Here is a 72,089-nt window from a genome sequence, read left to right on the forward strand (position 1 = left end):
GGTGCTTTTGGCAGAACGCGCACGTGGATTTCTACCAAACGACGTGAAAAGCATGCCGATGCTGCTCTTTTTAGCACCCGCACATGGATTTGTGCCAAAACGCGTTTTAAGCATGCAGATGCATCTTTTGGTAGACGCGGACGTTGTTTTCTGCAAAACCGCACGATATGCATGTAAATGGTGCTTTTGGCAGAACGCGCACGTGGATTTCTACCAAACGACGTGAAAAGCATGCCGATGCTGCTCTTTTTAGCACCCGCACATGGATTTGTGCCAAAACACGTTTTAAGCATGCACATGCATCTTTTGGTAGACGCGGACGTTGTTTTCTGCAAAACCACACGATATGCATGCAAATGGTGCTTTTGGCAGAACGCGCAAGTGGATTTCTACCAAACGACGTGAAAAGCATGCCAATGCTGCTCTTTTTAGCACCCGCACAAGGATTTGTGCCAAAACGCGTTTTAAGCATGCACATGCATCTTTTGGTAGTCGCGGACTCTGTTTTCTGCAAAACCACACGATATGCATGCAAATGGTGCTTTTGGCAGAACGCGCACGTGGATTTCTACCAAACGACGTGAAAAGCATGCCAATGCTGCTCTTTTTAGCACCCGCACATGGATTTGTGCCAAAACGCGTTTTAAGCATGCACATGCATCTTTTGGTAGACGCGGACGTTGTTTTCTGCAAAACCACACGATATGCATGCAAATGGTGCTTTTGGCAGAACGCGCTCGTGGATTTCTACCAAACGACGGGAAAAGCATTCCGATGCTGCTCTTTTTAGCACCCGCACATGGATTTGTGCCAAAACGCGTTTTAAGCATGCACATGCATCTTTTGGTAGACGCAGACGTTGTTTTCTGTAAAACCACACGATATGCATGCAAATGGTGCTTTTGGCAGAACGCGCACGTGGATTTCTACCAAACGACGTGAAAAGCATGCCGATGCTGCTCTTTTTAGCACCCGCACATGGATTTGTGCCTAAACGCGTTTTAAGCATGCGCATGCATATTTTGGTAGACGCGGACGTTGTTTTCTACAAAACCACACGATATGCATGAAAATGGTGCTTTTGGCAGAACGCGCACTTGGATTTCTACCAAACGACGTGAAAAGCATGCCGATGCTGCTCTTTTTAGCACCCGCACATGGATTTGTGCCTAAACGCGTTTTAAGCATGCGCATGGATCTTTTGGTAGACGCGGACGTTGTTTTCTGCAAAACCACACGATATGCATGCAAATGGTGCTTTTGGCAGAACGCGCACGTAGATTTCAACCAAACGACACAAAAAGCATGCCAATGATTCTCTTTTTAGCACCCGCACGTGGATTTGTGCCAAAACGCGTTTAAACTTGCGCATGCATCTTTCGGTAGACGCGGACGCTGTTTTCTGCAAAACCACATGATATGCATGCAAATGGTGCTTTTGGCAGAACGCGCACGTGAATTTATACCAAACGACGTGAAAAGCATGCCGATGCTGCTCTTTTTAGCTCCCGCACATGGATTTGTGCCAAAACGCGTTTTAAGCATGCACATGCATCTTTTGGTAGACGCGGACGTTGTTTTCTGCAAAACCACACAATATGCATGCAAATGGTGCTTTTGGCAGAACGCGCACGTGGATTTCTACCAAACGACGTGAAAAGCATGCCAATGCTGCTCTTTTTAGCACCCGCACATGGATTTGTGCCAAAACGCGTTTTAACCATGGACATGCATCTTTTGGTTGACGCGGACGCTGTTTTCTGCAAAACAACACGATATGCATGCAAATGGTGCTTTTGGCAGAACGCGCATGTGGATTTCTACCAAACGACGTGAAAAGCATGCCGATGCTGCTCTTTTTAGCACCCGCACATGAATTTGTGCCAAAACGCGTTTTAAGCATGCACATGCATCTTTTGGTAGACGCGGACGTTGTTTTCTGCAAAACCACACGATATGCATGCAAATGGCGCTTTTGGGAGAACGCGCACGTGGATTTTAACCAAACGACATGAAAAGCATGCCAACGCTGCTCTTTTTAGCACCCGCACGTGGATTTGTGCCAAAACGCGTTTTAAGCATGCACATGCATCTTTTGGTAGACGCGGACGCTGTTTTCTGCAAAACCACACGATATGCATGCAAATGGTGCTTTTGGCAGAACGCGCACGTGGATTTCTACCAAACGACGTGAAAAGCATGCCGATACTGCTCTTTTTAGCACCCGCACGTGCATTTGTGCCAAAACGCGTTTTAAGCATGCACATGCATCTTTTGGTAGACGCGGACGTTGTTTTCTGCAAAACCACACGATATGCATGCAAATGGTGCTTTTGGCAGAACGCGCTCGTGGATTTCTACCAAAAGACGTGAAAAGCATGCCGATGCTGCTCTTTTTAGCACCCGCACATGGATTTGTACCAAAACGCGTTTTAAGCATGCACATGCATCTTTTGGTAGCCGCGGACGTTGTTTTCTATAAAACCACACGATATGCATGCAAATGGTGCTTTTGGCAGAACGCGCACGTGGATTTCTACCAAAAGACGTGAAAAGCATGCCGATGCTGCTCTTTTTAGCACCCACACATGGATTTGTGCTAAAACGCGTTTTAAGCATGCGCATGCATATTTTGGTAGACGCGGACGTTGTTTTCTGCAAAACCACACGATATGCATGCAAATGGTGCTTTTGGCAGAACGCGCACGTGGATTTCTACCAAACGACGTGAAAAGCATGCAGATACTGCTCTTTTTAGCACCCGCACGTGCATTTGTGCCAAAACGCGTTTTAAGCATGCACATGCATCTTTTGGTAGACGCGGACGTTGTTTTCTGCAAAACCACACGATATGCATGCAAATGGTGCTTTTGGCAGAACGCGCTCGTGGATTTCTACCAAAAGACGTGAAAAGCATGCCGATGCTGCTCTTTTTAGCACCCGCACATGGATTTGTACCAAAACGCGTTTTAAGCATGCACATGCATCTTTTGGTAGCCGCGGACGTTGTTTTCTATAAAACCACACGATATGCATGCAAATGGTGCTTTTGGCAGAACGCGCACGTGGATTTCTACCAAAAGACGTGAAAAGCATGCCGATGCTGCTCTTTTTAGCACCCGCACATGGACTTGTGCTAAAACGCGTTTTAAGCATGCGCATGCATATTTTGGTAGACGCGGACGTTGTTTTCTGCAAAACCACACGATATGCATGCAAATGGTGCTTTTGGCAGAACGCGCACGTGGATTTCTACCAAACGACGTGAAAAGCATGCCAATGCTGCTCTTTTTAGCACCCGCACATGGATTTGTGCCAAAACGCGTTTTAAGCATGCACATGCATCTTTTGGTAGACGCGGACGCTGTTTTTTGCAAAACCACACGATATGCATGCAAATGGTGCTTTTGGCTGAACGCGCACGTAGATTTCAACCAAACGACACAAAAAGCATGCCAATGATGCTCTTTTTAGCACCCGCACGTGGATTTGTGCCAAAACGCGTTTAAACTTGCGCATGCATCTTTCGGTAGACGCGGACGCTGTTTTCTGCAAAACCACATGATATGCATGCAAATGGTGCTTTTGGCAGAACGCGCACGTGGATTTATACCAAACGACGTGAAAAGCATGCCGATACTGCTCTTTTTACCTCCCGCACATGGATTTGTGCCAAAACGCGTTTTAAGCATGCACATGCATCTTTTGGTAGACGCGGACGTTGTTTTCTGCAAAACCACACGATATGCATGAAAATGGTGCTTTTGGCAGAACGCGCACGTGGATTTCTACCAAACGACGTGAAAAGCATGCCAATGCTGCTCTTTTTAGCACCCGCACATGGATTTGTGCCAAAACGCGTTTTAACCATGCACATGCATCTTTTGGTTGACGCGGACGCTGTTTTCTGCAAAACAACACGATATGCATGCAAATGGTGCTTTTGGCAGAACGCGCATGTGGATTTCTACCAAACGACGTGAAAAGCATGCCGATACTGCTCTTTTTAGCACCCGCACATGGATTTGTGCCAAAACACGTTTTAAGCATGCACATGCATCTTTTGGTAAACACGGACGTTGTTTTCTGCAAAACCACACGATATGCATGCAAATGGTGCTTTTGGCAGAACGCGCGCGTATATTTCTACCAAATGACGTGAAAAGCATGCCGATGCTGCTCTTTTTAGCACCCGCACATGGATTTGTGCCAAAACGCGTTTTAAGCATGCGCATGCATCTTTTGGTAGACGCGGACGTTGTTTTCTGCAAAATCACACGATATGCATGCAAATGGTGCTTTTGGCAGAACGCGCACGTGGATTTCTACCAAACGACGTGAAAAGCATGCCGATACTGCTCTTTTTAGCACCCGCACATGGATTTGTGCCAAAACACGTTTTAAGCATGCACATGCATCTTTTGGTAAACACGGACGTTGTTTTCTGCAAAACCACACGATATGCATGCAAATGGTGCTTTTGGCAGAACGCGCACGTGGATTTCTACAAAACGACGTGAAAAGCATGCCGATGCTGCTCTTTTATGCACCCGGACATGGATTTGTGCCAAAACGCGTTTTAAGCATGCACATGCATCTTTTGGTAGACGCGGACGTTGTTTTCTGCAAAACCACACGATATGCATGCAAATGGTGCTTTTGGCAGAACGCGCATGTGGATTTCTACAAAACGACGTGAAAAGCATGCCGATGCTGCTCTTTTTAGCACCCGCACATGGATTTGTGCTAAAACGCGTTTTAAGCATGCGCATGCATATTTTGGTAGACGCGGACGTTGTTTTCTGCAAAACCACACGATATGAATGCAAATGGTGCTTTTGGCAGAACGCGCACGTGGATTTCTACCAAACGACGTGAAAAGCATGCCAATGCTGCTCTTTTTAGCACCCGCACATGGATTTGTGCCAAAACGCGTTTTAAGCATGCACATGCATCTTTTGGTAGACGCGGACGCTGTTTTTTGCAAAACCACACGATATGCATGCAAATGGTGCTTTTGGCTGAACGCGCACGTAGATTTCAACCAAACGACACAAAAAGCATGCCAATGATGCTCTTTTTAGCACCCGCACGTGGATTTGTGCCAAAACGCGTTTAAACTTGCGCATGCATCTTTCGGTAGACGCGGACGCTGTTTTCTGCAAAACCACATGATATGCATGCAAATGGTGCTTTTGGCAGAACGCGCACGTGGATTTATACCAAACGACGTGAAAAGCATGCCGATACTGCTCTTTTTACCTCCCGCACATGGATTTGTGCCAAAACGCGTTTTAAGCATGCACATGCATCTTTTGGTAGACGCGGACGTTGTTTTCTGCAAAACCACACGATATGCATGCAAATGGTGCTTTTGGCAGAACGCGCACGTGGATTTCTACCAAACGACGTGAAAAGCATCTTTTTAGCACCCGCACATGGATTTGTGCCAAAACGCGTTTTAACCATGCACATGCATCTTTTGGTTGACGCGGACGCTGTTTTCTGCAAAACAACACGATATGCATGCAAATGGTGCTTTTGGCAGAACGCGCATGTGGATTTCTACCAAACGACGTGAAAAGCATGCCGATACTGCTCTTTTTAGCACCCGCACATGGATTTGTGCCAAAACACGTTTTAAGCATGCACATGCATCTTTTGGTAAACACGGACGTTGTTTTCTGCAAAACCACACGATATGCATGCAAATGGTGCTTTTGGCAGAACGCGCGCGTGGATTTCTACCAAATGACGTGAAAAGCATGCCGATGCTGCTCTTTTTAGCACCCGCACATGGATTTGTGCCAAAACGCGTTTTAAGCATGCGCATGCATCTTTTGGTAGACGCGGACGTTGTTTTCTGCAAAATCACACGATATGCATGCAAATGGTGCTTTTGGCAGAACGCGCACGTGGATTTCTACCAAAGGACGTGAAAAGCATGCCAATGCTGCTCTTTTTAGCACCGGCACGTGGATTTGTGCCAAAACGCGTTTTAAGCATGCGCATGGATCTTTTGGTAGACGCGGATGTTGTTTTCTGCAAAACCACACGATATGCATGCAAATGGTGCTTTTGGCAGAACGCGCATGTGGATTTCTACAAAACGACGTGAAAAGCATGCCGACGCTGCTCTTTTATGCACCCGGACATGGATTTGTGCCAAAACGCGTTTTAAGCATGCACATGCATCTTTTGGTAGACGCGGACGTTGTTTTCTGCAAAACCACACGATATGCATGCAAATGGTGCTTTTGGCAGAACGCGCGCGTGGATTTCTACCAAACGACGTGAAAAGCATGCCGAAGCTGCTCTTTTTAGCACCCGCACATGGATTTGTGCCAAAACGCGTTTTAAGCATGCGCATGCATCTTTTGGTAGACGCGGACGTTGTTTTCTGCAAAACCACACGATATGCATGCAAATGGTGCTTTTGGCAGAACGCGCACGTGGATTTCTACCAAACGACGTGAAAAGCATGCCGATGCTGCTCTTTTTAGCACCCGCACATGGATTTGTGCCAAAACGCGTTTTAAGCATGCACATGCATCTTTTTCTAGACGCAGACGTTGTTTTCTGTAAAACCACACGATATGCATGCAAATGGTGCTTTTGGCAGAACACGCACGTGGATTTCTACCAAACGACGTGAAAAGCATGCCGATGCTGCTCTTTTTAGCACCGGCACGTGGATTTGTGCCAAAACGCGTTTTAAGCATGCGCATGGATCTTTAGGTAGACGCGGACGTTGTTTTCTGCAAAACCACACGATATGCATGCAAATGGTGCTTTTGGTAGAACGCGCACGTGGATTTCTACCAAACGACGTGAAAAGCATGCCGATGCTGCTCTTTTAAGCACCCGCACATGGATTTGTGCCAAAACGCGTTTTAAGCATGCACATGCATCTTTTGGTAGACGCGGACGTTGTTTTCTGCAAAACCACACGATATGCATGCAAATGGTGCTTTAGGCAGAACGCGCGCGTGGATTTCTACCAAACGACGTGAAAAGCATGAAGATACTGCTCTTCTTAGCACCCGTACGTGCATTTGTGCCAAAACGCGTTTTAAGCATGCACATGCATCTTTTGGTAGACGCGGACGTTGTTTTCTGCAAAACCACACGATATGCATGCAAATGGTGCTTTTGGCAGAACGCGCACGTGGATTTCTACCAAATGACGTGAAAAGCATGCCAATGCTGCTCTTTTTAGCACCGGCATGTGGATTTGTGCCAAAACGCGTTTTAAGCATGCGCATGGATCTTTTGGTAGACGCGGACGTTGTTTTCTGCAAAACCACACGATATGCATGCAAATGGTGCTTTTGGCAGAACGCGCACGTGGATTTCTACCAAACGACGTGAAAAGCATGCCGATGCTGCTCTTTTAAGCACCCGCACATGGATTTGTGCCAAAACGCGTTTTAAGCATGCACATGCATCTTTTGGTAGACGCGGACGTTGTTTTCTGCAAAACCGCACGATATGCATGCAAATGGTGCTTTTGGCAGAACGCGCGCGTGGATTTCTACCAAACGACGTGAAAAGCATGCCAATGCTGCTCTTTTTAGCACCCGCACATGGATTTGTGCCAAAAGGCGTTTTAAGCATGCACATGCATCTTTTGGTAGACACGGACGTTGTTTTCTGCAAAACCACACGATATGCATGCAAATGGTGCTTTTGGCAGAACGCGCGCGTGGATTTCTACCAAACGACGTGAAAAGCGGGCCGAAGCTGCTCTTTTTAGCACCCGCACATGGATTTGTGCCAAAACGCGTTTTAAGCATGCACATGCATCTTTTGGTAGACACGGACGTTGTTTTCTGCAAAACCACACGATATGCATGCAAATGGTGCTTTTGGCAGAACGCGCGCGTGGATTTCTACCAACTGACGTGAAAAGCATGCCGATGCTGCTCTTTTTAGCACCCGCACATGGATTTGTGCGAAAAGGCGTTTTAAGCATGTACATGCATCCTTTGGTAGACGCGGACTTTGTTTTCTGCAAAACCACACGATATGCTTGCAAATGGTGCTTTTGGCAGAACGCGCACGTGGATTTGTACCAAACGACGTGAAAAGCATGCCGATACTGCTCTTTTTAGCACCCGTACGGGCATTTGTGCCAAAACGCGTTTTAAGCATGCACATGCATCTTTTGGTAGACGCGGACGTTGTTTTCTGCAAAACCACGCGATATGCATGCAAATGGTGCTTTTGGCAGAACGCGCACGTGGATTTCTACCAAACGACGTGAAAAGCATGCCAATGCTGCTCTTTTTAGCACCGGCACGTGGATTTGTGCCAAAACGTGTTTTAAGCATGCACATACATCTTTTGGTAGACGCGGACGCTGTTTTCTGCAAAACCACACCATATGCATGCAAATGGTGCTTTTGGGAGAACGCGCACGTGAATTTCTACCAAACGACGTGAAAAGCATGCCGATACTGCTCTTTTTAGCACCCGTACGTGCATTTGTGCGAAAACGCGTTTTAAGCATGCACATGCATCTTTTGGTAGACGCGGACGTTGTTTTCTGCAAAACCACACGATATGCATGCAAATGGTGCTTTTGGCAGAACGCGCACGTGGATTTCTACCAAACGACGTGAAAAGCATGCCGAAGCTGGTCTTTTTAGCACCCGCACATGGATTTGTGCCAAAACGCTTTTTAAGCATGCGCATGCATCTTTTGGTAGACGCGGACGTTGTTTTCTGCAAAACCACACGATATGCATGCAAATGGTGCTTTTGGCAGAACGCGCACGTGGATTTCTGCCAAACGACGTGAAAAGCATGCCGATGCTGCTCTTTTTAGCACCCGCACATGGATTTGTGCCAAAACGCGTTTTAAGCATGTACATGCATCTTTTGGTAGACGCAGACGTTGTTTTCTGTAAAACCACACGATATGCATGCAAATGGTGCTTTTGGCAGAACACGCACGTGGATTTCTACCAAACGACGTGAAAAGCGTGTCGATGCTGCTCTTTTTAGCACCCGCACATGGATTTGTGCCAAAAGGCGTTTTAAGCATGCACATGCATCTTTTGCTAGAAGCGGACGTTGTTTTCTGCAAAACCACACGATATGCATGCAAATGGTGCTTTTGGCAGAACGCGCACGTGGATTTCTACCAAACGACGTGAAAAGCATGCCGATGCTGCTCTTTTTAGCACCCGCACATGGATTTGTGCCAAAACGCGTTTTAAGCATGCACATGCATCTTTTGGTAGACGCGGACGTTGTTTTCTGCAAAACCACACGATATGCATACAAATGGGGCTTTTGGCAGAACGCGCACGTGGATGTCTACCAAACGACGTGAAAAGCATGCCAATGCTGCTCTTTTTAGCACCCGCACAGGGATTTGTGCCAAAACGCGTTTTAAGCATGCGCATCCCTATTGCAAAAACCAGCGCCTCCCAGTGCCTTTCCAGTGCGTTTTCTGCACTGGGAACGCTGTAAATGCGCTGGAAGCGACGATATTTCACTGGGTGGCACACGCTGTGACGTTGGGAGTGCTGATTTGCACTGGGTCTGTGCTGGGCCAACGCTGGCATCGCTGTATTTCACTGGTGCCAGTGCGCAGCGCACTGGATACACAAGTTGTAGGCGGCACGCTGGGACGCTGGGCGCTGGAGCCAGTGCGAAATGCGCTGGGGGCACCGAAAAAGGTCTGCAGTCGCTGGTACACTGGCACGCTGTGCGCTGGGGCGCTGGGGCCAGTCCGCTGGAGAGGCATGCACTGGTTGTTGGACGCTGGGAAGGTGGCGCACTGGGCCGCGCACTGGGCCGCGCTTCGCGACTGTGATGTGTTGTGCACGGAGGACGACTTCGTAAGCGTGTATACATGTGCGCGAATAAATGTACGGTGAGAAAAAGATGGATAACCTCACGTTGAAAGTTCCTTCGACGATCGGGGAGATATATGCAGGTGAGCGCGTATACAGCAGTTGCTATCGGAAATCGGAGCTCTGGCTCTACGGGCGAATCTAGTTTGTTGCTACATTACCGCAGAACCATTAATGTCTATATCGAACCGCGTTCCATATAAAAGCAGCTGCATTGTCAGAGCACGGCTGATCGATCCGTTTTGATCGAGCTGCCGTAATCACCACGCCAACTCGACTTGATGCGCGTACGCGCTCACCCTAAACACGCTCGTACGATGCGCAGAAATGACATTTTCGAGGCTATAGCGTAGCCTGTGCACGAAAGCAGATATTGTGAAACTTCGCGGATCTTGTGCCTGCCGCTGACATAGTGTTTTGTTCGCAGAAGAAGTGTATATATATTACAAAGCTTACGCTCAGCCATCGCGGATCGCGCTACCGTAAAGAATTGATATCCGATAATCACTAGAGGTGCGGTATGTTTCCTTTCCACTTATACAAGAGTCCCGAGCGCATATTTAACTACGGGCTGGTAATTCCGAGATCTGCCGGCCGGCGGGTGCAAACCACGCGAACGTTAAAACTTGACATTTACGGCAGACCAAAGTGAAACTGCATGCTGATCGATCGAGCTAGCTTCATGGTAACTTAATCTGTGACAGATTTCTTTCTCGGCGCAGCACGGTCGCCTTCAGAAATTTTTAAGATACTAGGTCATCAGTCCTATATCGGGGAAAACAGCTACATCACGTACTCCAGCTAATGAATCAATATAATTAATTGCTCGTGACTTCATTTGATCGTTCCCATAAACGAGCTGCTGAAAGCAGTTTTGCAATGCTGTGCCGACAGAGGTTGTGAATGAGCCCAATGTGTCGCTGACTTTACAGAAAACTGTATCAGTTTTTTTTTTAATTTTTGGGCTAACGATTTCCACTGCATTATTATTCCATAACATATGTACAGCAATATATTTGCATACCTGCACTGCATATGCCACACTGTTTAAAGGAGCTAGCTGGTATTACAAGCTGTGCTGTCATTACTTTGAAATAAAGTGGTTTTATATTAAGGGGCCTGTCAATGTGGTTCATAACTTGTTTATACTAAATCGAATCTCATGAAAACACAGGAGTCCGCACATATTCTTTAATTCTTTGGATTGTGTTGAGTTCGCTTGATGCATCCTATTACTTTTTACGTCATCACAACAATGCCTATGAAATCAACGGAAAGAAGTCGGGTACATAAACACACCAGTAAATATTGCAGAAATGTCCATAAAGCAAAACTTGCTGCATAGATAAAATAAACATTGAGCATATCTGCATTCAAATTACATTATTTTCAGCTTGCTAACTTGCATGCTGTGATTAAGGCAGTGTATCAATTGGTTAATGTAAATTTAAACTGTGAAAGAACGCATAACTTGTTGAAATAAGTTAGTCACCTTCTACAGCAGCATATACGCTGACATTACCAATTACAAGTCAATTAAGTTCATGAAGTTCATGTATGTCAAGAAAAGGAGGCTGGGCCGTTTAGGAAGATTGAGCAGAGGATTGCCGGACCTCACAAATCCTGTATTACATCTGCAGCGTAGCTGCATGAGCTAATCTTCCAGTCAATATAGGCCTTGAGGTAGGTCAACACAGCTGATGTGAACAGGACTAACAGCTCGACCATGTTCTGCAGCAGTGGCATATATCTAAGATATGGTATATGGGCTAGGTGGTGAATGTAATGAATGCCTGGTGTATATCGGTGCCTCACGCCATCCATATTTGAGTCCACTGATAGTTATTTCATTACTTTCATTATAGAGTAATTCATATATGAGTCTAAAATTGTCGTTTTCCTCACTTATTGCTCAGGCTGTCTCTGCAGGCTTTAGACAAATGATTGTGTGACATATTGTTTGGCTCCACAAGATAGTTAATTCATTGTATCTCATAGATACACCAGTTTCTTTCGCTGATTTTTCTACACGTTGTGTTGCAGTCACGTATTAAACACTGCATCACTGAAAGCTCATTTGGTTGTTTAAAGGTACTCTTCTTTTTCACCATAGTACTGAAATATATAATAATTTAGATGGTTTATTTTAATTGCTTGGAAACTCACCCGAGGTGGTTTTTGCTCAAAAAATTGTGAACTTCATTGATTTTTATTTGCTCAGCCATTTGTTGATTACCTACATTTTTCTTTTCGTAAGTGGTTTCTTGTAACTGAGTGGTTTTTCATTTCACTTCTTATATGTACCCACTCCCACTATGTCTCATTTCTGAGACGCCAGTATATGTAAATAATATGCATGTACAAAATAGTATGCATACTTCAGGTTACTTAGGGAAGCACAGCACTATAGGCGATATAACAAAAGCCACTGTCACCTTCACCCATACTCCAAATCATTGCTTCAGTTTCACCAACCACAATCATAAATGTCGGCCTGAGTACCCCAAAAGTACACAGTGGGCTAGGAAGGATGCCACAGTTGGAATCTCGGCCTGGAGCTCTTTGGTGTTCATCTAAATCAGGGTCGGAGTATTTTTGCAGTTTGCGCCAGTGCACAACACCCAATAATCAAAGCTGTGAGCTCATGCTTTTATATAAACCTAATGCCTCGAGTCCCAAGTCAGCACAGCGGGTAGACACAGCACCATGTATAGTGCACAAGCTTTCAAGAGATATAGAGACAGCGGGCTTCCAGTATACATGAACTTTCGATTACTGTCAAAGAATCAGTTGTTCTAATTTGCTACTGACAAAATATCAGCTGTAGACTACTACGGTTATGCTTGTGGTTGATCTGGACCTGTAATATAAAAGTTCTAGCCATTCATCTGCGGAAGATTGTTAATCAGCTATAGTGCAGACAGTTTGCTACATTTTTCTCTGTATTCATGTCTATTTTGCAAGTTTCCTGTTACGTTACGAGTAATGCAAGACTTGTTGCAGCAGCTTGGTATTTAGGACCACTAGCATGAAGTGATCAGTGTGATGGAAACCTGTCAGCCAGGGTAGGCTGGAGTTTTGTAACAGACACAGTGCATAGAAAATACTACAGAAAGGGTAGAACACAGTTTATTATGCATATATGCTGCAGTGATTTGCCATATAGGATACAGGGTCAGTTGGTAACATTTGTATTCATGAGAAATAAATAATTGAGTGGAAAAAACTAACTGAAATATGTCAGAGGTAAGTGGAGTGACACATCATCTTCCTCGGGTAAAAATAAAAGCTACTGTATTACATTATACAGTGACTAGATATATACATGTAAAAGAACCTTCCAGAATATTTCTTGCACAGTGGTACAATATAACAGCCTTATACATTGCTAATGGTGAGGCATCATTATAATACAAAACAAGTACAACCACAAGTGAGCCTGTGCTTAGCCCCTTACATACTTTCTATGCCATCGTAATCCCTTCGGCAGCACCGTGCCATTCTACCTCCCGGATTGGCTTCCTCATATTTCACCCATGGAGCCCATAGGGGCATTGCCAGCCCAGAATACCTAAGCCACACACAAGCAGTGGCCGGCTTGCAGAAAAGATGAAAAGTTATGTGTGCGTGTCTGCAACTATTCTAAAACATGACAAAATGTACTTGCCTGGACGAAGCAGTGGCCAAGTATAAAGCACCAGCTGCTGCATGCAGAGCCGAAAGACACTTTCATCTGTGACACTGACTATGGACATACGCTTCCCGGGAAAAGTACAGATGAGGCTGTCCTCACATATTTGTTGTTGTGCTTAGTACTAAAACTTTAAGAACGTTTTAGAAATCCAGTAGCTTGCTTTTCACAGACAACTGCACTGGTCGAGAGCTTCATGCACCACGTGCTATTGATTCGGTTAGCTTGTTTTGTGCATCGTCACTGACGGCCAATAGATTATGATGTGGCTGTATTTCAACTGCTATGTAATGTATGCATTGTCCACTGTATACTGCATCCTGAAGGCTCACAGAGCATGTAATTCTTGGAAGCTCGATCAGCAACATTTTGACTATAAATGCGAGATCGCGACTTTAAGAGCATTACTTTGGCGTAGATGGTGCTGAAGTGCTGCAACAGTGTGAAGTATTCAAGTATTAAATGGTTGATTATCATGAGAAGTTGTTAGAAGCATTGCCAAGTTTTTTCGCTCTCTGTTCACTAAATTTGCCTTGAATGTTATGACCAAGGCTGACAATTGATGCCAAATTTTTGCAGTGAAGCCACTGCTACGGATGGTCCACAATATTTAGCTGCTAATGATGGCAATAAATGTATTTGTGCTGTACTTTTCAAGTTCCATATTACTTTGTCACAAGGCTAGCATGCAATACCTCTTCAATATAGAACGAAAGTGCACGCAAGCACCTTAGAATAAACGAACAGTTTCTTATGCTTGTTTATTTTTTGTATGCATATTATTTACTGCTGACACAATTTTTGGCAGACTGTTTGTGCCAGTGAAAATGTTACTGGCACTTAGATTTATAAAGCAATAGAATCTGTGCAGATAAAAGGGCCAGCTACAGGACATGCCACTGTATAATGTCGTCTCTTCTATTCTGGGCAGGCACCCTGTATTCTTGGCATGGATGGGCTGGCATGAAAGTATATAGGAAACTAAGGCCTGTACTACAAGCAAAACCTGAACATCCAGACAATGTACAGGCTACATAGAAATTAACTTATAATATGTTTATAAAAACAACCTTTTCCCCTTTAAAACGATTTTTTCACTGTAACGTATATTGGCTGCAGACCAGCAACAAAGCACTACTGGTCCATGCTCACACACAAACTTAATGTAAAATTTTTCCATTAAATTCAAGAATAATGCTGCAAACTACTCTGCACATGACTGAAAAAAAATTGTCCGAGCTCTACGAGTCTCATCAGTCATGCACAGCTTTGCCCCAGACAACAAATAGTTATGACATCCTGGTTGACAGCGCACATAAGTGTACCATTTTGTGTAGCCTGTGAGCCATCGGAGGCTTTCAGTGACCCATTGTATGACGTGTCAAGTGAAAGGTTGGAGAAAGTGCACCTAGAAGAAGCCAACTTTGCATCACTGTGTTGTCCCCCTCGTTTACATTAGTAGTGGTGGTAGTAGGCAGTGCATTCACTGCTAGCAGCGTGTTCACTTTACGTAACAAATGAAGTTTAAAGCAGAGTCCACTGAGTGCTTGTGTGCATGACACTACATCTCGTAAGTGGTTTGCAGCACTGTAGCAGATAAGAAGTGTATACAGGCAATATCTTTGCGTGGGCTTAACTGTCTGATAACCGGCGTGATTAGATTTATTTGTGCTTGACACGATACATTGCAGCGATATACAAGATATTAGACTCTTTGCACATGCACGTCGAATTACTGTGCCAGCTATTGCTGGTAACATTAATAGCCACCCTAACCTCGATTACACAGCAACATGGCAGCACCCCATGTTAACCAGACTGCCCACTTTGATCCTAATTCGAGCTCGTTACTGGCTCCCCACCCTGACTGCAACAAATAAATGATAAAATCTACCATCACTTGGTCTCATTTCACGCTGAGGACAAAGCATTAGGTATATTTGGTCATTACTATTGAGATCAGCTGTTTGTTTTGATGCTGCTAGGACTACAGAGGCAGTGCAAAGCAGTAAACGTGGTTCGATTTCAATTTAGCAGGTGCTGCCACAGGATTAGAGTTGGTGATGCATTGACGATGCAGAATGCTACGAAGGCCTAATTGTTAACTGCATCAATAATTTACTACTCCGCTCTAGTATGGTACGTACATGTTGACGGTGGCTAGTAAACGCCAACTAGATGCCGAGCAGATGGTACGACATGTGTGAACATTTATCAGGGCATTCGATCTTACTAGAACTGGCTAAGGAGGCTGTATTAAAGTGCTCAGAAAGCGTATTGATGAAGCGAAGCCCTGCTGTGGCATTCATGGGAAAGTAGCCTACAGTTACAACACAAAAACATTTGTTGCATCACTCCACTAACATTGGAGGATGTATTGAAAGGATGGCAAGCAGATGCTAAGGAGATGACGTGGCATGGATGAACACATCTTGAAGGGCGTTCAGCCTTCTTATTCGCTGAGGAGCCCTGCAGCTTCCCCAGTGCTTCAAGGAATTACTGAGATGGAGTATAGTTGAGCATTCTTTTCAAGTAGAACGCCACCAACCCGTGGTGGCGACTGAAAGCAAAGTATGTGTGAAGCGGGTCACCCGGACTGGCGGACTAGGACTGAACATGGCACAAAATAAATGCAACTGTCGTACCTCTGTTCAAAGTGAGCCTTGCAAATTATTTCACCATTGGCAACATGACACTGAGTGTGCATAATTTTTTTGTAACCCATGTGCATGTGGATCTCACTGCCTCATTAAGTTTTCACACAGAGAGAAATTGTCTTCCATGTGACACGCTTACTCATTAGTTCCTAACTATGCGCTAGTGTTCATACAATCCTTTGTGCCGAAACTCAAGACACTTCAGCCGCTGACACTCAAACGCCACGAAAGTACTCTACAAGAAACAGGCTGACCAGCGCCAAGCTATCAGCAGGATCATCACCTAAGTCGCTAAGCTGCTTCAAAAAACTGCCAGTCCTTTTCAGCTTGAACATTTACATGCTTCAAGAAATCAGAAAAGCCCGAGACAGTTAATCACAGTAAAAAATAAAATATACATTCAAGAGCTGAAAGCTGTGCAAGCTTCTTGCGTGACTTATAATGAAAGGATCTGCAACACAAAATCAAGAATTACATGAACTTCAAAATTAACCATTTAGCATTAAAAAATAAACAGGAACATCATCAGTGACCGGAGATATTACCGACCATGACAGACAGCTTCTTACTACTCCATTGATCATAACGACCACCTGTAGCTATCAAACTACCAAAAGCTACAAAATGCTGAATTCGATGGAGACCCCTCGTGGCAATGTTATGGAACTGGTTTGAACTGAATGTTCACACCAGTGTCCTATTTTGAGCATCCGAATTCTAACACCTGATGAGCTGCTTCATAAATAGAGCTGCGCTGCCATCAAAGGGCTGTGTTTTAGCGACAAGCTAAAGCATCGCGGTGCAGACTGTCACTGAGAAATTCAGTAAAGATGTAATAATTGAAAGGCACGCATTGTGCTTGCTTGGCATGCACCCAATGCACAGCTTCTGTAGCATCAAGAGAGAAAGGACGCTTTACAATAAGTAAAGCGGGAGCCTGAAGTCTAGAACCATTGGGAGTGTTGCCAAGCACTTACGACACGCTACTACTGCTTCACAAGAAGATATCAAGCAAGCTCTGCCTTCAGTACTTCAGAAAGATAACCAAATCGGGATATGCAGATTACCTTCTCGAGTTCTTGAAATTTTGCAGGCAATGCTAGAAACCAGGGAAAGTCCAACTAGCACACCACTAAACACCAAGCACAGATGTCCAACAGAAGCATCGCGATTTTGGAGAATTTTATGCAAAAAGTGCTAAAGTACTGCATCAGTGCTAAAGAGTAGTGAACCATGAAACCCCATGCACCTGTCGCACGGCAGCGAGGGCTCTTGCTCTTAACTATGAGACTCCTGTTACCGTTAAATAAGAAAAAGAAAGTACTACAGAGTAACGAGCACTGCCACAAGTGCTCAAGAATAAAGCAGTGGGACTGCAGGAAAAGTGGCTCGAGGGCTCCAAGTACTCAACCTAACGTATCACAGGCATCTGTGACTAGAACAAGCAACTGGTGCGACTTCCTTCAGATAATGATGTTGCACCTCCCAAGTCAACCATGCAATAACTGTTGCAAGTTGCAGAAACATGGGGGAGCAAACCACATGTTGCTTCAAACAGCATAAGCTTGGGCAGAAGGGCAAAGTAAATGGCCCTTCTGTTCTGTTCGGCAATTGCAGCAGAAGGACCTTCATGCTGAACTGTTCTGCCAACTTTACTAAAAGGGAAAGCAAGATTTCACTATTTACAATTTTGGCAGCTACAAGCTAATCGCCAAGAGAGTGTCAGTAAGTAAAATTGTGGCTGCATAACATGTACGATGCCAGAGTGCATTTCAAAGCACTCTAAATTTGCGTGCTCTGCAAGGACTTCCTACTGCTACCACATGACTCTACAGCCAGCCTCATGGAAAAGCAGGGGCTCCGAATTGCTGACTATGCATGAGCTGAACTTAGCTTTGGCATTGGGAGTCGGGCCACTGCTCAAGCTGATCATTACTGTGATGTGAAGAGCAGCAATGACAGGCACATAAATTACCGGCTCGTGGCGGTCGAAGACATTCTCAGCTGTACATTACAGGTAACAGCACTTGCATTGTTTGCTGTGACTTATTTCACCACTACAGGAGCGATACAGGTGTCCATAAGCTTTGAACACGACAAGCTCTACCAAAAGCCGAAGTCGTCATGAGAGCTCAGTCATTTGGTGATAAAGAACAGAGAAGAAATAGCCCATCTGAGCATTCGATAACTTTGGAGTGTTAAAGTGACACTGAAGATAAACATGAACAATTTCGAATAATACTATATGTTTTTAGCCCTCTTTCTTCTTAAATTTTGTGGTGACTAGAACAAAAAATGAAGCTCAGAGTTCCATTGTTTTCAAGTTCATGGCATTCTTTAACATTTAGGCCAAGTAGGCTCAGTGAAAGTTCCTGAAACTTGCCATATTCATTCTGGCTCCTTTAGAACACAATGTACTTCATTTTTACCCATAAATAATTAACTAGGCCCTAGCAGACGCCATACAAATCTATGACATCACACTGAGCTGGTGTGAGAACTTTAAGGCGGCAGTGCTACTCATTTTTCCTTTTTGTGCCTTTTTCCACTTGCCAAGCCTCTTGCAGTAAGGGTGGCATTTTTGGTATCGTATAAGGGTAATTTACTAATGAAAGTGAAATCATTTTTTCTTTTTCATGTCCCATTATATTCCATTAATAAATAAAGTGGCACACACGTCTCCAGAATGCAGTTCAATAATCCAGAAAACAGTAATATGTCTGGTGCATCACTCTGTTCTTCAGTCTCTTTCAATCATGTTAGGCATAGGGCACAAAAATGCTTTGCGTGTGTTGCTGAATTCTAGGTACACACAGCTTTTTAAAATGTTTGATGGCCTGAAAACTTTTGGTGGAGCCTTTGCTGACAGGGTAATGCTGACAGGGCCACGGAGTGGACACGGCAGCCCGGCCGTGACTATGTCGACTGACATACCATTGTTCGTGCAGGTCTTTTCGGCCTGCGTGCTCTTCACTGCAGCTGGCCATCTACATCGCGCGGACCATGGCTCCTGCCCGCTGGAGTTTGCGTCCGTTCAAGCACCGTGCTTCCCTGCTTTGGAAAGTGAAGATGGCGGATCCCGTCCGGATCCTGATATCTGGATGATACCGCTGCTGTCGCACGTGTACATCAACTACCGCGCAGCATTTGGGCGCACGATGACGCCAATGGACTCTGACGTCGGCACACGCCCACCGCTTATAAAAGGATCTTCACCGGCTCTTTCCTTCAGTGGACACGGCAGCCCGGCCGTGACTATGTCGACTGACATACCATTGTTCGTGCAGGTCTTTTCGGCCTGCGTGCTCTTCACTGCAGCTGGCCATCTACATCGCGCGGACCATGGCTCCTGCCCGCTGGAGTTTGCGTCCGTTCAAGCACCGTGCTTCCCTGCTTTGGAAAGTGAAGATGGCGGATCCCGTCCGGATCCTGATATCTGGATGATACCGCTGCTGTCGCACGTGTACATCAACTACCGCGCAGCATTTGGGCGCACGATGACGCCAATGGACTCTGACGTCGGCACACGCCCACCGCTTATAAAAGGATCTTCACCGGCTCTTTCCTTCAGTGGACACGGCAGCCCGGCCGTGACTATGTCGACTGACATACCATTGTTCGTGCAGGTTAGTAAAAAAAATATTGGTTTCCGTAGCAATTCGCTCTGTTTGGTCGTGCTGCCGTGTCCACACATCCTTTGGAATTGCTTATGTGATTGTTTGTCAGTGGTGAGGATGTTGCTGTTAATATCCGGAGACGTCGAAGAAAACCCTGGTCCTCTGACCGACGAGATGCTTAAGGAATTACTTGAAACGCAGAAGGCAATCCTGCTTAAGCTTAATGACATACAAGAAAAGCAAGCTTCCTCTGATGCTAGTTTGCAACTTGTTGAAAACAGGCTATCAACGATAGAAAATAAATTGCTGTCTCTGGATGAAACACGTGACAGGCTCACTAAAATCGAGAATTTAGTTATCAGGAATGATGCTAATTTGGCTGAGCTCGGCCGTAAAGTTGATGATTTAGAAAACCGATCTCGACGAAATAACATAATTGTACGCGGAGTTGTGGAAGAAGGGCAAGAAAGTGAGGAAATGCTAATGAAAAAAGTAAACGACGACATATTCGAAGGTATACTCAAGCTGAAGTTAGGCTCCATCGAGAGGATTCACAGGCTCGGAAAGAGGATTCCAGGTGTGAACCGCCCGATCATACTAAAGCTCGTAGATTTCAGGGATAAGAAAATAATACTACAAAATTGTTCCAAACTCAAAGGCACCCAGATTAGTATTAGCGAAGATTACTCTAAACGGATTGTTGAAATACGAAAGAAGCTGTGGAATTCTTGCTCTGAGGAAAGGAAAGGTGGAGCAAAAGTGGCATTGATCTTCGATAAATTGAAAGTTAATAATGTGATGTTCAGTTGGGATGAAGATAAACATGAAAGGGTCAAAGTTGTGCAACCACCTCGCGCAAAAAACACCTGACATCCCCGTACAAAAGAGGCAAAGTTTAGTATTATTAATGTCAATGCCAGAAGTATCCTAAATAAGTTGGAATCTCTAGAGAGCATTGTCTTGGTGCATGAACCAGATGTTATGGGTATAACAGAGACATGGCTGCGTAAGGATGTAAATGATTCGGAGGTCACACCCGCTGGGTATTCAATTGTGAGAAAAGATCGGGAAGGTCGAGGTGGTGGCGTAGCATTCTTGATAAAGAACGGTGTACCATATGATATTCTTGAGACCGAGAAAGCGATGGAAACGGTCTGGATCAAAACAAAGTTGGGTGAACATCAAGTCCTTATTGGTTGTATTTACAGGGCACCTAACTCACCCGTAGATGTTATTTTGCATTTAAGAAAATTTATGGAGTCGAACATGCATCAAGGCAATAACATTATACTTTTAGGTGATTTTAACTTGGCCGGCATTGATTGGCCGACACTTTCACCGGGACAGACTGAGGTTTCAAGTTGTGACCAGCTTTTGGAGCTAGCTTTCTGTTTAGGCCTAACCCAGGTAGTGACAGATTATACAAGAATCTGTGAGACGAAGTCATCAATACTTGATTTAATTTTTCTGTCAAATTCTTTAATACCACATCTAGAAATATGTAAAACGGAGGTTGGTCTTTCGGACCATAAAATGGTGCAAGCATTTCTAAACTTAGGACCTGTACCATACCCATGTGCTCTTCATGAAACATTTTTGAAGTTTTCCTCTGCCAACGATGTTGGTGTGTTAGACTTTTTAGAGCGTTCTTTCGATCATTTTGTTCATCTTGTTGAGTCAAATACTAGTACAGATAATTTATGGGACTACTACTTTGCAACGGTCATGGATTGTATTAAAAACTACATACCAAAGTGCTATAAAAGAATTAAAAGGAAAAATCCTTGGATTACAAGGGAAGTTATACATCTAAAGAGAAGATTAAGGCGAAAACGTGGGGACTGTTCGAGGAATCCAACCCCCGATAAGAAAATCTCAATTCAACACATGAGCCATGACCTGAAATGCCTTATAAAACAATCTAAAGACAAGTTTTATAATGTGACACTTACGAAGTTCCTTAAAGAGGCACCGCAGAAGTTCTGGCGGTACGTCAACCCATCTACAAAACCGTTATCCTCAGAATCCTGCAGTACTGCTGCAATGCAAGCTGATAATTTTAATACTTACTTTGCATCCGTTTTTACTAAAGATAATGGTCATACACCTCATATAGCCTACACAGCTGCTAGACCACCCATTGCAGACATTGAAATCAATGAACAAGGCGTTTTAAATCTTCTCCTGAATATTGATGTTAAGAAGAGCCCTGGTCCTGACGGCATTCCAAATGAATTTTTACGTAGATATGCAGAATGGAACTCTAAATACCTAACTAAAATTTTTCAGTCCTCTGTTGATAGTGGTTGCTTCCCGGTAGCATGGAAACGCGCAAAAATCATACCTATACACAAAAGTGGCAGTACAGCAGAAGTGGCAAATTACAGACCAATTTCTATTACAAGCGCGTGTTCTAAGCTCCTTGAGTACATTGTTAATAAACAATTAGTTTCTTACTTGGACCAATACAACTTGTTTTTTCCTGGACAGCACGGTTTCCGAAAACGGCTTTCAACAACTACCCAACTCATTGAAATTGTACATGACCTCTCTGAAACGTTAAACTCCCGTGGTCAAACAGACATAATCTTCCTCGACTTTGCGAAAGCATTCGACAAAGTGTCCCATCCGAAGTTAATCATAAAAATTGATTCTGTATTTCAGAGCCCCGCAATCACTCAGTGGTTTTCATCTTACCTTTCTTCTAGAGAACAATACGTTGAATTCGGGGGGTGCACATCACGCCCTTCCTGTGTTGTGTCCGGAGTTCCGCAAGGAAGTGTCCTAGGTCCTCTTTTATTTCTGATCTTTATAAATGACTTGCCCAGTAATATTAGTGTCCCTGTCAGACTGTTTGCTGACGATTGTGTGATGTATAATAAAATTCGGGATAGTAATGATCAGGCCAATTTACAGTCTAGTTTGCAAATAATTAAAAAATGGTGTGACGACTGGCAGATGGAACTAAACGCAGCTAAGTCTGTTGTTATGTCCATAACGAGAAAGAAAAAAATTTTGCGTTACCCTTACAATATAAATAGTATAACTATTAGCAGAGTCGATAAACATAAGTATCTAGGAGTAACGTTCACTTCTGACCTCAGATGGAATCAACACATTGACGCTGTATGTGGTAAGGCCAGCAAAGCGCTCTGGAGCCTAAGACGGAATATAAGTGCGTCGACACCTGAGGTCAAAATTTTAGCCTATAAATCGTTAATACGTCCTACCTTGGAGTATGCTAAAGCTGTATGGGATCCCTACACTAAATCCAACCAACAAAAGATTGACAGAATCCAGAGGTTAGCATCAAGGTTCATATTTAACAAGTATCGCTACTGCCAATCCCCCACTGAACTTTGTAAGCTTGCCGACTTACCTCCGCTAGACTTACGTACCAAGTATGAGCGACTGAAACTAATCTACCTTATCATTAATGGTCACTTGCTTGTCGACAAACACAACTTGTTCAAAATCTCGACAAATGAAACATCCAGACATCGTCATAGCCAGTACATCACACCCCCTCAGGTCAGAAATGACTGTTTTAAGTACAGTTTTGTCCCGAGAGGCATTACGGAATGGAATGCGCTTCCCGACTCTGTCATGTCGGCCTCATGCATTGAGGAGTTTTTGCAATGTGTACATGTTATTCTTTTCGCCGCTAACTAATATGTAACTTTGTCAAAGGTGTATCTGTTCATTTCGTTTATTATTTTGGGGGGGGGGGAAATTTGTAAGGTGCATAAAATCCAAACCGATTCGCGTCCCTGCTGAAATGTCTGCTGCTGTTCATTTACTTGCTTTTGTTGTCATACTGTATCCTTGTATGTGTTTGTATTTTCCACTCCTGTAAAGGCCCTTCATGGGCTGACAGTATTATTAAATAAATAAATAAATAAATAAATAAATAAAACATGGCCGGATGTGCTGCGGAAAGCGTTGGTCATCCAGGAAAAGGACTTCTCGGCACAGCAGCAAGCAAGTGTGACCTGCCCTCAACAACACACGAACCATTTTCTCTATGCGGAAGAAGCCTTCTGATGTTTGCACAAATGTGCTGTCGCTTTTAGTTGGCCTTTTGTACAGTGTGCTGTGGTACATCTGTTTCTTAAATACAAGCCTCTCGTAGCACTCAATACTACTGCCACCATAGCCAGTATCATTGAGTGCTTGCATTTCGGAAGCACTGAATGTAGCATGCTTGTTCAGGCCAAGAAACGTTGCACCACCTTCTTCAACTGCATTCTGGATATGTGGGTGTCCAAGGAAACTATCACAAACTGCCCTGTCCTCTTCCGAGATATTTGCAGTGGCGATGAAGTGCTCTAGATATTGCCCCATAACCACACGCTCAACAATCTGATGGGGCAGGCCATGAGCAGCGGTCACCGACTTTACAAGATGCCCATTCCCACTCTCAAATGAAAAGGCAGAATGGGCCCACAGTGGCCCCAAATGTCGAACACTCTCTGCAAGGTGGTAGAGCTGGTGCACATTAAACGTCGCTGCTGTCACACCATACAGTGCCTCACAGCGTGCTGCAAACATTGACAGAAGGCGCTCTGAAAAGAATAAAATGGAGCAATCAGAACAGTGAATTTTTGTAATGTATAAAAAGCTTGAGGGTCTAATCACATTTGGTGCAGTTGAGCTTATATTTTGAGTGGAATTACAAGCATCTCCAAAAGGCAGCACCTTAGCGAGCATTTAAAATAAAACTTAGTTAAGGGACCAGGGAAGTCATTTACTATGGTGTCATTTTTGATGTGAAAGCATCAAATGGGCCAATGTGCGAAAAAAGCAGCGCCTGTAGCAGCGAAACATCACTTAAGTTGCCACTGGCTGCAACGCGACATCACGAGCAGGTGAAACGGTTACCTGCTGCTGTGTTAGCGCGCCAGGTGTAGTGCGAGGATTATGGCTTTGTAAGCCGGCACACAGTTTGTATCTCTCTCTCTCTCTCAACCCCACTGGGCTTAGCTGCTGCGCGCACCTGCCAGCTTTGGTGGCCTTTGCTAGTGCCTCAGTCTCTTGTCGCTTCCACCACGTACATAGCAAATAATAAATAAATAAATGCACTTCATTTCTCAGCAATATTGTCCAAATGATTCCGCTCTACAGCCAACATGCTAACGTAGAAACTGTAGAAAAAAAAAGTAACCCGCACCAACTTAATTGAAAACTCAATAATAAATACCTCGCAGAAAAAATTAAAAGATTACTTGCAGCACGAAGCTCGAATGACTGCAGTTGGTACAAGTTGTGACATTAATTATTTTGCATTCGCAACTTGTAACAAGCGCTTAGGTGTCCTTGGATTTTTGTTGCAACTCGTCTCCACTTCCCCATAAGCAACAAGGTCCTGTGCCACTGCAAGGAAAGTGTACCACTAATGGCTCAGCAGAGACCTCAGCACAAGAGTATTGGGCAGTGTCATCAGCCTTTCTTTTTTTTTTCAAGTGAAGAAATGTGTAAATGCAAAAATTACTACGTGTTACAACACATGCACTTGTGTTTCTATATTTGTGCTGACACATCACTGTTGTGCAGAGACCTACTTTGAGGCATCCTAAGGACCACATGGCCTGCCAAAATGAAGCATTCATTAATATACGCTACTTATCACAAATGGTTTAGTAGTGTGTAATCATCATGCTCTTTCTCTGTCACAACTTTCACTTTCCTTACTCTCTTCTAGCATATTGCTTTAACATTTTAACATTGCATCAGAAGCGGCTACATGGTTGATATACAAAATGTGATGATGTTAAATGGACACTAAAGATGAACACTAAATCTGTGTAGACCGACAAGGCACGCTTTCAAACTATTTTCGTTAATTGCACACTAAAAGTTGATTAAACAAGAAAAATAAGGCCAAACCTTTTTTTTTTAATTTCACATTGAACCCCAAGCACCAGAACATCAGTGTGATGTAACAGATCTCAAAGTGTTTTCTATTGTCCATTGCATCACACTAAAAGTTCTCGAAACTTGCAAATTTCAGTCTTTGCCTCTGTTGCAATACGATGTAGCCCAATAAACTAGGCCTGAACAGACACTGAAAATCATTGACATCACGGCAAGCTGAAGTGAGAACTTAAGGTGGCGTTGCCATGTCTTTCCTTTTGCATCATGCTAGATTACCAAGTTTCCTCCTATGGTAAGAATGGCTTTTCATGTTATACAAATAAGGGTTATTTGCTAACACAGCTTAACTTACTTTCCTCTTTAGTGTCCGATACCCCCGTGGTTGCTTAGTGGCTATGGTGTCGGGTTGCTAAGAATCAAATCAAGGGATCGAATCCCAGCCACGGCTGCCGCATTTCAATACAAGAACACCCATGCACTTACATTTAGGTGCACATTAAAGAACACCAGGTGGTCAAATTTATTCGAGTCCCTCATTATGGCATGCCTTGTAATCAGATCATGATTTTGGCACGTTAAATCCCATAATTTATATATTTTATCTTTAGTGTCTGTTTATCACTAATACCAAAATGCTAAATTATGCCTTTTACATTTTCTAGAAGTTGTGTGGAGAGGTGCTCCAGAGAAACTGCATAATGATGTATAATTGCAGAAAAAGTAAGAGTGCTTGTTAGTTTTAGGTATGAGCATGGCCTCAACCCAACCTAATAGTCCCCTAGAGCTACGTTTCAATGAAATGTAGAGCAAAAACTGACACCACAGACCTTTAAGTGCACTGACACCAGTTAAATTAAATGTGAGTGCACATAAGAGTGTTGCAATCTTTCTAATATATGTGCTTGGCTCACAAAATGGTGAAAATCTTTGTATGCAACAAGAATTTTCTATAGCTGGCAAAATAGATGTCGGGAAGTCTTGTGGCTTCCAGAATAGAAGCCTCTGTCCTCTAGGAGCATGTCCATATAAAACTGTGATTACAAGTTGTGCACCCTTGAGAATGTTTTTGATCTTTCCCTCATGCTATTACCCCTTTACAGTTATGCAGGCAACACTTTCTTTTTACGACCTCCAGGGGGAAGGCACATTTTCCTTCCAGCTCAGCTAGAAGAAACACGTGCAAGGAAAAACATATATGCACACTCCACACGCTAAGAAAATTCGGAAGCGAAGCTTTCAAGAGCCAGCAAGGGAAAATGCCATATTATGACGATGAGACACACTGCAGATTTCATTTATGAATGCATCCCTCAGCCACCATGGCCGACCTTGCAGAGCAAGCAGAAGTTTTATACGGCATTAAAACATGTTAAATTGCAAGATGCAACATGCTTGACCTTGTAGAAATGCACCACTATGTGATAAGCGCAGCTAATTTTGGTAAAGAATGTGTCCCATAAGTTCTATCTGGTTTACACAAGGGAAATTCTTAAGGGTGTTTTATTATGTCTTTTCAGGTATGCATCCGAGGCTTAAAGGTTAGAGCATCAGGCTTCTGTGTTGGGGGAACTAGGTTTAAACTATCCATCGGATGTGTAATTTTATATATTATTCACTCTTAGGCATGTGTCAAGGCCATGTACACAGCCAGATAGAAACACACAAACCGCTAAGTGGGTAGAATAGCCAAAGAAAGCTGGTAGAGCATGGCAGGTATTCAATCTTGTGGACCTCTCAATACACCCCTACTGCATTGCACGGCATCACAATAAATAAGGTCGTAGAGCATGAACATTTATTTTTACTTTTTGGTGCACTATTTTCATTTTCGAACCATTTTAAATCCTGCTTATCAGCAGCAGCGGCGGCCTGTTTTTATGTTTACTGCAGGATGGAGGCCTCCCCCAAGTAATCTCCAATTACCAAGTTGTGCATGTGAATTTTGTGATGTCATCATACCACACGTAATACTCCGCCGTCCTCAATTGCGCTTCCATTTCCTTGGCATCCATTCTGTGACTCTACTAGACCACCAGTTATCTGCCCTACAATAATGGTTTGTCCAGCTTCATTTTTTCCTCTTAATATAAACTAAAATATTGGCTACCCCTGCTTGCTCTCTAATCTACACACTGTCTTCCTGTCTCTTAATGTTATGCCTAACATTTTTTGTTTCATCACTCATTATTATAACCTGCTTATTGAAAATTTTGCCAAGACAAAACTCAATCTTAATGCACCCAAGTTGAATGCACATAAGCCGTTTTACACCAAGAAACTTTCACATTTGGTGGGCCAAATAATGCAATTTACTAAAGATGCATAAGTAATTGCAAAGTAAAGACATACAGACACATATGATTACATAAGCTCTAATCTGTGCATGGACAAAGCTTGGTGTTGAAGTGCACATAGTTGCATCTATACACACCCCTTTCAGTCCATGTTTCTCATACTGTGTCACTAATCCTTTATCAGTAACTGTTGAAGTAGGCTAGCTTTCCACAATAATAAAATTTAGGAGAGGGGGCTTACATGATTTTACAAATTGCAGTGTGGAGGTGTAGAACATACATTTTAGAGTGCAATAAATAATACCCAAAACAAAGGTGAGCGAAGCCAGTTGCTTTCAAGAATGAACTTCAGATTTTTGTCTATAATGTTATCTTGGGTAACAGATTCACACGTATATGTACTTGTTGCCAAAATTCCCCATTTTAAGTACATTTCAACAGCATTTGCTGTACGAGTGAAAAGAACAGATGTTTACGGAGGTGAGCCTTGTTTTCTGTTTAACCTGAGTACTTCCGCAATTTCTAGTTATTAGTTATTGAATATGACTGATAAATCAACAAACAACCAATACTTACTGCGCCACTCCCAACACATAATTTCTGAACAAAGATTACAAGCAATTAGAGTGAGCTATGACGTGGATACTTAACCTACATTTGTGCAGTACTTTACCTGCATGGTCTATCTGCTGAGTAGATATCTCTTCTCTAAGCAGAATATGTACAGCCTCTGACAGCTTTACGAGGTGACGCCAGTACTCATGGGGGATCAGGCCATCAAGGCATGGCAGGGCGTAGAAAAGAAGCCAGTGCTTCCATTCTGAAGCCTTCCAATGAGCCCTGTCATCGATGCGACGGGGTAGACGTGTGATGCAGTGAGGAGGTTGAATGCTTAACAAGCGGTTATTAACTTCTCTCACAGATGATGGGCTGCCTGCAGACATAAAAACGGCACAATGATTAATTATACAGAGCATTTTAAGTGACCAAGATGTCTCTCCAATACAGTAAAATTAAACCCGAAGAATGAAATCTATGGCACGTCAGTCAGAGTAACATATGCTTAAAGCATGCAAGTTACTGAAATGGCAAAAAAGAAGTACTTCCAGTCATATCTAGACTCAATTACATTGGTTTTGGTCTGATTTGTGAAGGTGTGTGCACTGGTGAGCAGAGCTCTTCATTGTTGTATTTGGTGCGTCAACTATACGAAACTTTGCTGCGTATCAGGCAGCACTTCCTTATCAATACATTTAATGTAATCTGTACGCACTTAACGTGGCATGAAGCACTAAGAGCATAGCAATGCTTCCTCCTCACAGCCACCTCATCACATTTTTTTTACATATTTTAAATAAGCATGCAGATTGCATACAGTGTACTGTGATGATGCCAAAAATTAATAAACAACCTCGTGCTACTCTCCGTGGGCTTTTCCAGTCACCTCACACATGCTGCTCACCTAATACTATTCTTCTAATATGTGCCATAATACAGCAATAGTTAAAAGGGTCGCTGAAATTATTTTTGTCATAACCAAGTGATTTATACGGTGGTCACACCTTTTAAAGCCACCTCACAAATTTTGTAACGACACACAGCACCAAGAGAGGTACAAGCAATTATAGATTCAACATGTACGCTGTAGTGCAAACACATGGCGAGAGAAAAGACTGGAATATGGTACAGTGTGTGCCCCCTTTCCACTAGACTGGACACGATGCAATACCAACTAACCCATCAGTCTATACCTTTAAAGATTACTCTCCACGAAAGCTACAGCCTTCATCCTCTAAACCTATTCCACACTTGTGCTTACATTCAGCGTAAAATTGTGTGGTTAACATCATAAAGCTGCACACGTGCTGCGAGGGTTAGTGTTGTGGAGAGCTCAGAATTTAGACTACCTGAGGTTCTGTAGCATGTACTTTGGCTTTTCCAAAGCACAGCACCATTGAAACATGGTTACCATGGCTACGATTGAACCTATGACTGCCTGTTGAGCAGCTGAGTGTCATAGCCACTGTGTTATTAGGGCATTTCTGTCTTGTAACCTACTAGGCACTGTATAACATAGCTTTGCAAGCGTTCTCTACTTCTAGTCCATTTTAACATGTGTGTTGAATTATCTATTGCTTATGGCACACAATTAACACTTTTTGTAATTGCTGACATGTCGGAAGTCTCTCGTAAAGATCAGCTATGGCGCTTGTGTGCCTTTATGGGGGATAGCCCCCAGCCTGTATCTCCTGCACAAATAGTTCGCAACTGATCCACCTTTGTGTTTGAGGCACAGGCAAGCCACAGTGCAGCAGGAACATGTAACGGTTATACCTTTCTTGCTGCACAAGACGCTGCTGTACCCAATTAGTTTCTACAAAACCTAGTCTCGTAATTGTTCCTTACAACTAACACAGGATAGTCCATCAGCCACCGGTAACTACTTTCAGCGTCTGTTGCTTTATTTATCACTCCCTCCCCTCTGTCCATATCCTTCAACAGGTCTTGACCTTCCCTCCAAAGCACACACTTGCAGAAATGTGCAAATAACAGCTGATGCTTCGTCCTAGTTCTTAGCCATGTGCATGCTGATGATTTGAGCAAATGTCTGTGTTATAGCCTTCCATGTTTTGTTTTTTCTTTGTTTTTTTTTGCTTGCAAAAGTGATAACTAAGCATTACAATATGCTAGTGTTGCATATATGCACTGCTACATTGCAGTTGTTGCAGATGCTGCTACGCAAGAAGCAATTAATATACACACTTAAGTGGCATCATCAAGCCATTCAAGCAAGATGAACAGAGATAGATGAAAAGTATACATAGCAAAGTCACTGAAATCAGCACATCTACAATCTTCATAATCTGTGTACACTAGAACATGACCCTCCCTCCCCCCCCCCATTAACAGTCCCTAGAAACTTCCCTACTGGATAAGAACAATTTGTATGCTGCAGTTACGTAATTCAGTATTAAAAACCATAATATGTAAAAGCACAAGCTATATTACTGCAGAAGTAACTGCTCATCGTCATTAATCATTCTATGCTACATTATCACTTAAGAATGCCACAGAACACATTTGTTTACAAATGGCACTCTTTTCGCAAATTACAATCTTTTATTCACTTTTCTATCATCATACTCATTTGTTTTCTGCCTGTCTTGATAACGTTGCTTCTCTGTTCACCATTCATACATCTGATTTATATAGTTGGTTGATTAAACCTGCTGCATTCTGCTTTGGTTTGTTTAATCATTCAACATGTCCTCTATCAAACTCCTTGCCTCACAGAAGCACCTTCTGTAAGTGTTTGCTACAGTTGAAGCCTTGCTTGAATATTGCAAGTATAAGAAGCATGAAACAAAGTTTGAAATATACATACCGACGTAATACCGTTCAGAACAGTTAGTTGTACTGAACAAGGCCTCGCTTATCTGCCTTGTGACTTCTAGCAGAACACAGTGCATGTATTCGACGCTGACTCCCTTGACAAGGTTGAAACCTGAAAAATTACATTCAAAACACACACACTTACTGATTGAAGTCATCCGACGATAATGCTCCTACCAGAAAGAAATCAGGCAAGTGCCCTGCACCATAGGTCGCAGCCTGATATCAGGTGTTAGGCTGTATACAGAGTACTACCTCCCTGCTGCCTGCACTATGATAAATATGGAGCAGAGAAGAGCTACCTGCTTAAAGAGCTCCTAAACAACCATGAGCTCGAAAATTGAGTTACATAGTGGCTGATGAGCACTAGTCCATTATGAACATCATCAGCCTATTTTTTTGTCCACTGCAAGACGAAGGATCTCCTATTACCCCTGTCTCGCACTAGCTGATTCAAACTTGCACCTGCAAACTTTTTAATTTCATCATATCACCTCATTTTCTGCCATCGTTGACAGCGCTTCCCTTCCCATAGCACCCATTCTGTAACTCTAGTGTTCACTGGTGATCTACACTACGCATTACTTGGTCTCCCCAACTCCATCTTTTTCTCTTAATGTTAGCTATGATATTGGAAACCCCCTTTGCTCTCTGATTCCCACCGCTCTCTCCCTGTCTCTTAACATTTCGCCCAACATTTATTGTTCCATTGCTCTTTGTGCAGACGGTAACTTGCTCTCGAGCTTCTTGGTTGACCTACAAGTTTCTGCCCCATATGTTAGCACCGGTAGAATGCTATGATTGTACCCTTTTCTTTTCAACAACAGTGTTAAGCTCCTAGTCAGGATTTGGTAATGCCTGTCGTAAGCACTCTGACCCATTTTTATTCTTTTGTAAGCTTCGTTCTCATGGTAAGAGTCTCCTGGGAGTAATTGACCTAGGTAAGCGTACTCCCGTACAAACTCTAGAGGCTGACGAGCGATCATGAATTCTTGTTTTCTTGCCAGGCTATTAAACACTGCATTTTTCTTCTGCATACAAAACTTTAACCACACTCTTGCACTTGCTCAGTTAAGGTCCTCAATCATTTGTTGCAATTGATCTCCACTGTTGCTGGAATATGAACACGTGGCGGCAAGAATACTTTTAAAGTGGCGCAGTAATAGCAAAGCTACAGGCGTTTGAACAATGAAAATGCAACTACTACTGTTTCTTGCTCTCTTTTGCTACTCTCCCCATTTGCACTATCTGCCCCTTGTCACATACTCACCAACACTACGCAGTCTAGTGAAAGCTACATCTCGAATCTGCAGGCCAGAAAAAAAGGGTCCTCCATTGTCCACCCCTAATCATCATCAGCGTGAAACTTACTGAATAGAAGCTTCATAAAAGGTTCGGTTGAGCACAGTGGGCAAGCATCCCTCCATTCTCAGAATACACAGTCAGCTCTTGCCAAGTTGGCACTGTCGTTCCTCGACTACTGACCAATCAAGAGTTTTTAGCCCTGCCGACACCACCTGGAGCACCCTGTTGATGCGTGGTGGTGATGCACAAAGGCAGCAGCGGATAGGGCAGGAGAGCAGTACAGGATTGTTTTTTGAATTCGTGGCGTTTCCTGCAGCACATAGGGCTGCAGCATTCACTGGTGGTTATGGTCACAGCATTCTCCAAGCGACGAGCATATTTGTTTAAAAGTGTAAAAAAATGTTAGACGTTTATGGGCTCTTTAAGGCTTCATAAGCTGGTTTCCCTTCCTTCTTAAGACTGTTACAGCTGGTTGTTTAACACACCACCACATAAAAGCATAAAAGAATGCCGCTGCATGCTTACCTTTAAGGCTCAATAAAGCTGATGGGCCCTTGAAACCATTCACTGTGTTTTCTGTGATGTATGCAATATGCATGTCTCTGATTACTTGACTATGTGTCCTTTCCTCAGCCGGTTGGTCAATGTAGCGCATGCCACCTGAAAATAATGAAATGGAAAGCTTGCTTGTACACTTTTACAAAGGCACTGCACTACATAAACTATATATGGTGACAACCAAAATATTAACAAGTTTTGCCCACAAAACCACACTGTGCCTGCAGGCTATGCATCCACAATCCAAAATGTAGTTGCAGAGAGACACCACACTTTCCAATTATGTAAATGTACCTGACATTGCTACGTTATCTGGTGCAAACTACAAATTTAAAGGAACTTGTACGTACATGCACACAGTTTATGACAAAAACTGTTATGCTGTAGAGTTCAGAAGTTAGAGAGGGCAGGGCATTACTACGAATTTAAGTGACTGTGACTTAACAGTAGGGAATGATGGCATTTGTTATTTTTTAAACCATACAATTGTATTTGTTTATAGTAAAATGTTAAAAAGAATCACTTCATTGCTTTTCAACTTCTTGATTTTTATGAGCCTGCTGCTGTGGGTTTTCTTCACCACCCTGTGTTTTCTTGTTTTCTACAATCGTAACATTGGCGACTGCGCCAGCTATGGCGGCAGCCTCAACCAAGTGACACCTGATTGCGAGTCTTTGCAAAGCATGCTGGTGTGCTTGCCACCAATACAGTCCAGTACTTCAAGATGCACCAGAGTGCAACTGTTTTCAGCAACAACATAATGCAATTTGCCTTTAGCGGCTACATGAAGCCGCAGCATCGTAAGGCTTATGTAAGCTGCTTATGTAATGCAGGTGTGTGAACACAAACATTATCACAAAGACTCTTGGCAGCTGTCCATATTTATTTGTTCCAAACTTGTTCATATAGGGTTGCCAACTGTCGATGAGTGGACAAAGTTGGAATGGAAGGGGAGCGCCATTCTATTATTAAGCAGAAAAAATCAAAGTTGGGACATTTGGTTATCGAAACTGGATCAAGTCACAACTTGGGACATTTACTCAGAAATAGAGACTGTCTCGCTGAATTCAGGACGGTTGGCTACAGAATACTTGCTTCTACCATAACAAGAAACCATCACCTCTAACAAGCTCATAACAGTATGTACTTAATGTAAAAAGAAAAAAGAAAGTAGTACTGTTGTCTTTTTTCTTTTCGTGTTAAAAATTAGGTTGGTATGATCTTGTTACCTGCATGGATAAAAAAACTGCAAAAATGTGGTAACAGGGACGACAGATGCTTGTCCTCATATGCACAAAATTAGCTAATGAACCTATGAGCACATTTACAGTGAGCTTGACAGAAATGAGTTTTGTCGAGGTATGTTTATTTTTGACACTGGCTTTCCAAGTTTTCCTCACAGACGTGGTCAGTTAAAGTAACACATGGCACAGAAAACTGGAAAGTCACAGTATCTCTACTGCTGTACTTTTGCCTTAATGGCAAGTGCCTTGCATGTGTTACTGCATGCACACTCATGTGGCATGTTTTGCCACACGTTTTAAGAAACTTAGCATGTCTATCACTTCATCCACAGTCAAGCTAAGCCAGGTTTTTGCACATAACAGACTTCCCAGTGAATATTTTCGAATTTAATTACTTGCACAAATATTCTCAAGATCCCACATAGAGCATGCTGTGTGTTGAAAGTTGCCCTTGCTTCCCAAGTCTTTGAGTGATATGAGGAGCAATATCTGTCTTGATAGTTGGCATTCTTGTGTGCAGCTACATCTTCTACACCAGTATTCTAGACTGAAAATATTAAAATAAGAAGACTGTTCCGTGCATACAAGAGACACCATTCAATTACAATAATTACACTATATAATACTGCAATTATAAAAACTGTTTGGAGATATCAGCACATTTCTTACCTTCTCTATGCGTTGCCATCGTGAGGCACCGAGGGCAGCCATGCAGACCGTTGAACTGAATCATGTTCAGAACGGCAGCACGTGCAGGTGCATCCACAGCACAGCACAGCACAAATACTCTAGATTGGTGTACAGATGATGCAGTCTTCCATGATATGGGCTTCATACTTTTTACCTGCTCAACAAACTTTGCAAGAAATGTCTGCATATTTGGGTGGGTTCTCCCAAACCATAGTGCTGTCAGAACAGGATTTTGAAGTCGTGTGGCAGGTGGTAGCTCATTCACCACAATTTGCAGAGGCCACACTGATGTCTTGGAGGACTTGAAAACTGGACTTCCATCTGTGTTGATGGTCAGAGTCAAGTCATCATAAGTCAAGTTCTCAGCTTTGCTAAGCTCATGAAAGCAAGCAGCACTTGTTATGTCAGTGACAGCATCACATCGCTGGCTTCTCTTCAACAACCCTTCTTCCAGGCTTTCCTTTGTCCTGTCAATGAGAAGGCAAAGCTGACTTGCTGTGTCCAAAGTCACAAAAAATGACCCTTTTGCATGCACATTGGTGACATTTTCTTTGGTGCCACAGACAGTACATAGTGTGTTGCCGTTTTCCACTGTCAACACAGCCTGACAAACATCACAAAGGTACCAATAGGTAACTAAGCCACTTTTCTTTGTTGACCACAGCTTTCTAAATGCGTACTTGTTGCGTGGCAACACGTCAGCTCCTGCGATGCTGTTCACCAGCGCAGCCAGATCGCCCAACGCTGTCCACGTCAAGCCATGCGTAACTGCATATGACATGGCCATAGCAGCAGCTCCTGCCTTGGACGTACCAAGGTTTGGCAGCGTTTCCGAGCTGAGTGCAGCAAATGTAGTGGCCAATATTTCCTCTTCGATAAGAGGCGGCGGCGATCCACTCTCAACTGAGTCGTCGCAGTCTTCTGCTTCCTCGCGAAACATGCAGCTTTCTTCAGACGAGACGGGTGAGGGTTCGCGGGACAGATCGTCGCCGGTGCAGGAAGGCGGTGCGTCATCCCCGCACGTAGACGGCTCTGCGCTGCTCGGTGCGCTGGAACAATCCGCGTTCTCCTCGCCTGCTTTCCAACGTCTGTAAAAAGTCGTTTTCGGCACGCCGAGTTCCTTGCTATGGTGCAAGTAGCTCTTTCGCGCCCTTTTCGACGGAACGTCGGCCATCGGCTCAATCTGAGCGATAAAACACACGTAATGTGTGCAAAACTGCTGCTACATAGAATAATTAACTGATCATTAATCGAACAGTGAACAAGCTACTAACCATTAATCGAAGACTGGATCGACCCTCAATTCGGCAGCGCCTAATTAGAGTCGTAGAACAGGAGGTCAAGATCAGTCGCTGGTCGTGGCCGCAGCTATCACTGAATGCACCAACCACAGTATAAGGCCTTCGGATTAACCCCATCGGCTTAATCCTGTATATTGGGGGCGAGCTCCACCACTGGAAAATCTGGCGCCACCGTCGGCATGCATGACGTGACATGAAGGATCACGTGTACACGGCGGCCGCGTCGGCTGCTTCGGAAGCGCCAAAGCGACCTGAAAACGAAAGTTTAAGTCCCACTTGCGCTGCAGTTCTCATTAAGTGGGGAGGCTTTCCCGCCTTGGGTGTCTGCTTGACAACATCTGAAATCACTATAATCGGTAGTGGCTATACCTTTGGAGGCGTGCAGTATGGTAGGGCTACTGCTCGGTGTCGCATTGCCGGACGTACGCAACGGAGCCCGGTGCCAGCCTTATTCACACGTAGCCGGAGGACAAAAAGCTGCCTGAATCTTGGCCCGCGAAACTTAGAACGGGCAGACAGCCATCGGCTACAACTCGGGTATGCAGCAAGCACAGACACAACGAAGATTTCTGCTACGGCGCTGGGTCTGCGATATTCGGTGAGTAGAAGAAAACGCGCACTGAGACCCTCGCCCGCAATCGCTGCCCGGCGTGTGTGTATACACACACACACACACACACACACACACACACACACACACACACACACACACATATATATATATATATATATATATATGTATATATATATATATATATATATATATATATATATATATATATATATATATATATATATATATATATATATATATATATATATATATATATAAATATATATATACTTAGATTTAGGTGCACGTTAAAGATCCCAAGATCCCCATGTGGTCGAAATTTCCGGAGTCGCGCCTCCACTACGGCGTGCCTCGTAAAAGTGGTTTTGGCACATAAAACACACCATTTAATTTTTTTTTGGAATGGTATAGGATCGGTAAGAAGCATATTTAAAAAAGGCGTATACGGTGTTTGTTTTATGAATTAACGCACTGGATTACGAAAGAGAAGCAGCGGGAAATTGCCCGCTGCATGAGAATACCAATAAACATATACAGTGCGATCGCTGCATTGAGACTTCATTCTGTTATGCGCCATTTGTTTACACGACAGTCCGCTATATGAACATATTTCACATAGCTTAATTGCGCTCAGCGACTGCCTACCTTTCATGCAAGAAGCCGGTTCGGGAGACTCCATCGCCGCGACCGCGTGCAGTGGCGTTTACTGTACGTACGTATTCGGTAAAGAGATAGCGTCTGTAAACGATTCTGTGCTTCCAGTTCGCCAATATTATTATATATCGACAGTTATATAACGAAGGAATAATTCTGTTCCGCGGTTCTATTGTGAGCTGCATGGTGCCACGAGGTGACCGCATGCACTTCGTTATAAAGGCGTTCGACTACAGCTAGGCCTGTATATTCGATCGTACGTGTTTCTAATAAATGTGAAAATATCACAATTAAAGTACACCAAACAGGTTGTCTTGAGGGTTATGTATATACATATACGCTTTATTGCCGAGAGCATGCAGCTTGTCCTTAACGACAAGCTGCATGCTCTCTGCAACACGGCTTTGTCCACGTAGTACAATTGTACTACGTGTACAAAGCCGTGTTTGTTGTTGTGGAATATATATTCTACAACAAATGCTGATGCTGATTATGTCAACATAAGGTAAAGCGGACCGGTATACCGCTTTACCTATGTTACATAATCGTGTGGTACGGAGACACTCTATCCCTGGTATGTTGAACTGACGCAGCATCCGGTTCTCTTGCTTTTGTCATATGTATACATATATAGCGACACGTCGGTATAGATGAAATGAATGTTTATTTTGTCGAACGCTGATGACAAGACTACGAATACTCAACGTTCATACATTTCCGCTGGCATATAATTGATACACGTACGTGGTAAATATTTTACGCAATCGCGTCTGATTGAAATTCAAAAACGGTTGAAGGCAAAGTGCAACATAATGTACAAGAGGTGACAACCCTCTTAGATCTGACCATGGTGTAAGAATATTATGAGCTGTGATCTTACCTGGGTTGAATTAGAGTGAATACTGCGTTACGAAAACGGCGGGGACAGTGGTCTTTCGTGCAAGTCGGATTCCTCGTTTCCGTTGCAGCTTTCGTGCATCGAAATATGACGTTTGGGTGCTACTTCGTAAGGATGTAAATTGTGAGCACGCATGCGAGCTAAGATCCTCTGTTCCAGCTCACTCAGGTCTTCGAGAGATGAATACGTTCTAACATCTACGGCTGCACTAGTCTGCCTCCAACTAGTGCCGCCCTATACGCGCTATCGCGCTCGCCTATCGCAGTCTTCAGCATGCTTCCGGTGAACGACTTCATCGTCACTGCAAATCGAAAAATTATGATAACAAATTTTTCCACGGCGTTTTCCACATCATTACTACCTTTATTCTACGCTACTACTTCATGATTAGAGCCGGTAAGCTTTCCATTGCACTAAAAAAGTGGTTACCATGAAAATTAGTTGTGCAGTCGTTTTAACGATTAGGCCGGGCACTGAAAAACATTTTCGTAGATGTAAATTAATGACACCTGCTTAAGCCTTTTGTAAACGAGCATATATAATGATATAAACAAGCCGTTTATTTGTAGCGCAGCATACAGACGCACTTTCGTCCCCGTGTTGTGTACTCATCGGTCGTGGACGAAGCACGAGAATAAAACTGATGAAAAAAAAAACTTAAATTTCGGTGGCTACGCTTGTCACTTTATACGAGAAATAAACATCTGCAACACCCACCTTACCATCGTAAAGAGCAAAATCATTAACATCGGGGAAAAAAAAACTCGTTACTGGCGCCATCTAAACTTATCTACCACCATGGGCGGCCGTGTCCTTTAGACTAGGTCTGTATGTATGGTAGGGCTTTGTAATAGACGCTGTAGTGAGACATTTTGCATAGGTGATCTGTGATTTTACAAGTAGCTGTTTTATTATATCTATATTACATTTATAGTAAACTATAATTATATCCGCGGGAACCATTGTTCGTGCTGATAGTTTGTCGGTCGTGAACGAGCATTCCTCGTGTGTCTCGAAACTCCGCCTGCACGACGATCGGAGACAATGTTTGCATGTGTACAGTACACAGAAGATAAGGAGCGGGCAGCGCTGCCTGTGGCTCTTATAAGAGATTTCGAGCCACAAAGCACAACTGATTTCAAAAAGGACGACGTTGTCATGGCGTATTGGGCGGATGAAGATGGAAGAGGCGAGAACTTTTACCCGGCCAACGTCACTGCACTCGCGGGTAAGCCGACGCGTCGCCGCCGCAGGCCATTTGCACCTAGAGTAGGGGTCTAAACACGTGGCCCACCATGCTGTTCTTATAGTTTGCCTTCTTTCATTTGAGTTCTGTTTTAATCATTGCCAGTCACCCTTGAGGACCTTCTGTGCAAATTGAAGAACTCGCGACACTCATTTCCCAGAGTGATATTGGGAAAGCTGCACAAAGGCAACTTGGTAAGATTTTTTTCAATTATATTTTACAATGTGCTGTGTGAACGCGTACATTAGTTTTGGTTGGTTATGCCAGTGGTAAAACAACACCTAATGGAATATATGTATATATGACTTGAGTGCATCTTGCACATTAAGCTTTTTCGGTTTTTAGCTATATTTGATTCATGTGTGGTTCATTGTACCATCCTCACTATTGCATGGTTTGCCTCTTCGCAGATGTGAATGCTGTGGTAAAAGAAATACCCCTGCACTGCAGTGTGGTACAGTCACAGTGCATAGTTGCAGATAGTGATTGCTCAGGTCATGCTTGCTGGCCAGTCTTTGTCTTTGCACAAACAGTTTAGTAACTAGGCTATGATTTTGGCTGCTACCTGGCTCCTTGGGAATGTGCATGAGACCTCTCTACCACACATGCACATGCATTGTGTGGCAGAAAGGTCTTTGTTTCTTTCTCTTCAAAGTTTGGTTACACATGAATATTGCAATTATCAGGTTGAGGCACCGAAGAATGTGCACACATTGTACTCCTCCTATCTTATTCACGCTGCATATACCTTAAGGGCTTCTATGTCATTTGTGCGGAATTCCTGGTAACTACATCCCACTAGTCTTTCTTCCTGGTTGGCTGGCTGCCTGGTCTTGGTCTGTCAGGTCGCACATGTTGCATAATGGGGTTGATGGGTCACCGTATCTGCTCTTGTGAGGTTGACAGTGACCAAGTGACCACCTGAGCTTCAGTGTTTCACTGAAGATATGCTGTGCACCCACTCTCTTTGCATGATTGGCACAGTTTTAGTCTTGTTTTTTTGACACATACTTTGGGGACCATATGGGAATAAAATAGGCCCTTAGTTTTCTATATCATCAACCTACTGGGTTTCTTACGAGCGTTACTTTGCTCCTCAGTTAAAGCTTACATAGCAAAAGAGGTGCAGCTGCTGTAGTTTATTGCTGAGTTCTCAAAGTTCAGTTCAGCAGTAAAATAAATACTACGCTGCAGCACCATCTTGTGGTACTTTGTGTTGTTCAGGAGAACTTTTCAAGGGATGAAAGATTGGTGTATCGTGCTGTGGCCCGCTAGTATAATTATACACTGAAAACGTTCAAAAGCACTGCTTTGGACCACAAATAATTTGCTAGTGAGGTGTGCACCTGCGCATATTATTGTTCATGATTATTATTATATTATTACTGTTATAATAATAATTATTACTATTAGCACCCACAATTAGCTGCAAAATTCAGAGCAGAAGTGCAGCTTGGCTGACCATTACTGCTTACTTTAAGCATACCATTTGCATCAAGCCATCGCTTTAGCCTTCTTAGTGAAACTTGAGTATTTATTGTGATGTACTCTTGGCGTCAAATAAGACGTGAAGATTGGAGCACATGGCCAAACCATAATGGAAGGTGTAGTGCGCACCATCCAGTCATCACCATTGACAGGAGTGCAGATCCTGTTGACAGCACTGCACAAGGATGCTCTCTCTGTGCTGCAATATTTTCGTTTGTGTTCTGGTTCTCTTTTACTTGAATGCAAGAAAACAAAAATAAAAAGCAATGGAAACTGAAATATTGCAGTATAGGGCGAGCATTATCACAGTGCGACGAAACTGTATGTCCTATCGGTGTCAATTGAAATGTGAACAGCAGCATCATCTTTTCTTGCTTTCAAATGAAAGAGAACCAAAACAGAAACATAAATATTGCATCATAGGTGGAGCATCATTGGATGCTCCACCTATGACTGGATGTGTATGCGTGTCACTGGTGCTGACTGGATGGTACACAATATACCTTCAATTATGCTTTGGTTACGCGCTTCACTGTTTGCGTTTCATTTGATGATAGTATGTTCATAGGGGGTTCTAGCTTCCTTTTCTGCATTCAGTGGCTTGTGCAGTTGTCTACTTGTGCTATTAATTTGTTCTTATTTAGTTTTCCTAAGTGTTGCAATGCTGTTGGTGATAACGCCCTGAATATAAGGCCCCAGATCTTATACATTTGTAAAAATGCTGCATAATTGTGAGGCATATAGCGCGTTAAAAAGACAAGGACAAAAGTGAGACGTGATACACACAGGCGCTTTTTAACGCGCTATATGCCTCACGATGTCTTACCAACAAGCCCAAATCACTGCTTTACTGCATAATTGTATGATACGTAATTGCAAAAACATGGCTTTGGAGGCCATGATGTGGTGCTTTATTGACCTTGTAGAGTGTAGCAGTAGAACTGTTTCAAAATGTGCAGCTGCTACCTTAATGATGGCAAGTGCTTTTGCAATGCATAGAAAGAGGCCTGGATGAAATCAAAAGTTAAGTGACATCTAGCCTGGTCAGGGCAATGTTTAAGTCAAACCCAAACATAACAAAAGGGGAAGAGGAAATAAAAGCTGGCCAGCTATGATTAGTGCCACACTGAAAACCTTATTGCACTACATGTGCCATTTTCTTATTTATTTATCCACCTAAAAGCGCAGTTAATTTCCCTCGTGATTTCTTCAGCTTTACCATCTCTATGGGGCTGCTAAAAAAAAAGTCAGTTCCCCTGTTTCCTCTCATTCAACCACACACACTTTTGTTGCAGTGGTCAGTGTTGGCTGCTGGGAGAGTCTCTGCAGATATGAAGATAAGAAATAGGTCCCGATGCCTGCATAAATGTTCTTGAGGAGATGTGTTGAGTTTTATCTTGCATGCCTTTTTTATGGTTAAGGCTGATGAAGGGCTCTCCAAGAGAGAAGAGAGGAAAAGGAAGCGAGAAGCTGCCAGGAAGGAACTTGGCAACATACTTAAGGCATTCAAGCAGTCGGAGAACTCGGAACTGGTAAGCAATATTTATTTGAGCCCAGCTACCCATTATTGCTGTCAACATTCAAACCTGATGGCGATGCTGAAACACTATTTTGGTTAAAGCTTAAAGTAGCAGTTTACCTTGCTGCTTCATTATCATGTCTGTGATGTGATGAGGGGGCTGTGATTGTGCCTTTTACTTTGTTATTAATAGTCTTTTCTTTCTGCACATTTTCATTCAATATACAGGTCTCTGTAATTTGGCCTTCTGGCAGCACAACATGGCATTATTTTCAACTGGACACGACTAGCATACACGAGACTGCACACATAAAAAAAGAGTAGTATGCAATATTTAATGTTACTTTCACCTGCTCATCACTAAACCATACAAGGGATTGTTAAAACTAGAAATATTCACTAAATGCCACTTGCATTAGCATGTACAAATAAAGAATTGTATGTGGTGTGCAGAGGTAATGGCAACACCTTTGTGGGAAAATAAGAATAAAAATATGCATCACTTGCAATGCACAAATGGTGCCAAAGTACGTCATAAGATAAACTGTTGCCTTGATTTCCTTGGCTAGTACAAAATCCTACTTGGTGCTTTATAGGTGGTCATGCATGGAAAACTTGCATTATCATAATCAAGACAACCTGCCATTGCAAGATGTCATTATTACCATAATTTTACCTGACTGGTATATACTGGTATTTTTAGTGTGTGGCTTCCTTTGTGACCTCAGAAGTGACACACTGCATTGAAAAGTAATTGCAGTAAAACAAGTTGTGAGGCTAGTTGGTGCATAGCTGTAAAAAAATGAAGCACCAACGGTAACTGCACACTAAGAAGGAAAGGTAAGACAGGACAAGGCGCTTCCTGTCTTTTTGTTCCTTATTAGTGTGCCGCTACCGTTGGCGCTTCATTTTTTGAAAAGTAATGCCACAACATGTGGATGGGTGAGATTTTACGCACCTTTATGGCTGGCTCATGTTGGCCTGTCTCATTTAATACCAGTACAGGTGTTGCCTGGTTTGCCAGAAGTGCACTGTCGATTGGCTGATACACATTTATGGATTTTTATTGCAGCACATATTTCCTTTGATTTTGGTAAACACTGATAATCAGAGATAACTTGGTGATATCTGGTTCTGATTTCTGGTAGTAAATTATTGGCTTGCATACGCATGCAACTAAGTGACTTCTTCATAGTTCGTATCGTTATTGTATTGTTCATAGCGCAGTTCAAGTATTATTCATAGTTTGCTCTTGAGAAGTCTCGTCATTCTCCCAAGGTTCATGGTGTCATGTATTATTGCAGTTTCAAGACTTTGAAGATGAGAGCAAAGAATCTGTTGAAAATCACACTAAAAGCAAGAAAGATAAAAGAGCTTCCCATGAAATTGAGTGGAAGAAGATGGAAGCAAGAATTGAGGACCTCGAAAAAGAACTACAAAATATAGAAGCTGAGAAAGAGGAGCTTGCTCGGCTGTTGGAAGAGGAGCGAGAGAGGTCTAGAAGGCTGACGGATGCCCTCCTCAACAAGATTGGTAAGTTGCAAGCTCGTGTTTGTGATGAGTGTTGACGTTTGCTGGTATGGGAAATGACCGAGAACAAATTAGTGGACACACAAACACAGCCTTCAAGAGTCACTTTATTGTAAACAGATGCACATACAGGCATTCAAAGCATGCTCACTTGCAAACAAAAATGCAATGCCAACACAAAATCGCGTTTAGAAAAAACAGTTCTTGACAAAGCAAGCGAAGGCATGTTCACGCATTTATAATTAGGCTTGCTGTTCGGGCTACTTCAATGACCAGCCTAGTGAGTCCATCTCTGTGTCTCGGCACATCAAAGCCTTTGTTAAACAATGGCTCACTGCCACATGTCTTGCAACAGAGCCAACCAACCACCGCATGCTTTCTTATGTTGTTGCTTTGGTTTCTCAGTTTGTCTTTTAGGCAGTGTTCCATATGGCCTACCTAGAACTTTCCGCATGAAAGTGCAGTATGATGCACAACACGATCTCTAGTTTACAAAGTGCATTTTATTATGCCTGCTGCAGCCAGCCAATAAAGCCTTAAAGTTAGTGCTTGTCTGTGCAATTGCTAGTCCTCAATTTCAGTGCGCTTATACAATTTTAACTCATGTTCGTGTAGCATGACTTTTTGAAGTGAGCTCCTTAAGCTCATTATTTTTTAACACAGAAGCTGAGAATGCCTAACAAGTGCCACGCAACAGCGATAACGTGTTTCAGTATTCAATGAAAGCAGTAAAAGCTGGGGATCAAAAGGAGAGTGAATAGACACAAACCAAGTAAGAAACATACGTGCAGCTACATAGGCATGCACTGTAGAGTGTCATATAGGTAATCAATAAATGGGTGCGTATCTATGAGCCAAGTATAATACAGAGGCATCTATGTTTTGTCTTCAAGGTGCACTGACACAATTATTAAAAATTATTCTTAAAGCTGCAACTCTATAATAAGGCCTCAGTTTCTCAAACATGCAATAAATCATGAATTATACCACCATTTAATGCAATTAATTTAGATTGGTACCATATAGAGTACAGCTTATTTGCATACCATTCGTTTGCAAGGGCTCCTCTACACAGAGAAAGGAAATAAACTAGGAGGAAATGTCACATTGCATAGCTGGCCTTTGTAAACCAATTATTCTTGGATCCATACCCTTCACTTTCTTTCTCTTGGCCTACCGCATGACCCTGCGCTCAGCAGACTTGGCATTGTAAGCTTGGCTTATGGTAGGTTTTAATCAACATAAAGGCGCCTACAAAAGTGGTATACTGCAGCGGCGTCGCTCGGTATTTTGGCGAGCTGAAGCACGAAACATTGAAACGAGTCAAGCGACATGCCTGCAGATAATAAAGGGCACCGATTGGCTGTCTTGATCCCAGGTGCTGCCTGTAGATGGCGTTGCGATGCAGTTTGCCGTTGCTGCGGCTCCCGTTGTGTGGAGTTTACCACTTTTGTCGGTGCCTGTACATGTGCTTGGGGGCTTTGGTAACTGCCGTGTGATTACTTCTTTGCAACATGCTTATGCAACTTGGGTAGCTTATGCTGGCTTGTACATTTAATAGCCATTGTGCAACAGTGCAGCTACTATCACACTCATTTTATTTTCAGAAGAGTGCAGTTAGTGCGGCAGTGAAAGACAGTAAAAACTGTCTTGACAAGATCACTTGTTGAGTCAACTTTTTTTGGCTGCAATTTTATCCTATGGTGTTCTCTTCCAATTCTTTCATTCCTCCTAGCTTCACTACATGTGCAAATTGTGGTTATGTGCACGTGTTATCACTGATGAGTTGTTTGGTGCAGTGGTAAAAGCACAATGTTATAGAGTTGTGAAAGCTTTTCAAGGCGAGAAAGCTTTAGACGACGAGGAATAAGTTACTGAAGGGGAGGAGGGCAAAGGGCACTGCACATTCTAAGAGACAGTAGAGGGCCAAGCTTTTATTATTACATGTTGAATGTGAACAAGTGGAAAGAATAGGCCACGTGGTGTGCTTCCAGCTTGCGGCAACACGGTTATTTTGTGGCTTGTGAACACTGTATCATCAGGCTCATTTGTATGTCAGCAGCTTGTGATACCATGTGAGCATTGCCTATGACATGCGTGACATGTAGAGAAACCCTTGTAAAAAAACCTTAGGCCAACTGATCGTAGCATTGGAAGAGGATATAATTAGCAATTCTTTGTGCATTTAGGGAATTCTTTTGCCATACTATGTTTCTCAGTTCAGCAGTTATCTAATGAAGCATGGAAAACAGGATGCAAAAGTATTGTACCAGTACTCTTTTAAGTTGTGGTAGGCTCATAGTGTGCATCTGATTTTCCAAACTGAGTTCATGGCAGATCATTTATACCTGACATGCTGTCAGTTCCTGGCCAAATATTACCTCACTTCTTGCAATATTGTGGTATATGTGCATGTAGCAGCTAAATCAACATTGCAGGTTATGTAAGGCTTATCAAAAATATACTGTGTACACTGAATGCATGACTGCGGGGCTCATTATCTGTGTTCGGAGCATACAGCTTTGGAAGGTGGGAGCTTCTGTTCTTCATTATTGTAAGCACCATGAGTGGCACAGGAGCCACGTATGCATCTTAGCCACAGCTATGTCCACAGGCACGAGCACATATAAGGATTTTGCTGCACCATGTTGTGCATTATTTGCAGCCATTGGCAAAAGAATGTCTGGCTTTTCCTTGTTTTTAATGCTATTTTCTTAGCTGGTGTTTTATGACAGTAATTGCTTTTCATGCAGAAATTGCTCCCACTGCCAAGACAGCCACAATCGCAAAAGAGGTTGTTCATGAAATCTTGGTGCCAGATGTATCCCCAGGTTTGCTCATCAGCTCTCTCTCACTTGGTTTTCCTGTTCCAGACGTGGCATTCTTTAAAGGGCCCCTCACCAGGTTTAGGCATTTTGAACAGACATGTGTGACGCATAGATCACTCTGTGGAAACTGTGTCTGCAAAATATTGAAAGCTACACGGTGTAACAGCATAAACGTCACAGAAAAGCTTGCATGCCCTTTTTTTCACGTGAGCTCTGCTTCCAGCCACAGAGTCAAGGTTACATGCACAAATGCCTCTATGTAAGATGCACTGCCTGCAACGTCACCAATTATGGCTTATGACCTTGGTATTTTGCCTAGCACAATGCTGCCACTGGTAGTATGCCACACAGCGAAAAGTGGAAGGGGAAAAAAACGGAGGCAGTGCTTGTGACGTAAATGGGACAAGGTCCCTTGGCTCCAGTGAGGGAGTTGGCTGGTAACAAAAGTCACCTGTGGGCATCAGACATAGCAGAAGGAGAGAGTGCTTACGTTGGCAGTGAGCCCTTCCCTAGGTGATGCCCTGCTACTTGCAGTGCACAAAGAAAATTATCGATTGGACTTGGTGAGGGGCCCTTTAAGCTGTAATTGTTAAGAATATGTTAAAAAATTTGCTTTTTATTTAACCTAAATAACTTCATAAAATTTACTTTTTTGCATGATAACTTCAGGAAACTTTTGACCTCTTAGTTGATTGCAAGTGATTTACATCTGTGTGGCTTCATGTGACAGATATTCAGCGAGACATACTATTTAACTTCGACGCATGGGAACATGTTAGTCTAACATACGCACAAGATGGAACAAAATGTTGCATGTTGTTGGCAGTGTATTTATCTTATTCATGCAACACACAGGTCCTAGAATTAATTGCTATATTGTCTTCATTGTTGATATGTACAGGTGCACCTAGCTATTACATTGCCTTGGAAAAGGTATGAGGGGTTTGTCTTGACCACTTTGGAACAGCTTCCTTGTAGACATTTTTTTAAAGCATAAAATGCTGTTAGCTCCCGTTGTCCGCGACCTTCAAGAGACCTTGAGCCAAAATCGAGCTGTTATCCGGGCACTCAAGATGAGAATGAGACGAGAATGGGGCAAGAATGAAACGAGAACATATAGTGCGCGATCGAAGATCTTTGTTCAATACGCATTCTGTTTGGTCGCTGCAACGTCACAAAGTGGCAGTACGCAGAATTTGCGAGAACGGGGCGGAGAGAGAAGCCAATCTGCAAGTGGTGAACTCCCCGGAAGTCTACTTCACTCGTTTGTCATCTGCTTGCAGAATACTACAGTTTGTAACTATTAGTTTCTCTGCGTTGTCCCTAGGTGGTGTCACGCACAGCGAGGAAAAAACAAAAGGAAAATAAACTGCTGGAACAGTGGCGCGCTTTTCAAGAGCCAACAACATTGCAATGGCTCACTGGCATTCAATGATGGGGTCGAGTTAAATGCACAACCAACTCACTGTTTCGAGAAACAAAACAATGATAGAATTCGCTTCAGTCGAAACTCAGTTTCGCCCCAGTCTAAACTCACGGTCTCTGGTCCCCAACACTTTGTACAGGACCACATTACATATGCTAATTACTGCCCTTTAAAAATATTGCTTCTGATTTCTTCCTAATGTTTGTTCACAATACCACTCTATCAAGCTGTAACTTCTTGTACACTGAAGTTTAATTTATCATTTCGAATAGCGATGTTCAAAAAGGCAGATACAGTGCACCATACACCTGAATGTCATCTTTTGCGCTGAAACAGGGTTGCTTGTGCTCTTTTCATGGCTAGTGTTCTACGATTTCCGTGGCACAAGTTTTGTGCCGCCTCCTGCAAGAGCTGGCAACGTGCTGAGTGACCAGGCCGACAGTGACCGGCACGCCTCAGATGGCTGTGAGTAATCGTCGTAATTACTCCAACCCATCTGATTTGCCGGTAGCTGGTTCATGCTTACATCTACTCTCGGTTATGGGAGAGCCAGCATCTTTTTACTGGACTTACTAAGTACAATCAGTCAGATAACAACATCGGGTGAATGCTTGCCATTTTAATGATCCATGCTTTTTGCTGCAGTGCAAAGAAAAATCTAGTGTAGGTGCACGCACACTTAATTGGTGCCATCACAACATTTGTCTGCTGGGCTGTTCTCTGAAGTGGATGCTACCCCTGTAGTTATAGTCATTCGTCTCCTTGCTTTTTCTACATTGTCCATTACAAAACACTGGACCAACTTGCAAAGTTTTAGCCTACTGCCACAAATGTTTGGTGACAGCTGCATGCCAGTAAGTGAATTTGCAGCATTTCATATACTTGCACAAAATGTTTAACCTTTCCATGCCTATGCGAAAGCTCCACGTGAGTTTGGAACAAAGCAGTTATCATCGCGCAGCACTCGCTTGTTGTCAATTGTTTGGCTGATTGTACAGAAATGTGTGCATTGCTGCAAATAACTAATGTAATGATGACTTCCAAGGGTGTTAGAGTGATTTGTGAATATTTACTTAATTAAGTCAATTACAGATGATAGTTCCTCTGGCAGCATCCTTTGTAATGCTTCAAGCACCCCTAGTAGAAGTCTTTAAGACTTTTTTTGCAGGATTTGCTTTGTTTTGTTCTTTTTCGTCCAGATAAAAATCATGCAGGAGGTACAGTAGAATGTTTCTCATACTGCTATATTTTTGTTTTAGGTGGTCCACCGCAGTCATACGAAGTGTTGGCGGAGGGTTCAGTGGAAGGCAAGTGAACCCTTGTAATACTCATTACGAGTGTGTCTTTACACACTTCTTATGGTATTTGTGAAGTTTCATTCCATGGCATATGTGTATACATTTTGTTTATGAAATGTTAAATGGTCTGCACTATATTTTTGTTTGTCAGCTGTGAACTGGGGTTATACAACTAGCCCTTTTGCACCTCTGACTAGGAAAGAAGGCCATTTTAAATCAAAACACTATCTTTTGGAGACTGCTGACAAATTTCACACTATGTTGAACCAGCACAACACTGTCCATAATCAGTATTCCTTGCTTTCAGTTCTTGTTCTCCAGAAAGTATGCCATACTTCTCTCTTCATTTCATCTTACACCAAACGTACAGAACCCTAATTATAATCATTGTAAAATGTACAGGGTCGTCCACTCTTGGTATGAACACGGCGCAGCGTGGCTGTGCTGCGCAAAGCGTCAGCGTGCACCACTTGGCCGCGCATCAAAACTAAGTGGAGCATGTGCACAGGGGCTTGGAGGTGGGGCATTGCGTCGTCTGCTGAAGCGAGGGAGCTTACCATGCTTTAGCATACTACACAGGACATGAAGCCCTACCTCCAAGCCCCTGTGCACCTGCGTCGCTTTGCTTCGATGGGCGGCTAAGCCGTTCGTGCTGGCGCTCCGTGGCGCACGGCCATGCTACGCTGTGTGCGTGCGAAGAATGGATGACCCTGTGCATTGCTCAAATCGTCATTGAAATATATTTAAAGCACATAAAATGCTGCGACCATAACTTGCCCATGTTTGTTCCATTTGGCAGTTTCTAGCATGTGTCAATCAGTTATTCAGCTGGACAAGAACCTTCTCTGGCCTAACAATGACGTGACGCTTGCAGTTCCCTCGAAAAGAATTTGCATGATAGTGGAAATTCTTTCTGCAGAGTCATGCTCTATAAACTTGCAGGCTTCCCCAGAACTGATTTACCACATTCATTTACCTAGTGTATTGGGAACAGGAATATCAAAAAGTACTACAAGTTGAAGTCTGTTGCCATATTAAAGTAATTCCTACATATATAATTTATTTTGTGGGTATGTTGCTTAGGCAATGTTCTTTTTATTATCTTTCTGTAAACTGATCTGCTGAAGTACTCCTAAGTTGCATTGGGAAGTTGCACTGCCTTTCAAATTTAATAAGATTGGACATTTTACAGTACTGCAATAGAAATGTGCTATTAACAGTAAATATAATGCTGCACTGCATGCATTGCAGTGAACACATTTCTTCTCATTTTGCTTTACAGTCCACTGGCATAATTGACAATTTGCAATAAGCAAAGACATACATCTTTCAGAATATTTAAATATTCGATATAATGACCACATTTGTGTGCATCCTGCAGTTTGTTATAAGTGTGTCTAAAGTATGTGCATACTTCAAGTGCAAATAAATAGGGACAGAAGAAAGGAAAACCACATAGGACAAGTGCTCATCCCGTCTGTTCTTCCTTTCTTCCCCGCGCCCTGTTTTTTTGCGCTTGAAGTCAAATATGCATTCTCACAAACTTGCCTAAATTTCCGCTTTGATTGGCTAATTTGTGTACTGATTGGCTAATTTGTGTACTGATTGGTTAGATATGTGTGCTGTGCAATAACCAGCACCCAAGAAAGACTAATTTCTTATACTTATGTCTGAAGTTGCCAACCACACATTGCACGCAAGCTTGAGTCTGCGTGCCTTCGCATACTCAAGCTGCGTGCAGCTTGAGTATGCGTAGATAATGCGGAATAGCTCGTATGTGTTGAAGGCTGGTGCGAGCGCGGAGATCTGTTGCAGGGGAATTATAGTGCTCGGACTGCCTTAAATTGCCATATTAGCCAAGCACCTTGCTAAAATCAATTCTCAGGGAGGCTGATTACCGTATTATGTGGAATATAGGTTAGGGCGAAATATTGGTCGACCCCCTTGCATTGAAGCGAAGAAGTCAACATAAAAACTATAAGGCACAAGACTTCGTTTATTTACTGGCGCCGTCAGACCAGTCATCTGCTTATTCATTCGAGCTGTCTGAACTCTCGTCTGAAGACTGCTTCTCACTGGCTGCGACCCACAACATGTCTTCCTTGGTGCCATCCAAGGAGTTGCTAATGCAACACCTCTTCAATGCCCGCACCACCGTATCGTCGGGCAGCGAGCGCCAAGCCTGCAACACTCATGTGGCCACAGTGGCGAGAGCCGGCTGGTTGGGGTCGTCGCGTTGGCGCCGGCCATCTACTGATTATACTGTTCACGAACACGGTCTTTAAAGGGCATGTTAAGCACGACGTCCATTGGCTGAAGTGCTGATGTCATACCTCCCGGAAGGACGGCGAACTCTGTCCTCCCGTCGCGGAGTGCCTGCTTCACACCTGTGATCAAGTGCTTTCGAAAGGCAACCAAGACGAGCATGCTCGGACACCGCAGGAGTGCACCGGGTCGCCGATTCCAGAGGGTCTTGATCCAATTGATCATGAGGGCCTCGTCCATATAGCCCTTTTCGCTCACGCAAATGACAACATCCCGTGGGAAAACCTCTTTCGGGAGCGTCTTCCTCTTGAAGATTATGTATGGGGGCAGCTTTCTGCCGTCTGCATCACACACGAGCATCACCGTGAAGCGCGAATGCTCATTCCTCGTTGAAAGAAGCTTGACTTCCTTCGCGCCGTGTTTGCACATTGTGGTGGACGACGGCATGTCGAACCGCACTGGCGTTTCATCAGCGTTGCCGATCTGTCCCTATGCTGCTGCCAGAGACAGATAACATACTGCTGGAATTCCACCAGCTTGTCCTCATATGCCTCCGCATCTTCTGGCAGATGGATGTGCACCGTCGAAGTGCGAATTCCTTGCGTCGCGTGAAGCGACGAACCCAATAAATGGAGCCTTTGAATTGTTCCTTGGACAGTCCGGATTCTCGAGTGATCTCGATAGCTTTGATGCGGATGAGTTCTGCTGTCACTGTCAAGGATCTGGCACGATGCTCACGGATGAAATCTGCCCCCTTGCCTTCAAGCTCCAGGTGCACCGCGTGACACCCGCGATAGGACATCTTCCACACATTGCAGGCAGACAGCTTGACTTTCTGCGTTCACCAGTACTGGATGCTTTTTTCCAAAATGCCAAAGTGCCGCTGGGCGGACATGCTCCCATGCATTTCAGCATATTCGATCACTTTCTTTTAATATGCTGTGGTGATCTGAAGTCAAGTAATAGTACTTATTTTGTGGGTTGTCGGCAAATTAGCTATGCTAGGAACGATTGCCGCACAAAAAGGGAAGATGGTGTCGATCCAATTGCATAGGCCGCGTCAACGTTGGGCCTCATCGGTCACCATGGAGGCGATAAAAATGTGGATGCTGGAAAGTCTGCGCTTCTACATGTTTCCAGATGACTATTCAGGTTGTGCCAAGGGCCGGTATATATATATATAAGTCAAGGGGTGACCTTTGAGTAATATTTTTTTTGGAAAAAACGTCGACTTATATTTCGCACTATACGGTAATGTTCATGTGAGGAAGTGCTTTTTCTTTCTTCTTCGCATGGACTTTACATCCCTAAATTTAAAACAGTTACTTTGATAAATATTTAAGAATTTTGAAGCACTGTCGATAGCAATATGAAATGATGCCTGCTGAGACATCTATGTGAGAGCAGGCACTGGCTCACGTTTATTGTAGATGCAAACCGCCATTCCTTGTGAGGCGTGGCAGGCACAAGGCACGTAGACTCGAGTTTGTGTGCATCGGCAAATAAGGCTGCCTTTTCTGTACTGCCGCTGTGTTTGTTCCATTATCGCCTTGATGAAGCATTCAAATTTGATAAGTATCTAGAATTCAGTATGATTCTCAATGTAAAAAAAATGTAGCTGTATTAAGTTGTCACTGCATCCAAATTTGCCCTACAAACTGCTGCCCTCAAGGTTCTAAACAAATTTCATGAATTTTTGATAAGTTTTCTGAAATGCATTATTCACAGCAAAGTATGTCTGCCTCATCTAGAAACTCCACAAAAGTAGTGTGTCGCTACACTCATGCACTTTTTATAAACAAAATGTTATGGTTTAAAGAGAACTTTATATATATGCTACACCCCCAGTTATCCTTGACAATTACTTTTATGACTTCATTGCAGTAGTGAAAAGTAGTTGTGTATGTGTTGTTGATAGTATAACGGGGAAATTGTCATCCACCCGACTGTAGTATGAAGCTACAAAGGAAATGCGTACGAGCTTCTCTAAACAGAGCTTTGCAGTTGAAAAATTCGTCCTTGTCCGGGATTTTCTTCAACTGCAAAGCTTTCTTTCTGAGAAACTCGTATGGGTTTCCTTTATAGCTTCATGCTACAGTCAGGTCGATGACATAGCAGATCACGGTCAAGCATGCACAAACAAGGACAAAGTGAGGAGTAGAAAACACAAGCGCTTGTGTTGTCTACCCCTCACTTTGTCCTTGTTTGTGCGTGCCTCACCGTGATCTGCTATGTGCAACCAGCTAGCCCTAAAGTCGTTGCTCTTGACATTGACATTTTTTCATCTTGTAGACTTTCCTCCAACTTGCAGGCTTCCCTAGAACTACTTTGCCGCACTCATTTACATGGTGCTTTGTGAAGTTCATTAAAGATGTGTTCAGACAATTGCATGATGTTTTGCTGGCATAGTTATGCAAAAAGTACAAATTGCTTATGAAACTAGAAATTGTGATGCAATATTGTGATTTTCAGGTGCCAGTTTCAGCCATGCACTGGAAGATGAGCTTCTGGACCTGGGGAGGACAGACCAGGCTGATACTGGTATGTGGAATAACTTGCTTAAACTGTGTTTGAATGATCGTTATGGTAGAAAATTCAACATATCTCATCTAGGAGGAGGAGAAAGTTATTTTGTTTTTTACCAGCTGCTTCAAACTTTGCCAGTTTTCTGCAGATACATCCTTTGAGCCGCAGTTAACATAAAAATGGTTTCACCTGCATTACTAAATTACTCTTCCACAATACCAAAAAGGCCCTCGGTTACTTCCAGAAGACGGCTTAATTTTGATAGGACAGAAAATGTGCAAAAGAGAAGGTGAGCGATGATGCCTTAAAGTTCCTGCACCAGAGTGTCTGCTAAGCCCAATGGTTAATTGTTTGTGGGTAAAAATCGGCTACATTGTGTTTTAAAGGAGCCAAGCATTGAAAATGGCAAGCTTGTGGCACTTAGGCAACGAAGCCCAAATATGAAAAACAAGAATGTATGCTTCGAAATTAATGATGTCACACTGACATTCTGCCAGTCTGGAGGCAGCATGAAATCCGAAAACTAGAACTTTGACCTTAATTTTTCAACTAATATTCCACCTATTGCATAATTAGTGTCCCATTAATGCATGTTTATCTAGGGTAACCTGTTTGCTGCTTTAATTGTGCTTCACATTTGCTTCAATATTGCTGACTTTTTCTTGTGGGACATTCAGTGACAATATTATTTGCCTCTTCAGATGACAGTTCTCTTGCTGCATCAAGCTCTGCACCGCAAGAGCCCAAGCTGTTTGAAGTGGTAGATGGGAATGTAAGTTTGACTTGGACACTTCCTTTATGCTGTGCTTTGGTTTTTTATATTTGTTTCATATTTTTAATAATTGCCTAGTAGTAAGTGCTATGGCATTGTTATTTGTTTTATGTATGAGGAGCAATGCATGTCACTTTTTTCGAGTTAGTAGTTTCTAAGCTTTGCTTAGATGTACATTTGTGCCTGATGCTCACTGTGGTTATATTTCTATTTCTTACTGACATTTTTGTTCATTGTGTTTTGGCTGGCCAGTTGTCTTGTGTAAGCACTCTGCATGTTTCTCAAGGTGCATTGAACAGCAAATTCATGCACACTGAGCAAATTTTCTTGCAAAGTAAACATGAAACTAACGCACTTACATTTGTTACTGGTCTAGTCAGTTCATACTGTATTACGGACCATAAGAACTATGGCCAGTTAGCGCAAATCGACATAAAAATAAGGGGAGGAAGAGGCAAGGTAAGCGCTAACTCTCAAGTGTTTATTGGGGACACAGGTACATTAAATGTATACCAAGAACCTGCGAACATGCATTTACAAGCACGCTTTACAGCACCCACATAATATTTTTTTCAATAAACTGACTCTCCAAGAGAAAGAAAGTAACTGATGTGTTGCTGATACATGAAGCCCCAAGTTTCCTGATGTGAAAACCTTCTGTTAATTCACCTACAGCTGCATCCTTACTTCGACCTATAATCCTGATCTGGTCTAGCCATGGCTCACACTGATGTGCTTGGCAGCGGGCAGGCAAATGCGTCCTGTCTAAATTTACTCTTCAAAGACTGCTCGTGTTCCCATGCAGGCTCGTTTACGTAGCGCCAGTCTGGCAGATGTTGCTCTTACTGCAAGGTAGTGGTATTCTGTACAGCAGGAGCTTGATGTGGGTGAGCTGGTGTAACATTTGAAGAAAAACAGCTCTAGAGAGATGAGGACGAAAAGAAGAACATTTACAATAGACAGGCACTAAACTTCCAACTGAATACATGTTCTTTTCGTCTTTTCGTCGGTCTTTGAAGAGTAAATTTAGGCAGGACGCATTTGCCTGCCCGCTGCCAAGCACATCAGTGTGAGCCATGGCTAGACCAGATCAGGATTATAGGTCGAAGTAAGGATGCAGCTGTAGGTGAATTAACAGAAGCTTTTCACATCAGGAAACTTGGGGCTTCGTGTATCAGCAACACATCAGTTACTTCTTTGTCTTGGACAGTCAGTTTATTGAAAAAATATTATGTGGGTGCTGTAAAGCGTGCTTGTAAATGCATGTTCGTAGGTTCTTGGTATACATTTAATGTACCTGTGTCCCCAATAAACACTTGAAAGTTAGCGCTTACCTTGCCTCTTCCTCCCCTTATATTTATGTCGATTTGCGCTAACTGGCAATAGTTCTTATGGTCCATGATACAAAGTAACTCACAGCTGATATTAATTTTTTTCTAGCACTTAAAATTAATATAGAAACTATGCACAGCACACTTGCCATATTGTTATCAAAACTACCATACAGAAATCATGATTAGTAGTGCAACAACCTGAAAACGTGTTTAGAAAACATTTTTTATTGGGACCCTTCACGGTGGCTCATGGCTAATGGGGGTGTTCTGCTCTTGATCATGAGGCTGCAGGTTCTGTACCTGAGTAGTGGCAGCTGCATTCTGAGGAAGATATCTAAATGCAAATAGAAGCGTTTGCTAACATAGGAGAACCGCAGGTGATAAGAATTCATTTCGCCCTCACTGCAGCATCCCTCATCACTCATAGTGTTGCTTTGGAACAATAAAAGCCCGCAACTTAAATTTTTGCCAATAAGGAAAAATAATTAGGTCTGTCAATGAGAGATTATCACCCTGCTGTGTTTTCCCTTGTTATTGCCAGACTGAAAAATTTTACAATGTGCTTTGTTTTCATACTTTTTCATGCTTGTAGGTACACCTTGGGCCAGGCTTAACTATGCCTGAAAACAAACTGTCATTCATTATGAAGGCTGGCCACGAGATGAAAGTGGCCAGGGAAATGGCGCATTTTTTTTGGACGGTCAGTGAGCTGAAGATTCGCTCATTGACCGGCCATTCTAGCTGGAAAAATTCTGACACAGGAAAGCAGCAGGCGACGCCTGATAAGGTGACTGCCATAATGAGCAAGTAACACTGCACAAATTCATGCCCCCTTTTAGTGTCTGCAGTATCTATGAACGTGTGCTTTACAATAGCTGGAACAGTTATATACGGTTTGCATACTGGTTATATGATGGTTTTATTAGCAAATGCAACCATGCTTTCGCAGCCAAAGAGTGTGCTTGCACAGTGTATTACAAAAGTGTGTTTTTTGCAGAAGCTTGCAGAATTTGCAAACTGCTACGTACATTTTCTGAATTATGTCCAATGGTTGAGCTCACTGCTGGTATTGCATAAGCGACAATACGGGTTCGAACATCTTTGCATGCATAATGTGACGGTTTGGTGAAAGTAGCCTTATATAGGGACATTAATTTGTTGCATAATTCCTTTTACAAAGGCTGTTTGCATGTAGACTTCAATACAGTTACTTGATCGTCATGTGTGTTATAAATGTAATCTGGTGCATACATTTTTCAGATGTAGTGGAAAAGCTGATCGCAGAAACTCCCAGCGACATCCACGGAGGCAAGCGGCGGGCGCAAGCTCGGAAAGCGATCGGTGATTTGTTTGCAGAGAGCGCTCGAATAGGCCAGCGCTCAAAAACTGTGGCTTGAAGCGGCCTATTTTAATCTTTTTATCAAATAAATAACTTCCTCAGAAATTGATGTCATTTCTCATACATCGTCATGATGCGGGTGCAAGCCATGTGCCTTTGCTAAAATGCCATGGCTGAGCACACCAACGTCCCAGTGTGCTGGCGTCCCAGTGTGCGGGCGTCCCAGTGTGCCGGCGTCCCAGTGTGCCGGCGTCCCAGTGTGCTGGCGTCCAAGTGCGCTGGCATCCCAGTGCGCTGGCATCCCAGTGTGCCAGTGTCCCAGTGTGCTGGCGTCCCAGTGTGCCGGCATCCCAGTGCGCTGGCATCCCAGTACCCCAGTGTGCCAGTGTCCCAGCATGCCAGCATTTACTGGGCCCATAATCAGGCGCACTGGGTCCCAGTGCACTGGAATTAGCAATAGGGATGGATCTTTTGGTAGACGCGGACGTTGTTTTCTGCAAAACCACACGATATGCATGCAAATGGTGCTTCTGGCAAACGCGCACGTGGATTTCTACCAAACGACGTAAAAAACATGCCGATGCTGCTCTTTTTAGCACCCGTACATGGATTTGTGCCAAAACGCGTTTTAAGCATGCGCATGCATCTTTTCGTAGACGCGGACGTTGTTTTCTGCAAAACCACACGATATGCATGCAAATGGTGCTTTTGGCAGAACGCGCACGTGGATTTCTACCAAACGACGTGAAAAGCATGCCGATGCTGCTCTTTTAAGCACCCGCACATGGATTTGTGCCAAAACGCGTTTTAAGCATGCACATGCATCTTTTGCTAGAAGCGGACGTTGTTTTCTGCAAAACCACACGATATGCATGCAAATGGTGCTTTTGGCAGAACGCGCACGTGGATTTCTACCAAACGACGTGAAAAGCATGCCAATGCTGCTCTTTTTAGCACCGGCACGTGAATTTGTGCCAAAACGCGTTTTAAGCATGCGCATGGATCTTTTGGTAGACGCGGACGTTGTTTTCTGCAAAACCACACGATATGCATGCAAATGGTGCTTTTGGCAGAACGCGCACGTTGATTTCTACCAAACGACGTGAAAAGCATGCCGATGCTGCTCTTTTAAGCACCCGCACATGGATTTGTGCCAAAACGCATTTTAAGCATGCACATGCATCTTTTGGTAGACGCGGACGTTGTTTTCTGCAAAACCACACGATATGCATGCAAATGGTGCTTTTGGCAGAACGCGCGCGTGGATTTCTACCAAACGACGTGAAAAGCATGCCGAAGCTGCTCTTTTTAGCACCCGCACAGGGATTTGTGCCAAAGCGCGTTTTAAGCATGCGCATGGATCTTTTGGTAGATGCGGACGTTGTTTTCTGCAAAACCACACGATATGCATGCAAATGGTGCTTTTGGCAGAACGCGTACATGGATTTCTACCAAACGACGTAAAAAACATGCCGATGCTGCTCTTTTTAGCACCCGTACATGGATTTGTGCCAAAACGCGTTTTAAGCATGCACATGCATCTTTTGGTAGACGCGGACGTTGTTTTCTGCAAAACCACACGATATGCATGCAAATGGTGCTTTTGGCAGAACGCGCGCGTGGATTTCTACCAAACGACGTGAAAAGGATGCCGAAGCTGCTCTTTTTAGCACCCGCACATGGATTTGTGCCAAAACGCGTTTTAAGCATGCACATGCATCTTTTGGTAGACACGGACGTTGTTTTCTGCAAAACCACACGATATGCATGCAAACGGTGCTTTTGGCAGAACGCGCACGTGGATTTCTACCAAACGACGTGAAAAGCATGCCAATGCTGCTCTTTTTAGCACCGGCACGTGGATTTATGCCAAAACGCGTTTTAAGCATGCGCATGGATCTTTTGGTAGACCCGGACGTTGTTTCTGCAAAACCACACGATATGCATGCAAATGGTGCTTTTGGCAGAACGCGCACGCTGATTTCTACCAAACGACGTGAAAAGCATGCCGATGCTGCTCTTTTAAGCACCCGCACATGGATTTGTGCCAAAACGCGTTTTAAGCATGCACATGCATCTTTTGGTAGACGCGGACGTTGTTTTCTGCAAAACCACACGATATGCATGCAAATGGTGCTTTTGGCAGAACGCGCACGTGGATTTCTACCAAACGACGTGAAAAGCATGCCGATGCTGCTCTTTTGGGCACCCGCACATGGATGTGTGCCAAAACGCGTTTTAAGCATGCACATGCATCTTTTGGTAGACGCGGACGTTGTTTTCTGCAAAACCACACGATATGCATGCAAATGGTGCTTTTGGCAGAACGCGCGCGTGGATTTCTACCAAACGACGTGAAAAGGATGCCGAAGCTGCTCTTTTTAGCACCCGCACATGGATTTGTGCCAAAACGCGTTTTAAGCATGCACATGAATCTTTTGTTAGACACGGACGTTGTTTTCTGCAAAACCACACGATATGCATGCAAATGGAGCTTTTGGCAGAACGCGCGCGTGGATTTCTACCAAACGACGTGAAAAGCATGCCGATGCTGCTCTTTTTAGCACCCGCACATGGATTTGTGCCAAAACGCGTTTTAAGCATGCACATGCATCTTTTGCTAGAAGCGGACGTTGTTTTCTGCAAAACCACACGATATGCATGCAAATGGTGCTTTTGGCAGAACGCGCACGTGGATTTCTACCAAACGACGTGAAAAGCATGCCAATGCTGCTCTTTTTAGCACCGGCACGTGAATTTGTGCCAAAACGCGTTTTAAGCATGCGCATGGATCTTTTGGTAGACGCGGACGTTGTTTTCTGCAAAACCACACGATATGCATGCAAATGGTGCTTTTGGCAGAACGCGCACGTTGATTTCTACCAAACGACGTGAAAAGCATGCCGATGCTGCTCTTTTAAGCACCCGCACATGGATTTGTGCCAAAACGCATTTTAAGCATGCACATGCATCTTTTGGTAGACGCGGACGTTGTTTTCTGCAAAACCACACGATATGCATGCAAATGGTGCTTTTGGCAGAACGCGCGCGTGGATTTCTACCAAACGACGTGAAAAGCATGCCGAAGCTGCTCTTTTTAGCACCCGCACAGGGATTTGTGCCAAAGCGCGTTTTAAGCATGCGCATGGATCTTTTGGTAGATGCGGACGTTGTTTTCTGCAAAACCACACGATATGCATGCAAATGGTGCTTTTGGCAGAACGCGTACATGGATTTCTACCAAACGACGTAAAAAACATGCCGATGCTGCTCTTTTTAGCACCCGTACATGGATTTGTGCCAAAACGCGTTTTAAGCATGCACATGCATCTTTTGGTAGACGCGGACGTTGTTTTCTGCAAAACCACACGATATGCATGCAAATGGTGCTTTTGGCAGAACGCGCACGTGGATTTCTACCAAACGACGTGAAAAGCATGCCGATGCTGCTCTTTTGGGCACCCGCACATGGATGTGTGCCAAAACGCGTTTTAAGCATGCACATGCATCTTTTGGTAGACGCGGACGTTCTTTTCTGCAAAACCACACCATATGCATGCAAATGGTGCTTTTGGCAGAACGCGCGCGTGGATTTCTACCCAACGACGTGAAAAGCATGCCGATGCTGCTCTTTTTAGCACCCGCACATGGATTTGTGCCAAAAGGCGTTTTAAGCATGCACATGCGTCTTTTGGTAGACGCGGACGTTGTTTTCTGCAAAACCACACGATATGCATGCAAATGGTGCTTTTGGCAGAACGCGCGCGTGGATTTCTACCAAACGACGTGAAAAGGATGCCGAAGCTGCTCTTTTTAGCACCCGCACATGGATTTGTGCCAAAACGCGTTTTAAGCATGCACATGAATCTTTTGTTAGACACGGACGTTGTTTTCTGCAAAACCACACGATATGCATGCAAATGGAGCTTTTGGCAGAACGCGCGCGTGGATTTCTACCAAACGACGTGAAACGCATGCCGATGCTGCTCTTTTTAGCACCCGCACATGGATTTGTGCCAAAACGCGTTTTAAGCATGCACATGCATCTTTTGCTAGAAGCGGACGTTGTTTTCTGCAAAACCACACGATATGCATGCAAATGGTGCTTTTGGCAGAACGCGCACGTGGATTTCTACCAAACGACGTGAAAAGCATGCCAATGCTGCTCTTTTTAGCACCGGCACGTGGATTTGTGCCAAAACGCGTTTTAAGCATGCGCATGGATCTTTTGGTAGACGCGGACGTTGTTTTCTGCAAAACCACACGATATGCATGCAAATGGTGCTTTTGGCAGAACGCGCACGTTGATTTGTACCAAACGACGTGAAAAGCATGCCGATGCTGCTCTTTTAAGCACCCGCACATGGATTTGTGCCAAAACGCATTTTAAGCATGCACATGCATCTTTTGGTAGACGCGGACGTTGTTTTCTGCAAAACCACATGATATGCATGCAAATGGTGCTTTTGGCAGAACGCGCGCGTGGATTTCTACCAAACGACGTGAAAAGCATGCCGAAGCTGCTCTTTTTAGCACCCGCACAGGGATTTGTGCCAAAGCGCGTTTTAAGCATGCGCATGGATCTTTTGGTAGATGCGGACGTTGTTTTCTGTAAAACCACACGATATGCATGCAAATGGTGCTTTTGGCAGAACGCGCACGTGGATTTCTACCAAACGACGTAAAAAACATGCCGATGCTGCTCTTTTTAGCACCCGTACATGGATTTGTGCCAAAACGCGTTTTAAGCATGCACATGCATCTTTTGGTAGACGCGGACGTTGTTTTCTGCAAAACCACACGATATGCATGCAAATGGTGCTTTTGGCAGAACGCGCACGTGGATTTCTACCAAACGACGTGAAAAGCATGCCGATACTGCTCTTTTGGGCACCCGCACATGGATGTGTGCCAAAACGCGTTTTAAGCATGCACATGCATCTTTTGGTAGACGCGGACGTTCTTTTCTGCAAAACCACACGATATGCATGCAAATGGTGCTTTTGGAAGAACGCGCGCGTGGATTTCTACCAAACGACGTGAAAAGCATGCCGAAGCTGCTCTTTTTAGCACCCGCACATGGATTTGTGCCAAAAGGCGTTTTAAGCATGCACATGCATCTTTTGGTAGACGCGGACGTTGTTTTCTGCAAAACCACACGATATGCATGCAAATGGTGCTTTTGGCAGAACGCGCGCGTGGATTTCTACCAAACGACGTGAAAAGCATGCCGAAGCTGCTCTTTTTAGCACCCGCACATGGATTTGTGCCAAAACGCGTTTTAAGCATGCACATGAATCTTTTGTTAGACACGGACGTTGTTTTCTGCAAGACCACACGATATGCATGCAAATGGTGCTTTTGGCAGAACGCGCACGTGGATTTCTACCAAACGACGTGAAAAGCATGCCGATACTGCTCTTTTTAGCACCCGCACATGGATTTGTGCCAAAACGCGTTTTAAGCATGCACATGCACCTTTTGCTAGAAGCGGACGTTGTTTTCTGCAAAACCACACGATATGCATGCAAATGGTGCTTTTGGCAGAACGCGCACGTGGATTTCTACCAAACGACGTGAAAAGCATGCCGATGCTGCTCTTTTTAGCACCAGCACATGGATTTGTGCCAAAACGCGTTTTAAGCATGCACATGCATCTTTTGGTAGACGCGGACGTTCTTTTCTGCAAAACCACACGATCTGCATACAAATGGGGCTTTTGGCAGAACGCGCACATGGATTTCTACCAAACGACGTGAAAAGCATGCCAATGCTGCTCTTTTTAGCACCCGCACAGGGATTTGTGCCAAAACGCGTTTTAAGCATGCGCATGGATCTTTTGGTAGACGCGGACGTTGTTTTCTGCAAAACCACACGATATGCATGCAAATGGTGCTTTTGGCAGAACGCGCACGTGGATTTCTACCAAACGACGTAAAAAACATGCCGATGCTGCTCTTTTTAGCACCCGTACATGGATTTGTGCCAAAACGCGTTTTAAGCATGCGCATGCATCTTTTGGTAGACGCGGACGTTGTTTTCTGCAAAACCACACGATATGCATGCAAATGGTGCTTTTGGCAGAACTCGCGCGTGGATTTCTACCAAACGACGTGAAAAGCATGCCGAAGCTGCTCTTTTTAGCAACCCCACATGAATTTGTGCCAAAACGCGTTTTAAGCATGCACATGAATCTTTTGGTAGACACGGACGTTGTTTTCTGCAAAACCACACGATATGCATGCAAATGGAGCTTTTGGCAGAACGCGCGCGTGGATTTCTACCAAACGACGTGAAAAGCATGCCGATGCTGCTCTTTTTAGCACCCGCACATGGATTTGTGCCAAAACGCGTTTTAAGCATGCACATGCATCTTTTGCTAGAAGCGGACGTTGTTTTCTGCAAAACCACACGATATGCATGCAAATGGTGCTTTTGGCAGAACGCGCGCGTGGATTTCTACCAAACGACGTGAAAAGCATGCCGAAGCTGCTCTTTTTAGCACCCGCACAGGGATTTGTGCCAAAGCGCGTTTTAAGCATGCGCATGGATCTTTTGGTAGATGCGGACGTTGTTTTCTGCAAAACCACACGATATGCATGCAAATGGTGCTTTTGGCAGAACGCGCACGTGGATTTCTACCAAACGACGTAAAAAACATGCCGATGCTGCTCTTTTTAGCACCCGTACATGGATTTGTGCCAAAACGCGTTTTAAGCATGCACATGCATCTTTTGGTAGACGCGGACGTTGTTTTCTGCAAAACCACACGATATGCATGCAAATGGTGCTTTTGGCAAAACGCGCACGTGGATTTCTACCAAACGACGTGAAAAGCATGCCGATACTGCTCTTTTGGGCACCCGCACATGGATGTGTGCCAAAACGCGTTTTAAGCATGCACATGCATCTTTTGGTAGACGCGGACGTTCTTTTCTGCAAAACCACACGATATGCATGCAAATGGTGCTTTTGGAAGAACGCGCGCGTGGATTTCTACCAAACGACGTGAAAAGCATGCCGAAGCTGCTCTTTTTAGCACCCGCACATGGATTTGTGCCAAAACGCGTTTTAAGCATGCACATGCATCTTTTGGTAGACACGGACGTTGTTTTCTGCAAAACCACACGATATGCATGCAAATGGTGCTTTTGGCAGAACGCGCGCGTGGATTTCTACCAAACGACGTGAAAAGCATGCCGATGCTGCTCTTTTTAGCACCCGCACATGGATTTGTGCCAAAAGGCGTTTTAAGCATGCACATGCATCTTTTGGTAGACGCAGACGTTGTTTTCTGTAAAACCACACGATATGCATGCAAATGGTGCTTTTGGCAGAACGCGCACGTGGATTTCTACCAAACGACGTGAAAAGCATGCCGATGCTGCTCTTTTTAGCACCCGCACGTGGATTTGTGCCAAAACGCGTTTTAAGCATGCGCATGCATATTTTGGTAGACGCGGACGTTGTTTTCTGCAAGACCACACGATATGCATGCAAATGGTGCTTTTGGCAGAACGCGCACATGGATTTCTACCAAACGACGTGAAAAGCATGCCGATACTGCTCTTTTCAGCACCCGCACATGGATTTGTGAAAAACGCGTTTTAAGCATGCACATGCATCTTTTGCTAGAAGCGGACGTTGTTTTCTGCAAAACCACATCGATATGCATGCAAATGGTGCTTTTGGCAGAACGCGCACGTGGATTTCTACCAAACGACGTGAAAAGCATGCCGATGCTGCTCTTTTTAGCACCCGCACATGGATTTGTGCCAAAACGCGTTTTAAGCATGCACATGCATCTTTTGGTAGACGCAGACGTTCTTTTCTGCAAAACCACACGATATGCATACAAATGGGGCTTTTGGCAGAACGCGCACATGGATTTCTACCAAACGACGTGAAAAGCTTGCCAATGCTGCTCTTTTTAGCACCCGCACAGGGATTTGTGCCAAAACGCGTTTTAAGCATGCGCATGGATCTTTTGGTAGACGCGGACGTTGTTTTCTGCAAAACCACACGATATGCATGCAAATGGTGCTTTTGGCAGAACGCGCACGTGGATTTCTACCAAACGACGTAAAAAACATGCCGATGCTGCTCTTTTTAGCACCCGTACATAGATTTGTACCAAAACGCGTTTTAAGCATGCGCATGCATCTTTTGGTAGATGCGGACGTTGTTTTCTGCAAAACCACACGATATGCATGCAAATGGTGCTTTTGGCAGAACGTGCGCGTGGATTTCTCCCAAACGACGTGAAAAGCATGCCGAAGCTGCTCTTTTAGCACCCGCACATGGATTTGTGCCAAAACGCGTTTTAAGCATGCACATGCACCTTTTGCTAGAAGCGGACGTTGTTTTCTGCAAAACCACACGATATGCATGCAAATGGTGCTTTTGGCAGAACGCGCACGTGGATTTCTACCAAACGACGTGAAAAGCATGCCGATGCTGCTCTTTTTAGCACCAGCACATGGATTTGTGCCAAAACGCGTTTTAAGCATGCACATGCATCTTTTGGTAGACGCGGACGTTCTTTTCTGCAAAACCACACGATCTGCATACAAATGGGGCTTTTGGCAGAACGCGCACATGGATTTCTACCAAACGACGTGAAAAGCATGCCAATGCTGCTCTTTTTAGCACCCGCACAGGGATTTGTGCCAAAACGCGTTTTAAGCATGCGCATGGATCTTTTGGTAGACGCGGACGTTGTTTTCTGCAAAACCACACGATATGCATGCAAATGGTGCTTTTGGCAGAACGCGCACGTGGATTTCTACCAAACGACGTAAAAAACATGCCGATGCTGCTCTTTTTAGCACCCGTACATGGATTTGTGCCAAAACGCGTTTTAAGCATGCGCATGCATCTTTTGGTAGACGCGGACGTTGTTTTCTGCAAAACCACACGATATGCATGCTAATGGTGCTTTTGGCAGAACTCGCGCGTGGATTTCTACCAAACGACGTGAAAAGCATGCCGAAGCTGCTCTTTTTAGCAACCCCACATGAATTTGTGCCAAAACGCGTTTTAAGCATGCACATGAATCTTTTGGTAGACACGGACGTTGTTTTCTGCAAAACCACACGATATGCATGCAAATGGAGCTTTTGGCAGAACGCGCGCGTGGATTTCTACCAAACGACGTGAAAAGCATGCCGATGCTGCTCTTTTTAGCACCCGCACATGGATTTGTGCCAAAACGCGTTTTAAGCATGCACATGCATCTTTTGCTAGAAGCGGACGTTGTTTTCTGCAAAACCACACGATATGCATGCAAATGGTGCTTTTGGCAGAACGCGCGCGTGGATTTCTACCAAACGACGTGAAAAGCATGCCGAAGCTGCTCTTTTTAGCACCCGCACAGGGATTTGTGCCAAAGCGCGTTTTAAGCATGCGCATGGATCTTTTGGTAGATGCGGACGTTGTTTTCTGCAAAACCACACGATATGCATGCAAATGGTGCTTTTGGCAGAACGCGCACGTGGATTTCTACCAAACGACGTAAAAAACATGCCGATGCTGCTCTTTTTAGCACCCGTACATGGATTTGTGCCAAAACGCGTTTTAAGCATGCACATGCATCTTTTGGTAGACGCGGACGTTGTTTTCTGCAAAACCACACGATATGCATGCAAATGGTGCTTTTGGCAGAACGCGCACGTGGATTTCTACCAAACGACGTGAAAAGCATGCCGATACTGCTCTTTTGTGCACCCGCACATGGATGTGTGCCAAAACGCGTTTTAAGCATGCACATGCATCTTTTGGTAGACGCGGACGTTCTTTTCTGCAAAACCACACGATATGCATGCAAATGGTGCTTTTGGAAGAACGCGCGCGTGGATTTCTACCAAACGACGTGAAAAGCATGCCGAAGCTGCTCTTTTTAGCACCCGCACATGGATTTGTGCCAAAACGCGTTTTAAGCATGCACATGCATCTTTTGGTAGACACGGACGTTGTTTTCTGCAAAACCACACGATATGCATGCAAATGGTGCTTTTGGCAGAACGCGCGCGTGGATTTCTACCAAACGACGTGAAAAGCATGCCGATGCTGCTCTTTTTAGCACCCGCACATGGATTTGTGCCAAAAGGCGTTTTAAGCATGCACATGCATCTTTGGTAGACGCAGACGTTGTTTTCTGTAAAACCACACGATATGCATGCAAATGGTGCTTTTGGCAGAACGCGCACGTGGATTTCTACCAAACGACGTGAAAAGCATGCCGATGCTGCTCTTTTTAGCACCCGCACGTGGATTTGTGCCAAAACGCGTTTTAAGCATGTGCATGCATATTTTGGTAGACGCGGACGTTGTTTTCTGCAAGACCACACAATATGCATGCAAATGGTGCTTTTGGCAGAACGCGCACATGGATTTCTACCAAACGACGTGAAAAGCATGCCGATACTGCTCTTTTCAGCACCCGCACATGGATTTGTGAAAAACGCGTTTTAAGCATGCACATGCATCTTTTGCTAGAAGCGGACGTTGTTTTCTGCAAAACCACATCGATATGCATGCAAATGGTGCTTTTGGCAGAACGCGCACGTGGATTTCTACCAAACGACGTGAAAAGCATGCCGATGCTGCTCTTTTTAGCACCCGCACATGGATTTGTGCCAAAACGCGTTTTAAGCATGCACATGCATCTTTTGGTAGACGCAGACGTTCTTTTCTGCAAAACCACACGATATGCATACAAATGGGGCTTTTGGCAGAACGCGCACATGGATTTCTACCAAACGACGTGAAAAGCTTGCCAATGCTGCTCTTTTTAGCACCCGCACAGGGATTTGTGCCAAAACGCGTTTTAAGCATGCGCATGGATCTTTTGGTAGACGCGGACGTTGTTTTCTGCAAAACCACACGATATGCATGCAAATGGTGCTTTTGGCAGAACGCGCACGTGGATTTCTACCAAACGACGTAAAAAACATGCCGATGCTGCTCTTTTTAGCACCCGTACATAGATTTGTACCAAAACGCGTTTTAAGCATGCGCATGCATCTTTTGGTAGATGCGGACGTTGTTTTCTGCAAAACCACACGATATGCATGCAAATGGTGCTTTTGGCAGAACGCGCGCGTGGATTTCTACCAAACGACGTGAAAAGCATGCCGAAGCTGCTCTTTTTAGCACCCGCACATGAATTTGTGCCAAAACGCGTTTTAAGCATGCACATGAATCTTTTGGTAGACACGGACGTTGTTTTCTGCAAAAGCACACGATATGCATGCAAATGGAGCTTTTGGCAGAACGCGCGCGTGGACTTCTACCAAACGACGTGAAAAGCATGCCGATGCTGCTCTTTTTAGCACCCGCACATGGATTTGTGCCAAAACGCGTTTTAAGCATGCACATGCATCTTTTGCTTGAAGCGGACGTTGTTTTCTGCAAAACCACATGATATGCATGCAAATGGTGCTTTTGGCAGAACGCGCACGTGGATTTCTACCAAACGACGTGAAAAGCATGCCGATGCTGCTCTTTTTAGCACCCGCACATGGATTTGTGCCAAAACGCGTTTTAAGCATGCACATGCATCTTTTGGTAGACGCGGACGTTGTTTTCTGCAAAACCACACGATATGCATACAAAAGGGGCTTTTGGCAGAACGCGCACGTGGATTTCTACCAAACGACGTGAAAAGCATGCCAATGCTGCTCTTTTTAGCACCCGCACAGGGATTTGTGCCAAAACGCGTTTTAAGCATGCGCATGGATCTTTTGGTAGACGCGGACGTTGTTTTCTGCAAACCCACATGATATGCATGCAAATGGTGCTTTTGGCAGAACGCGCACGTGGATTTCTACCAAACGACGTAAAAAACATGCCGATGCTGCTCTTTTTAGCACCCGTACATGGATTTGTGCCAAAACGCGTTTTAAGCATGCGCATGCATCTTTTGGTAGACGCGGACGTTGTTTTCTGCAAAACCACACGATATGCATGCAAATGGTGCTTTTGGCAGAACGCGCACGTGGATTTCTACCAAACGACGTGAAAAGCATGCCGATGCTGCTCCTTTTAGCACCCGCACATGGATTTGTGCCAAAACGCGTTTTCAGCATGCACATGCATCTTTTGCTAGAAGCGGACGTTGTTTTCTGCAAAACCACACGATATGCATGCAAATGGTGCTTTTGGCAGAACGCGCTCGTGGATTTCTACCAAACGACGTGAAAAGCATGCCGATGCTGCTCTTTTTAGCACCCACACATGGATTTGTGCCAAAACGCGTTTTAAGCATGCACATGCATCTTTTGGTAGACGCGGACGTTGTTTTCTGCAAAACCACACGATATGCATGCAAATGGTGCTTTTGGCAGAACGCGCACGTGGATTTCTACCAAACGACGTGAAAAGCATGCCGATGCTGCTCTTTTTAGCACCCGCACATGGATTTGTGCCAAAACGCGTTTTAAGCATGCACATGCATCTTTTGGTAGACGCGGACGTTCTTTTCTGCAAAACCACACGATATGCATACAAATGGGGCTTTTGGCAGAACGCGCACGTGGATTTCTACCAAACGACGTGAAAAGCATGCCAATGCTGCTCTTTTTAGCACCCGCACAGGGATTTGTGCCAAAACGCGTTTTAAGCATGCGCATGGATCTTTTGGTAGACGCGGACGTTGTTTTCTGCAAAACCACACGATATGCATGCAAATGGTGCTTTTGGCAGAACGCGCACGTGGATTTCTACCAAACGACGTAAAAAACATGCCGATGCTGCTCTTTTTAGCACCCGTACATGGATTTGTGCCAAAACGCGTTTTAAGCATGCGCATGCATCTTTTGGTAGACGCGGACGTTGTTTTCTGCAAAAACCCCACGATATGCATGCAAATGGTGCTTTTGGCAGAACGCGCGCGTGGATTTCTACCAAACGACGTGAAAAGCATGCCGAAGCTGCTCTTTTTAGCACCCGTACATGAATTTGTGCCAAAACGCGTTTTAAGCATGCACATGAATCTTTTGGTAGACACGGACGTTGTTTTCTGCAAAACCACACGATATGCATGCAAATGGAGCTTTTGGCAGAACGCGCGCGTGGATTTCTACCAAACGACGTGAAAAGCATGCCGATGCTGCTCTTTTTAGCACCCGCACATGGATTTGTGCCAAAACGCGTTTTAAGCATGCACATGCATCTTTTGCTAGAAGCGGACGTTGTTTTCTGCAAAACCACACGATATGCATGCAAATGGTGCTGTTGGCAGAACGCGCACGTGGATTTCTACCAAACGACGTGAAAAGCATGCCAATGCTGCTCTTTTTAGCACCCGCACAGGGATTTGTGCCAAAACGCGTTTTAAGCATGCGCATGGATCTTTTGGTAGACGCGGACGTTGTTTTCTGCAAAACCACACGATATGCATGCAAATGGTGCTTTTGGCAGAACGCGCACGTGGATTTCTACCAAACGACGTAAAAAAACATGCCGATGCTGCTCTTTTTAGCACCCGTACATGAATTTGTGCCAAAACGCGTTTTAAGCATGCACATGCATCTTTTGGTAGACGCAGACGTTGTTTTCTGCAAAACCACACGATATGCATGCAAATGGTGCTTTTGGCAGAACGCGCACGTGGATTTCTACCAAACGACGTGAAAAGCATGCCGATGCTGCTCTTTTAAGCACCCGCACATGGATTTGTGCCAAAACGCGTTGTAAGCATGCACATGCATCTTTTGGTAGACGCGGACGTTGTTTTCCGCAAAACCACACGATATGCATGCAAATGGTGCTTTTGGCAGAACGCGCTTGGATTTCTACCAAACGACGTGAAAAGCATGCCGAAGCTGCTCTTTTAAGCACCCGCACATGGATTTGTGCCAAAACGCGTTTTAAGCATGCACATGCATCTTTTGGTAGACA

At 44.0% G+C, this 72,089-nt stretch overlaps 2 protein-coding genes across 2 annotated transcripts; one reads left to right on the forward strand and one right to left on the reverse strand.

The window, feature by feature from the left end:
• Positions 1–22,116: 22,116 nt before the first annotated feature.
• Positions 22,117–36,363, reverse strand: LOC142569069 (uncharacterized). The gene is made up of 6 exons (XM_075678578.1): positions 35,169–36,363; positions 33,223–33,357; positions 31,385–31,504; positions 28,673–28,933; positions 23,749–24,396; positions 22,117–22,175 (listed from the first exon to the last, which is right to left on the reverse strand). The coding sequence occupies exons 1-6, from the start codon at positions 36,361–36,363 to the stop codon at positions 22,117–22,119; spliced, it is 2,418 nt and encodes an 805-aa protein (XP_075534693.1).
• Positions 36,364–39,660: 3,297 nt separating this feature from the next.
• Positions 39,661–55,349, forward strand: LOC142569070 (uncharacterized). Its single transcript, XM_075678579.1, has 8 exons — positions 39,661–39,844; positions 39,968–40,056; positions 42,772–42,882; positions 44,174–44,402; positions 47,153–47,230; positions 49,913–49,960; positions 54,689–54,757; positions 55,345–55,349. Exons 1-8 carry the CDS (start codon positions 39,661–39,663, stop codon positions 55,347–55,349), a joined length of 813 nt encoding a protein of 270 aa, XP_075534694.1.
• Positions 55,350–72,089: the final 16,740 nt, after the last annotated feature.

This window comes from Dermacentor variabilis, unplaced genomic scaffold, assembly GCF_050947875.1.
Source record: "Dermacentor variabilis isolate Ectoservices unplaced genomic scaffold, ASM5094787v1 scaffold_55, whole genome shotgun sequence".
Classification (NCBI taxonomy): domain Eukaryota; kingdom Metazoa; phylum Arthropoda; class Arachnida; order Ixodida; family Ixodidae; genus Dermacentor; species Dermacentor variabilis.

What these genes read in the sequence shown, in the direction of transcription:
- LOC142569069 (XM_075678578.1), bottom strand. Translation starts at nt 36,363, where the DNA reads ATGGCCGACGTTCCGTCGAAAAGGGCGCGAAAGAGCTACTTGCACCAT. An exon ending in GATGGCAACGCATAGAGAAG is followed by an intron (nt 33,358 to 35,168) that starts GTAAGAAATGTG and finishes CATTATTTTCAG; the next exon opens with GTGGCATGCGCTACATTGAC. An exon ending in TTCTGAACGGTATTACGTCG is followed by an intron (nt 28,934 to 31,384) that starts GTATGTATATTT and finishes TTATGTCTGCAG; the next exon opens with GCAGCCCATCATCTGTGAGA.
- LOC142569070 (XM_075678579.1), top strand. Translation starts at nt 39,661, where the DNA reads ATGTTTGCATGTGTACAGTACACAGAAGATAAGGAGCGGGCAGCGCTG. An exon ending in CAACGTCACTGCACTCGCGG is followed by an intron (nt 39,845 to 39,967) that starts GTAAGCCGACGC and finishes AATCATTGCCAG; the next exon opens with TCACCCTTGAGGACCTTCTG. An exon ending in GGCGGAGGGTTCAGTGGAAG is followed by an intron (nt 49,961 to 54,688) that starts GCAAGTGAACCC and finishes TGTGATTTTCAG; the next exon opens with GTGCCAGTTTCAGCCATGCA.